This window comes from Pinus tabuliformis, chromosome 5_1 (assembly GCF_031772625.1).
Source record: "Pinus tabuliformis cultivar Carrire ecotype Pingquan chromosome 5_1, CPIR1, whole genome shotgun sequence".
In the NCBI taxonomy this organism is placed as follows: domain Eukaryota; kingdom Viridiplantae; phylum Streptophyta; class Pinopsida; order Pinales; family Pinaceae; genus Pinus; species Pinus tabuliformis.
The window spans coordinates 265,105,288-265,177,376 of record NC_142305.1 but is presented as its reverse complement, the minus strand read 5'-3'; positions in this window follow the sequence as shown (position 1 = coordinate 265,177,376).

Genomic DNA, 72,089 nt, shown 5'->3' with positions numbered 1-72,089 from the left:
TCACATTGAGAAAGAAGAAATGAATCGGACCATATCTTGTAATTCATTGGCCGGAATTACCACTCAAAATATCAAGATAGAAGGACATATCAAGAAGAAAAAATGTTCAAGAAGTGAAATATCACATCGAGCATCAAGAAATGAATCTGAGCATATCTTGTAATGCATTGGAAGAAATTGCCACTCCACAAACTCTCAATATAGAAGGACATATCAAGAAGAAAAATATTCAAGAAGTGAAATATCACACTGAGCATCAATAAATGAATTCGACCATATTTTGTAATGCATTGGAAGAAATTACCATTCCTCAAACTCTGAAGATAGAAGGACATATCGAGAAGAAAACGGTTCAAGAAGCGAAAGATCATGTAGAGCATCAAGAAATGAATCTGAAAATATCTTGTAATGCATTGGTCGGAATTACCACTCCTCAAACTATCAAGATAAATGTACATATCAAGAAGAAAAAAGTAATAGTGTTGATTGATTCAGGGAGTACCGATAATTTTATTCATTGTAAGATAGACAAGGAATTGAATTGCTTACTATATCTAGCACCAGAGTATCAAGTAATGGTTGCAAATGGAGGAACCATAAATTCCTCTGGAAAGTGCCATAATATCGAGCTATCCATGGGAGAATATGTATTGATTAGCCCAATTCTTTCGATTGCAATGGGTGGTGCTGATGTTGTACTAGGAGTCTAATGACTCTAATTATATTATTATACCTTGTAAATAATAATATTATATTATTAAAAATAATTATTAGGAACAATCTAATCAATTTTTTTCCTTTTGGTGCTAAAGTGTTATCGTGCATTGCAATGGTGGGAGAGAACCTGCATCATCAGAGAGCGATCAAATAATTTTTTTATTTTCATTTTTTTAGGCCTACTAGTTTCCTCAATGAGGTTTTCAATTACTAGGTCTTCCTAGGTGCCCAAAAGGAGGTTTTCGCTTAGGATATTTTTTTTTTCCCTTTCTCCAACCCATTGGACACCTTATGGATGTTTTCAATCAATGAGCCAATCTCAGGCCCCTCAAATCAAGTTTTCACCTAAGATTTTATTTTTCCCTATTATTTTTTATTTTTTCATTTCTTTTTTTAATCCTATTCTACTTGAAAAAAATAAAATCCCTTCCAAGTATAGGAATACTTCCAATGGAGCCATGTGCACATCAAGATAACATATACACCAATGTGTAGCCTGCCTCAAAATATATTCTTTGACATGTACCTGAATGTAAGAGACCAAATTCGTTGACTGAGATCAAATTAGGAATTGTGAACAAGAGTGTGTTTCCACAACTTAATGATTTTATGGACCCAAAAATTAATATAGCTTTGATGCCCTTGGTTCGCTTGCTAATCTATATCATTCTTCTTGTCTTCTTTGACCCTGAAATTCAATTTTTTCCTCTTTTTGTATATTATTCTCTTGAACACATGGAGCATATGATGGTAAACATGACATAACATTCTCAATATTTGATTCTGGTGTCTTCTCTTCATCAAGTGTAGCCCACGATTATTTGGTCTTTTCATTTGAATCTTTTTTTTTCTTGTTGTCCTTTAATGATATCAAGAGAATATCCTTTTGGAAGTACTCTTCCTAAGCTAAGACAAATACCATTGAGATCAAGAGGAGATGTTATGAAGTGTTGTAGATCAACATTGTAAGTGGGTTGAGCTACTTCTGTCTGTTCGTTTGGAAATGGTGGTATAGTTAGTTGAGTGGGATTGGATATTTAAGATGGATGTGGTTGGGGTTGTTTTTATGGTGTAGGTGGATGGTAGGGATAACATGGAGTTGGGTATGAAGGATATTGAGGAAAATATTGAGGCTATTGTGGATTTCTCCCATAAGGTCTTTCCCAACTTGTTGCAAATATTTGTGTTCGGGTTGACATGGCAAATCATGCCAAGTAAAGGGTGTGTTCCAATTACTTTGAGATGCATGTCCATAACCTTGGAATTCTCAATTAGTTTCTTGCATCATACTAAGTTGAATAGACTGCCATGGTAATCTTGGAGCTACATAACATAGCTTCTTTGTTGATTGACTTGCTCTACTGACCTCTTTGTAAACCTCCTTCAACCTTGGCAATGATGAGAAATATTTAATAGCATGCGATTCTATATGCACAGCATAAATATAGTTTTTTTGCTAATGCGAGTCATGCCTTCTTATTCAAAATTTCCAAAGGATAAAATTACGTAAAATACAAATGCCCAAAGGCTAAACCTTTTAGCCCTAGTTATAAACCATACCAAAATATTAAACCTGCCAACTAGGTCTTAAATACCCAAACAATAGACCCGAAATAATTCAAATCCAAAATAAACAATGCATGAGTGGCCAACCTAAACCCCTACTGACCCATCACACAACTATACATGCATCAAAACCTAGACCCACCAACATGCACTTTGTTCCCTAACCGTTGATTTTCCTGACTTGATCCAATGGCAGAGGATCATATCGCATGATATAAAAGCTCTAAGAATTACCACGCGATGAGAGCGGTATTCTCTCCCCACCATTGGCCACGTGTTGCGCGGTGAGTGGAATCGCTTCCAACTCTGAGAAACCGCTCCCTGCTTTAAGGGCATGCGATATACGAGAAACCACCCTGAGGGTAGTATTGTCACCATGGGAAGTAAAGCAGCGGTTTTTAGTCTACTAAGAAAGTCGGGTATTGCACCACCCCTACTCCTCTGGTGCTTCAGCCAAAGGAAGATGAAAATATTCTTACCATTCTCGATGTTTTCCATCCGATCATCCAAGCACCATTGTCTACCAAACAACTTTGACCTTAGGCTCCTGTGTTTACGCTTACCTAGGCTGAGGAAGAAGAGAAAGACCTGCATCCCAATTGTAACCTAACTTCTAAAATACCACTTCATATTGAATCTGAATCAACTAGACCCCATCTCTGCGACTATTGCCCAACTCTTTTTTGATATAATGTTTTGTCCTCATCTGCCTAATTGAGACAATGCTCCCTCAATCTATCATGTGGCATCTCTTGCCATCTCAACTTTACACTACTTTTGGTGTAGAGAACCCCTTGATTGGCTAGAATTTCTGCCAATTTGTTTTTCGTCCTTTGCACATGAGTGAAACTCATGGTTTTCAAGCACTCAAGGTGACATTGTATCCTTTGGAAGACTTGAAGCAGCCTCCAGTTTCTTGAGACCTCTTCCAACTCCATACCACAACCGATTCTCTTAACCAAGTTGATGATTAACTTAGAATCCGCTTCAATTATTATATTCTGAAGATTGTCTTGCTTTAGGATTTCAAAACATTGCTTTAGTGCCATTAGTTCCGCCATATTGTTTGCACCTCTTCCCAAATGGCAATGAAAAATAAAAAGGATGCATCCATTTTCATCCCTCAACACCCCTCCATAACCAGCAGTACCCGGGTTGCCTTTTGAGGCCCCATCAATGTTGTATTTAAAAAACCCTTGCGGGGAAGGATGCCAGCAGTCTGGCTTATTGACTAGTTTCTTCACCTTCCTACCCATGACCTATGGTATAAGCGCCTACATACCTAGCTGAAGAAGTATATGCATTTCCACTTCTTAATGGGGATTTTTTTGGGGAAGCTCACCGTAAAGTTCCCACCGTCTCCTTAAGTTATGTTAAGATCTGCGCCATAATTCTTTGGGAGGAACTCTTTTCATTTTTGATGTTTTTGTAGTTCCTTTCCTTCCATACATTTTATATGATGAAGCTTGGAGTTAAATCCTAATCTGTGTGAAGAATTTAATAATTAGAGAAGTTTCCTCTCGAGTTATTAAGGGTATCAATAATGCTTCCTCTATCCCTGTCTATCTATTTGAAAATTATGGCAAAAGAATTGCACAACTTGGAGGTGAAAATGTAGTCATTAAGTAGGTTCTCCATCGTTTCCTTTTGGGGCACACAAAGCTGGCATCTAGATTGTCCTAGAACACCCCTCTTCCAAATGTTTTCCCATGTCAGAATTTTCTTATGATGTATCAGCCACATGAAAAGCTTGATTTTCATCCATCCTTGATGCTTCCATGGGTTCTACCAAACCATGTCTGGTGCATTAGAAACAAGCTCTAGGATATTCCCTTCGCCTCTTAGGATTTAAGGTACCTTCATTATTGTTGCCCCATCCAAGTTGGTCATGCCCCTCTGATACTAGAATTTTCCTTTGGTCCAACTATGTTAGAAGTGCATCAGCTTTTACTTTCAAGGGGATATCATCCCTGTATCCCATAGTCTTCCAGGTTTTCCATTTTCCTTCACTATAGGTTTTGTCCCAAAAATATTTTACCCTAAGTAAACCTTTGGTATCAGTTTCATTCTTGAGGTCCACAAAGTCCTCTCTTAGCAGTGTAGTTTCTTGTTGCCATTTATCCTCCCAAAACAAAGCAAGATCTCCCTCTCTCATTTCCCAAAAGCTATTTTTTTGCACTAGGCCTCTATTCTCCTAGGCTTTATTCTAGATGTAACAGCCTTTTATGATGCCAGTCATCCTTATGTGGTCATTGTGTTGCCAATTTCTGACATGTTTTTCTTTCCAAATACGAGCCGACTGAGCCTTTGGATCTTTTACCCAACGCCACCATAATTTTTCCTCTAAAACTTTGCTTAGCACTTCTAGATCCTCTAGTCCAAGACCTCCACAGTTTTTAGGTTTGAAAATATTATCCAACGGTACGAAGGCCCATTTGTTTCACTCCTCCCCCTTACCCCAAAGAAAGTCTCTGTGAATTGTTCTAAATTGTTGCAAGACTCCTTTTGGAGCTGGAAGGGCTGAAAGCATGAAGAAAATGATTGCTCGAGGTACAACTTTTGTAATCACCAGCCGACCTACCAAGTTCAAAGATCTGATAGTCCATTTCCGAGTTTTGTCTTGCATCTTGTTAATCACCGTCTCCCAAATCCTCTTGTGCAAAGGTTTATCAGTTAGAGGAACTCCCAAGTATTTTGAAGGAATGATATCTCTTTGAAAGCCTAGAATTCTGGAGATATCCGTCTAAATAGCAATATTAGTGTTAAAGAAGAAAAACTTAGATTTGGAGAGATTTACCTCTGTACCTGTTGTTGGAAATAATACTGAGAGGGGGGGGTGAATCAGTATTATCAGATCAATCAAACTTTTTGAATGCTCAGAAACATATACGCTACTTCAGTTAAGTGAACCAGCGTGTACACGCTACTGTGACTAAATAAAACAGCGTATAAGAAGAAAACTCATAATTTAGTTAGCTTATTCTTCAGTTAAGTGCATCAGGACATTATTCACCACATTAACAGTAAACAGGTGCAGTATAACAGAACAGATCAAAAGCCACACACATGAACACCAAGATATAAGGTGGAAACCCAATGTGGGTGAAAACCACCTGCTGCAAGTTGTCTCTATCTTTCTTTAATATGAAACTTCAGTTTACAATCTTTTGTACTGGTGCAACCTTATACCAGTACGCAGGCTACAACCTGCAGAAGGCTACAACCTTCTCTCGTTCTCCAAACTTCCTTGGAAGGGAGCTCCAACCCCCTTTGCTCTTGTACTAGCCAAGATACTAGTACGTAGGTGCTGACCTACAATCTTCTTTCCTTCAGGTACCACCTTTCATACATTTTCAGACTGGATATTCCTGAAGCACAACATTACAATCTGAAGACCACAATTCATTCACCTTTCACAACAGATCATTGAAGCATAAAACAACCAAACTTTGAATCACTGAACCACTGAACCCTGTCAATCACCAGTTACCAGAACACAGAACTCTGCAATAACAGTCAGACCCAACTGTAAACCCAAAATCAAGCTTCAAAAGATATACGCTACTTCAATGAGCAAAAACCGCGTATACACGCGCTTTTACCGAAGCCAACCTGCGTACAGATCTAAAAATAAACTCTCTCAATTTGCAGCTGTACCAGACATCAGTTAGACCCAGAACATAACATTGCGACAGTATGCAGATCTAGAAATACGCATAATCAACCATATCATGATAGTGCATTTCAAACCATTAGATCCCGATCTATCCTTAGATCTAGTCTTCCATCAACCGATGTGATCTCTCCTTGGCTTAGATCAAGCAACCCAGAACCTGCATATCAGATCTCTTTCTTTTTCAGATATTCAAGCCTTTTCGAAAGATGATTTTGCCTAATGATCTTCTTCTCCTTATATAGCCTTAGGCCTTGCTCAATACCAAGAGCCAAAACCATAGAAATCCAAAACCATCAACTTCAAAACTAGAGATCTACACGACTGTCGAGGTACTTTGGTCCAAAGACATGGGCACAAGTACCGAGGACTAACTACCATGGACCAAAAGGAAACTTCCCGACATATACGCACTTTTCTGTTCATGCATCTGCGTGTATACGTGCCTTATTATGTAGCTCTCCTGCGTATACGCGACTTAGTATGAATATCACCAGTGTGTATACGCAACTTGGACTTAATTAACCTGCGTATATGAGATTTCGCTTCATTCTGTAGACTGAATGGAGATCTGTCATCAAAGAGAGTTGCCATCAAGGACAACACCTGTATCATAGCGCCATTCCTGAGCCAAAAATGCCAACACCTGTAACCATGGCAAAGTCACTCAGGATTTGTTTATAAGATAATGCTTCTTTGACCATGGGGATGCCCTGCAGCATGGTGTCATCAACAAATTTTTGATGTGTCAAAGCATGTCTAGTCTCGGAGAGTTGGAGACCCTTGATGTTACTCACTTCTTTAGCATGCTTGATTGATTGAGAAAGTCCTTTCATCATGAGGATAAAGAGAAAGGCGAAGAGCGGATCTCCCTACTAGAGGCCCCTTGTAGGAGTAAAAGTCTTGGATGGAGAACCAGTAACCAGAATTGAAAAGCTAGATGAAGTCACCAAGGCCACAACCCATCTTATCCAGCTATGGTCAAATCCAAAGGCTAGAAGGACCTTCCTAATACAGGTCCAATTCAACTTGTCATAAGCTTTGGCAAGGTCCAATTGTATTATCATTCCCGCCTTGCTATTGCTTAACAATGAATGAATCACCTCATGCACTTGAATGATGTTATTGAGAATTTGTATACCCTCCACATATCTTGTTTTCTCCACAGAAACTAGACTAGGAAGAAGGGGTTTGAGTCTGTTGGTAATAACTTTGGATATTATCTTGTACACCACATTGCACAAAGCTATGGGTCTAAATCTATCTCGAGTCTGAGCATTATCCTGTTTGGGGATGAAAGAGATGAAGGATGTATTTAGCACCTTCAAAATGGTTCTATTCATCTGGGAGTCCTCCACAACATTCATAATGTCTTTCTTGACAATGTTCCAACAAGATTTAAAGAAATCAACATCGAAACCATCACGGCCTAGTGCTTTACCATTCTGCATTTCTTTGATGACCTCACTAACCTCCTCTTCAGTCACTGGCCTATTGATATTGAAATTATCCTCTCTTGTTACCAGCTTAGGTATGTGCTTTTTTAAGTCCCTGATATAATGAGCTTTGTCTAAGATGGTCTTGTCTACAATACTTTGAAAGTGCTGAACCAACACAGCTTCTATATCTTCATGGGTATTGAGTAGTTGTCCTCTGGAGTCCTTGATCGATGAGATCCTATTATGAGACCTATTCGCCATGGTGGATCTATGGAAAAACCTAGTGTTTCTCTCCCCTTCTTTTAACCATTGAACTCTTGATTTTTGTCTCCAAAATATCTCCTCTTGTTTACATAATTTCTCCCAGTCTTGATGGTGCTTGGTGACTTGATCATTTCTAACTCTATCAAAGCCATCCATGATAAGGGCTTGATTGAGTTCATGCATTTTACCTTCAACAGCTTTTTTCACTTCAAAAATATTACCAAATTCATTCTTATTCCAATCTTTGAGTCTGAGCTTGATGTGTTTCAGTCTTTTATGTAGAATAAAAATTCTCGTACCCTAAATATGCAAATCTTTTATCCACCATATTGCAATGTTGCTGATAAAATCTGGGTGGGTGAGCCAGATATTCTCAAATCTAAAAGGTCTGTTCTTGGGGGTGCCAATGCCCTGAACCTCAAGTTGTATAGGCTAATGGTTCGAGCCTCCAAAGGGGAGAATTCTCACTGTCATTTCCCTATCTGTGAGCATAAGGTCCTTTGAGATTATGAATCTTTCTAACGTAGAGGCTACTTGAGACTCTCCTCCTCTCTTATTGTTCCATTTAAAGAGGCCATTACTCATATCAGTGTCAACTAGCTTCACGTTGTCTATAAAATTCTGAAATGCTATAGAGTCTTTGCTTAAAGTTCTGGTCACACCTTTTTTCTCCGATAGTGATTTGATCATGTTGAAGTCCCCACCCATAATCCATGGTACTCCTGCGTCTCCATCTCTTAGTTCCACAAGAGAATATAGAAGCTTGAGTTTATCATCCGGTCTTTGCAGGCAATAAATATTTGTAATTAAATAAGTCTCCCTATCTCCCATAGGCTGAATAACCACTAATAAATAATTCCTAGCTGCCTCATCATCTATTATGCCAATCTTTTGGGGGTTCCAAAGAGTAAGTATACCTCCTACTGTTTTATTTTCTTTAACTTCTAGAAAGTCATATTGATTGAGCCATTTACTGTGTATTTGTTTGATTTTTTGAGTGGAACATTTAGTTTCCTGGATAAATATCATATCCAGAACTTCTTGTTTCATTTTATTACTAAGTATCCTTTGTTTTATTTTACTACCTAGACCATTGATCTTCCAAGATGTGAACTTCATTATGAAATATTTGTAAAGGAGTAGCTCGTCAGATCTTTCATCTTACCTGAATCTATCATTAGCTTTCCACATTCCATCAATAACTCATTTTGCTTTTTCTTGCCTCTTTTGCTTCCTCACTTTGTAAGAGCTAATCTTGGTGTGGTTTTCATAGTTTTTACACCTTCATTGCCCTCCCTTTCATTGTTTCTTTCCCTTTCCAACCTGTTAGCCTCAGTTCTCCATAGGAACAACGAGTGAACTGTGTTAAATTCTTCTTGAGGTAGTGAGTCTACCCTTCCCATGGTCCCTTATTTCAAGAACCCTTCCAGATCTAGGGGTTCCCATCAAGAATATCCTGCAGTTCATGATCCTTTACTTCCATCTCACTCTGGGTCATTTCTTGGTCCATTTCCAGTTCCCCATTGCTCAGTGTAGTCTCTTTCTGTTTATTAATATCCTATGCTTGCCCACTATTTTCTTTCCTCTCCTTCTCCCCTTAGCTACCTTCCATTACCTGATCTACCTTTGTTGTCTCCTCCTCTTCTTCTAGTACTTGGAACCTATTCAGACTAGTCTGTTGCCCTTCTGCTTGATGTTTCTTTGGCCCCTTTTTGCCCCCCTTTCCTTTATATCCCACTTTTTGAAAGTTTTCAGTGTATTTAAGTGTGGTAGCCGTACTTTTGTTTTATATGTTACTGAGAGGGCAGTCTCCTAATAAGTGCCCATGCTCATGGCACCTGCGACATCTGAAAGGAATATGTTCATAATCTACTGTTTGAACCCATTCTTCGTCAAAAACTTCGAAGATGACCTCATCCATTAGAGCTCGTGAGAGATCCATCTCCACACATATTCATGTGAAGGAAGTGTATTTTCCCCTTTTGGTGGCCTTAGAAGCTTTGACAAAACACCCTAATTTATTTCCTATGGCAGAGAAAGATTCAGTTCGCCAGTAATATAGAGGTAGGGAATCGAGTCTTACCTAGACTAGGACCGAAATGAAAGTCTCTCGCTTCGGGACAAAATTCATCATCCAATGTGGCAGGTAAAGGCCTATAGCTGCATAGAAGTAGGGTGCTCCTTCAAAATCCCTATCTTTTTCCTCGATATTTGTAAAGACCATAGTGAAGAAACCCTTTGACCCAAGATGTAGGTCTATGCCTCCTTTCGATTTCCGGTGGTATTTAATCCACACTTGTAGTGCCTTTTTGTTGGGCCATAATCCAATGAGTTTACAAATGATAGCATAGGTCCGCATGCGGTCCCTGTGCGCTTGCAGAGCGGGATCATTTAAAACTACTCTAGATGTGACCTCAGCCTTAGGTTTACATGGACCCATTTGCGTTTTGTTTTCTACTTCTTATTTCTTTTCTTCTTCCTCTTTTTCTTTTGTTCTATTGTCGTCCCTTGTATTGGTCAAATCCTGTTCCTCTTGAATGTTCATTCTTCCTTCTCTTGAAGAAACTCTCGGAGTTTCTATCGGTTTCTTACCTCGGCTGGCTACTGCCTAACTGTAGGAGGGAGTGGAGCTCCCCACTTTGTGCCCCTCCATGGAGTTCAATGCTTGCAGAAGCTTGAAACCATTGCTCTAACTAGTCATCTCGCTCCCCCAGCTTCTATTTCGAAATGCATGTTTGAAAATTCTCTCAGCCCACAACATAAATATCAACATCTTCCTTTTTCTCATTTTCCATTCTCAACATTTCTACTCATTCACTTAGATTTCTAAGATTCTATTCTTTTAATTTCTCCAACAAATTTCCAAGTTTAGCTTGACTTACCAATCTTGATGTTGAATTACATACTCTTTCAATTCCTCTTGATCATCGCTTTCATGTTTCACAAATTTCTTCAAAGATAATTGGTATACGTCACCTCTATTCATGATATTAAGGAGACCAATAGACTCATCCCTAATTGTTCTATGTAAGAGGATTTTTATTGTGTCAGATCCTAAATGATGTAATTTTTCAATGTTAACATTATACCTGAACCTCTGAAGACTCGCATCTTATTTCTTATTTATTCTAAATATTTGTTCTTTAAGATCATGATCTTTATAGTTTTCTAGAAATATGTTTTTCATATAATTCCATGATTGTATTGAATTAGTCCCTAAACTCATGAACCATTTAAGACCTCTATCAGTCAATATTGCCATAAACAATCTCAACTTTAGAGTGTTTAGTAAGTAACCATATGATCTACAAAGGATTTCAAATTTAAAGAGAAAGGTTTACGGATCTTCTAACCTCATAGCATGGAAGTTGGAAGGAATGATTGAGGGATGTTCTTCATATAAACATTGATATCAATATATTGAATGGGAAATCCAAGAGGATCTTCTTCATTCTCATCATCTACATTCATTTATTCTATCTTCTCTACCATCTCTTCTTCATCTACCTGCAAATGTGGATAGTGATATGGTTCTTACACCACCACCGGATCAAGAGGGGGAGGGGGGGTTGTTGGAGAAATATTATTATTTTTTTTAATAAGAATTCTAATGCAATGTAATTTTTTGTTTTTTAAATGAAATATGCCCAATGAAAATCTATTTTGTTTTTGCAGAAAGTAAAAGAAATGGATCAAATAGGGAAGAAAACAATCCACACTTTGACACCTCCTCCGCAACAATGCAAGAAATTCATGAGACTCAGTATTGCAACAAGAATGTTTTAACTCGCAAGGCTACAAAAGTTAATTATTAACCTAGGGTTTCTACAAACTTATGAGGTATCAACACTATATGTGCAACATACAATATGTCCTTTTGTTTTTGATTTGATGTAATGAACTGAATTTCATGAAATCAAAGCCTAAACTAATTGCAACAATGGAACTGTTACTCTATTTGGAAGAAATAGAATTGCTACTTGATCAACCTGTAAATAATAACTAATCAATTCATGAAAGGAAAAAGGTTAATCTACTTGAAGAAATAAAGCTACTTTATCTTGCATAATTCATTAAAATATCAATTAGAATTGCATGTACCATCTACTTTAGTCACACTTTCCTGTAAATCCGTAACCTACTTGCATCATACTTGTGGTAAATAAACTAATTCTACTATAACATATTAACCAATAAAACGAGAAAATTACCTAGTACACATTTTTTTAATGTAGCAAAACAAGCACCCGATTTTGGAAAGTTGTTATTCATAGCAACCTTTTTTTTGGAGCATATTTTTGGCACTTTAAATTTTCTTATGTATCAAGTGCGAACATTTTTTTTTTAATGTTAGTGATTTTCATGTTGATTTTGAAAAGTGTTGATGCATCATCAACCCCTTTTTTCGAAGGCTTATTTTTGACACTTTAAATTTTCTAATGTATTAAGTGTGAATAAATATTTTTCAGATGCTCATTTTTTTATCATTTTCAAAGTTGTTCATATTCTCCTTTTTCGTCCTAACACGTTTGTTTTTAATACTTTTTCAAACATGTGTTTTTTGTTTTTTTTCTTTAAAATATTTTTCATAATGAAAATTTTAATTTGTTTTGCAAAGTTTGAAAAAAATAATAACATTAATATTTTGAGGTTAGGATTTTCTATATATTTATATATCATTAATTAATACTTCAATACACATAGAATAATTTTCACTAAGAAATAACAATTTTAAAAACTTAACAAAAATACGCATTTTTCATATGGATATAATTAAAAAATATGTATTTTGGGACTTTTTAGTTGAAAAAAATGTTAAATAAAAGCTTTTTATGAAAAAATTGAATAAAAAAATTCAAGAAATAACAATTTTTATAATTTTTTTTGATGAATTTTATATTAAATAATGATGACATTCTAAGTATTGTTTAAAAAAAATAAATGATTCAAATAAGATTTAAAAAAAATTGTTAAAAAAAATTAACAATTTAAAAATACCGATAAATGAGAACAAAATAATATATATCCTTAAAAGTAAATATTAGAAACGTAAAAGGTCAAAACAAAATTACAACTATATATATAATAAATAAAAATAAATAAATGAATAAATTGGTAAATAAATAAAATAAAATAAATCTAAAACTAAAGGAAAAAAAATATGCTAAAACAATTTTTTTTAAATTAATTGAAAAAAATGTTCAAAACCCAAATTAAAAACCTAAAAGAAAAAGAAAATAAAAAATATAATTATACAATATCTATCTATATATAGATATATATAAAGTATGAAATACTAGTTTTAAAAAATACATAATAAATAATAATAAAATTAAAAACACAAAATAAAAACATTTAAAAACAACATTATTATTATTATTATTATTAATAATAATAATAATATTAATATTAACAACAAAAAATTAAAAAAAATTCAAAGAAATTAAATATAAAAATTCAAAATTGAAAATTAAATTCGAAAAAGAAATATAGAAAAATCTTAAATTTTAATTTTAAAAAATAATTAAAAAATATTTAAGTATTAAATTTAAAAATAAATAAATATAAAATGGAAATGGGGTTGGGCACTCAGAGGGCTACGGGGCATGGCACTCTAGAGGTTGGGAGCTCCTCGCATCTCCCAGCCCACGCACCACCATGCCTTGCGCCCCCTTGGGCACGATGATGGGAATTGGTTGTAGCTCCCAGCTCAGCAAAACAAATTAAAATTTTCATGCTCCCTTGGTAGGCAGCCCATGCCTCGCCCCATTTTGCATTATTATTTATTTAGTTATTTATTTTCAATTTGTTTTTATTTTTATATATATATATATATGATGATCGTGATGATTAAGGTCCACTCAGATCAAGCATAAGCATTGGTCTATCGAATCTAAATAAACAAATTATTTATTTTGATTTAAGATTTTATTATAATTTTGACATTGTAAAAGGCTATGAAGGTCACTATTGTAACAAATATTGTGAAACTGACATCTAATCTCGTTGTACACACGGCCTAAGTGGTTTTCATCGTAGATGTTCCTATTCTCACATATATGGCACATCCATCCATGGTGTTTTAAGAACCCCAATAACTTGTTTCCCTATAGATATCAATATATATATATATATATAATTCTTATTTAATTTTCAATTTTTTTATTTTTTATTTTTATTTCTCTAATTTACAGAAATACATTGTATTACTATTTTTTTCAAAATTTTATTGTTATTTTTTTCTTTTATTTTTTCTTTTAATTTAGTTGTATTCTATATTTCTCTTAACTTCTAATGTTACTAATTGTTTTTTAATGTTTTTTTTTTTTTTAATTATCGATTTTCTAGATTGTGTGTTCTATTTTTCTTTTTAAATTGTTATTTTTACATTAAATCTTATGAATATTTTTTTCCTTAAAAAAAGCTTAAAATGTCATGAATTTTAAATGTAAAATTCAAAAAAAAATCTTTAAATTTGTTCTCTTTTCAATTTTTTTTATTCAATTTAAAAAATATATATACTTTTTATTTAAGTTGTCTCCGTTAGCTCCTTCTGCACTTAGTAGCCCGATTTTGATTTTATTTTATAAATTTATTTATTTTAATTTTCTTTAAAATGTTTTTTTAAAGATTTTAAAGGTTTTTTCATCATTATTTCTTTTTTTTTATTGTTTTTTCCAATAGTTTTTAATTTGTTTTTTTCTTTATTTTTTTTTTTTTTATTTATTTATTTATTTTTAATGGTTTTTTATGAGTTGGTTTTTTTAATATTTTTAATTATTTTTTTAAATATTTAATTTTTTATTTTGTTTAATTGTTTTATTGTGTTTATTTGTTTATTATTTTAATGTTTTTGTCTGCTTGCTTTTTTTTTTTTTTATCTCATCAATATTATCTATTTATTTTTAATGTTTCTTTTTTCTCCATCAATTTCTCTTTTTTTTTTCCTTGAATGATGATTATTTGAAATATTTTCCTTGTTTTTTTTCTTCTTTAAATTTTAATGTTTTGCAAGTTAATTATTATTATTATTTCTAATTCATTTATTTCCATTCTTTTTTATATTTTTATTTTGTAATTTGTTTGGTGCTTTTTTAGGTTTTAATATATATTTTCATTCACTTATTATTATTATTTTTTAAAAATTGTATTTTTTTTGTCTTTGTTTTAGTTTTTATTTTTTAAATGTTTTCATATTCCTAATATATTTCATTGGATATATATGTCAAAGTAAATAGTTTGTAGAAGTTATAAGTCTAGGAGAATTTTTTTTTGTTGCAAGTGTACATCCTTTGCGGTCAATAGGTTTGTGGAAACAACAATTGTTTTTGTGTAATATTCAATATGTTTATTAGTTTTGATCTATTAAATTCAAAAGGAATATAATGTTAATATTAAAATCTCATCGATTAGATATGTAGCACTAACTGGAGCGATGGAGGCGTATTTGGGACTTAGGGTTTCAGAAGGTATCCTCAGCGCCGCCGCGGCTCCAAGAGCCCTGATCTGTACTGGATCGGCTAGATGCCTGGCCGATGGAAACTATGAACACGATGCCCCGTTTGGGTCCTGGTCGGAATCCGTTGATGGAAAAGATTTTTTCGAATTGAACCACGACAAACTGCGTTTCTCCTCCTTCAGGGGGCAGAGGGATTTCTTCACGGCGGCATCAGAAATCCTATGTCTGGAGTTTTATGCCCCAAAACAACGGATCCTCACCTTGTCTCGTCTCGTTACGCCATCGTACAAGGACTATTGGCACAGGTATGGCAAACCGGCTGGCGAATATGGAGGAAAGAGGGTTATGCCAGCTTTCATGCCCCACTGTAGCATCCCAGGGATTCGATCTACCAATCTCGGGCGGAACTTAAAGGGCAAAACCGTAGATCAGGTATGGGGTGGAAGTAAAGCCCAGGGTTCGCGGTGTTATGAAGCTCCATCGCTCTCTGCAACGCAGATCTGGGATATTACCACATCGACGCCGCCTAACAACAGAGGATTCGAAGCCTCTTTCCTGCTAACGAGCGATAAAAAATTCGGCGTCCCTAGGACTCCCGCATCTTCTCATCTCTACCCCACGCGGCAAAAGCAGGATAAGAAGGCCCTGCAAAGCCCCAGCCGCCTGTTGTCTCAGATCGGCAGAGGCAAGCAGATCTCTGGCTTCTCTGCCCCTTATCAGATCCAGATCAAGCTTTTATCTGGCAAAACCCTGCTTCAATGGGTAAAATCGTCGGATCTAGTGCAAGACCTCAAGCAGGCTCTGAAAATCAAGCTGGGGATTCCCTCTACAGCACAACGACTTCTCCATGAAGGTAAACAACTCGAGGATCTCTTCCCCTTGTCTTTTTACAGCATTCAGAGAAATTCCTCCATAGCTCTTACCCTTCGTCTAAGAGGGGGCGCTGCAGGGCAGTCATCCTCAGCCAAGGCGTTTTCCTATAAAGAGGCTGTCCATGCTAAGATGCCTGAAAGAACAGTTCCACCAGCTCAAGCTCCCAAGCCTTTCCTGGTGGATAAACTGGAGGAATCCCCTTCCATAGAAATAAAACATCCATCTCTGGATGAGCAAACCCAACATTTTGCGGAACATGGCATTATCTGCAGGTTTAATGGGCTATGGCCGCGTACAGCAGACCTCTACCAATGGATCCAATCCAACTGGACCAACAACTGCAAGACTTTGCTATGCTCAAAAGGATTTTTCATCGTCGTGTTTGCCTATGATGAGGACTATCAAAAAGCCTTAACTGGTGGCCCATGGTTCTGGGGTGCAGCTGGTTTATTCCTCACTCCTTGGTTCCCAGATTTCGACCCCTCTACAGCAGTTATCACCAAACTCCCCATTTGGGTCAGACTTCCAAACCTCCCAGCGAATCTTTGGCACTTTGCGGTTTTCCAAGGGATTGGCAACTCACTAGGATGCTTACTCGACACGGACGTCTCCAGAGGGGAAAAAGGCCTATACACTTACGCCAGGATCTGTGCAGAAATAGACATAAGCAAAGGTCTCCCGGACCAGATCAATCTCAAAATTGGAGATTTCCATTGGACTCAGACTTTGGATTACGAGAACACAGCCTTCCGCTGCCGCATCTGCCATCATACAGGCCACCTTCAGAGCTCTTGTCCCACGATGCCAGCCCAAAAGAAGAAAGCCAATGCTAAGCAGAAATCCAAAAGCTGGAAGCCACATGATCCTCCTCCCATGGACGATTTTGACTTCAGCTCCGATGAAGAGGGAGGGAATAAGGAAGGTGGGGCAGCAGCTGTTATAGACAATTCTGTGCCTTACAGCAACAGGCATGAATTGTTAATAATCCAAGGGATCCAAAGTTCCCTAAACATGATGTTCCTACCCCTAGAGGAACAAGGTCAGCAAACCAACAGCTCTCAGATCAGTTCTCCACCCGAAAACACTAAAAAACAAGCAATCCTGAAATCAAAGCAGGTGCTCCACTAGGCTTCTGCGCTGAAACACAACTCCTCCATGGTGTACCTGCGTTGCAAAGCAGGTAGAACAAAGGCCACATGCGTTGAGCGAGATTGGACAAGTGGCACACTGAGTCATTGCTCTAGAATCTTCCAAAAATGACACTTGGATCAGGGATTTTGCCTTGTGATGAGTCAGAGGCTCTGTTTCTCCAAGTGGAAGCAAGGTTCTCCAAGTGGACTCAAGAACTGAAGATCAACTGAAGAGAGAGAGGACACAAGGCAGCTGACTCATCCTTTCTCAATTCATCTATATATTGAGCTCTCTCCTATGAGCTCAGGAGGCTGGAATTTTGTACGAAGTAATGCTATGCTGTTGGTTTCACTATAGAGCTATTGGGTGATTGCTTGAGGGAGGTGAAGAGGAGAAATTCTTTCTGCTGGGAGGTGTTGCTGGATTGGGGCCTTCAATGGTTGTAACTCTCTCAGAACTTTACTTCTTCATTAATAAAAGCTATTGAGGTTCTTCTATATGCTCTTGTTTCAATGATATATTGTGATAATTGTATATTTGATTTACACTAATCCTTGAATCAGTTATGATTGCATGTTGCTTGTAGTTTCCTTCTTTGCTATTTTGCAGGATCTAATTGTAGCTGGGCCAGCAATAGAGCAAGGAGCTGGGAGCAAGCAGCCATAGAGAAGAGTTTGGATTCGACATTAAGCGCAAGGCAACGGTTAGTGCATTCTTTCATTCTCTTTTGCTTTCATAAAGAAGTAAACCTTGAGTAGTTTCCTTTACAGTTGTTGCTGAGGTACTATCACCCTTAGAGTGGGATAGGGTCATCCGAATCGGATACTTTTCCCTACAACAAACTGGCGACTCCGCTGGGGATCGTATCTGTTTGATTGTTTGTAGTATTTTGCTATTCATTTCCTGAACAAAAGAGTACCAAATCGAAAAGCTTTTGACTATATCAAAAGCGAAGTAGAGGGCAGCTACTCTAGCTCATTTCTGAGCATGTTCATGATTTGAAGAGCTGATCTACAAGGATCCTTGTAAGCTCTTAGTGATAGCTTTTCATCCTCCTAATCATCCCTTTGAGTGTGCTTGACTGATTGCTTCTGATTTGAGCAAAAACTGTGCATTTTTGAGAAAATTGTGACCCGGAAACTGTGAAAACGCAACTTTCGTTTTCCAAAGCAGGTAGTACACAGGCTACCTGCTTTGCAACGTAGGTCCCGAAGGGGCTACCTGCGCTGAGAGCCAGACTGGCTGAGCAGCACCTGCGTTGGCCCAATTTTGCCTAGTGCAGTTGGGGTTTCCTCCCTTTCTCTTTCCTGTTTTCACTATAGATTTGGCAGCCAGTTACCAGTCTTGTACCAGTTCTGAAACCAACCTTACTTGCCATCATTCCGCCTCTGTTATATAACGAAATTGTACTTGTTCTTTTGTATTTCTTATTTCATTTACAATTTCCCATAACGAAAATTAAACTAGTCTTGCTTTGGCCTCTTAGATCTGAACCTGTGTTAGGCATTTTGCTGGTCTAAAGAGTTAGCTTGTTTGCTGTCCATAGCTGATCAGTCATTTTACTTTCGTCACTATGGTTTGATTTCATGCATTTCCAGTGATTGAACAAGTAAATCTTAAGGTGTCTTTTGATTTTGGACAAACTTGTTTGTTTTCGCTTTAAATCGAAATCAAAGTTATATAACAACTTTCTTTTTGTAACCAATCAACATTAAGAAAGGGAAAAGAAAATACATGCATTGTGCATTTTGCATTTGACTGTTTGCATGACGATTTAGGAAATTTTGCATTAGTGTGTGCTCTATGATCTATGAGAAAAGATTTGCCTTTCTTCTCCCTCAGTAGTTAAGATTTTCAAAGTTGAAAGATTGAAAAGTTTGCTTCTCATCTTAGACTGCATTCAGGAATTTGTTATATACATCTCGTGGTGATCCTTAAAGGCAAACTGCTAAGCAAGATCAACATTAAAATAAATTCAATTTACATAACAACGCTTTGTAACATAACGCAAACACATAGAGGTCTAGGTAGAGACGTGTTCCGGCGTCGTTAAACATAGTGACTGTCGATCTCTACGAAGGTGGGTGATTCCTCCTGAGAGTCGGTGGCACTAATACAGACTTGTGCTCCCACGTACCGTCACGTATATATTGGGAGACCCCTATAGGAACAAAGCCTTTATCCATAGGAAGCCGTGTCGACTGCCCTACTGATCGCGATGCAGTGAACACAGCATTCACGAAGATCGACCACCCGTACCGTAAAACGTATTCTGTGGTTTCGCGAAAAGTTTGGCACACCCTCTGCCTAGAACTCCAGAGAAGTTTCTTTTGGCCTTTTTCAAACTCTATAACTGAAAAAGTCCATCCGAGCATTTGTCACTTCGGGCTCGTTAAAACATCGAAGGCGACTAGAGTCATCTTTAGCTTTTTCTCGACTCTTAAAACATGAAAAAGCAAAGTTGTGTCTAAAGCGTCGTTAATAAAATTTATTTTAAATCGGAACATAATCACCTGTTATTCCCACGTTGATCTTTCAGTTGAAAAGTATGGAGCCCACCAACCAAGGAAGTAACCTTGGCGGAAGTCCCAATCCCTTCTCCTCTTGGGGAGATGTTGGTGCGCCTCATATGGCCACATTGTCACTTCCAGGATTGACAATTGGCCTACCCGTATGGCTCTTTTCAACTAATGTAGTTCAGATCGCCACTAATCCTGAGCAGTCGAATCAACAGTCAGACCAGTCTAGAACTACCCACCAGCCTTCCACTTCTTACAATACTTCCTCTGATCCTTCATCTTCGCAAGGTAGAGCCGGCAAAAGTCAACCTCCCATGGAGAAGAAGGAAAAGAAGAAGAGAGAAAAGAAGCAGAAGGGGCCTATGGCGAAGGCGACTGGGGGCAAGCAAAAGACATCTGACAAAAATCCACACACTGCACCGACCGGGCCTAAATCGCCATGTGTCATTTGCAAAGGGACCCACTTCCATCGTGATTGTCCTTGTATTCCCCGGATACTAAGGGACTGGTCCCCAACGTTGCACAATCCGGTAGCATCAACCTCTGGTAGTCATGTTGATTGCAGTCCGTCAACTAACGAGAGTGAAGGACGAAAAGGGAGACCAAGATCACCCTGTATGTTGTGTGGAGGCGATCACGCCATCCACCGATGTCCATTCTTAGATGAGGCAAAGAGAGTTTTGGAAGATCGTCCGGTATCACCGTTACGACTTCCTCCTGGATACCAAAAACTCGTGCCTAATCCCTCGATAGTTGAAAATCCAGCTGGCCCGCTCAAGTGGTCAGCTGAACTGTCAGTCATTGAGAATGAACCTGCTGAATCCAGACCAAACGAAAGTCTAAAGGTCGAAATGGCAGTTGACCCGGTTCTTCCTTCAGAGGTTTCATCCTCAAATGACACCGTCATTGAAGAGTTATCTTCAAATGACACCCTCACTGAAGAGGATAAGGATGACACCGTCCATATTCTTTTCATCAACACAGACTCTGATGAGCATCAGGGCAATGCGCCCATTCCTTTATCGCAGGAAGGAACATCGTCAGGGTCGTATCCGGCCGTATATTCGGTCCCACCACCAAGCAACCTAGTTGTATCCTTTGATTGGAATCAACTAGGCAGACCCCGGTTACCAGCCAGTATCCCATTCAGAATCATCGTCCAAATCTACAGAATGGTGATGGCTGGAACTATCATTGATGAAGGGGCATCTGTGAGTATCCTTTCCTCTATTGCTTGGAAAGCACTCGGTTCCCCGGCGCTTTTACCTAAGATGAGAAATCTATCAGGTTTTGATAAAGGAACCAGTCACCCGTTAGGGATTTTCCCCAATGTTCCAGTTACATTGAAAGGGAAGACAGTTCATATGAACATCATGGTCGTCCAGGGACCCTTGGTTTATAACTTACTCCTTGGACGAGACTATATATATTGCATGGAGGCGATAGTGTCCTCACTCTTTAGAGTTATGTGTTTTCCGCACGAAGGAAGAATGGTCAAGCTCGTAGACCAACTTTCATTTCCAGGATCACGCATCGCAAATAGTCAAATACCATCCCTTAACGGTCTATTCACTCAAGGAATGCCTCCACCCCCAGTTCTACTTCCCGATGAATGCGAGTGATTCGGAAAGAAAGAACTGGGACCCAGGGGGCATGCACCCTGGCCTGCCTTGGGCAGAGGAAACCTTGGGTATAAAGTTAATTTCCGCAGAAGAATGGACTAGTCCGTACCCCGCCCGAAGAAAGGAAGAGAGGGTTGTTCTAGGATAAAGTTCTTTTGTCAAAGTTATGTGAGCGGAAGAATCGCTCCCTTTGTCTAAAAAAGTAGGCTCTCCTAAGGGAGGAGATCCATTTGTGGCGGCAAGTAGCCACCATCTTTGAATGTCAAGCCTCACCCATTAAAACATATGTTTTGAAGGATAAGTAGGGGCAGTCTCCAAAGAAAGAGATGAAATTGCTGCAACAAGTAGTCACCATCCTTAGCACCCTAATGATAGACACCGCCGAAAAGAGAGTTTAGTTTGCGGCAGCGAACAAAACCATTTTTTGGATAATAAGTAAGCGGGCCTCCCTCCGTAACACCAATGTTTTATCTGTTGCGATCTTGCAAAATCAAAAATTGAACTGATGGGAAGACAAGTACCGTCGGCACCGAAAAATAACGAGAAGACAAGTATCGTTAAAAATATAGCAAGACGACAATTAGAAAAACAGAGGTGGGACAGAGGAGGGGCAGCCTTGAAATTATACTTTATACCTGGGGGCATGCGAACCTTTTTGGAGTGCAAGCACGGGACGACTATTTATTTTTTAATTTTTTAGGTCCTCCCTTTAAACCTGTAGGTCTAACCCGTTAAACTCGTAGGATTAGCCGTTTCCAGCTTGCATAAAAAAGGGGATGTGGGGCAAAAGTTAAAGCTTGCCAAATTGGAGTAGCTAGTGAGGTATAGCTCCTTAAATAAGAATACCTCACCTGAGGCATTCCTTGTATTAAGATTGGTATAATTGAGCAAGGTTTGAACGCATTCAAGCTCGTTAAAAAATGAACTTCCCCTTAAAGTTTAGGGGGCATATGCCTCGTCTGCATTATTATGCTAGGGGCATCATCGAGCAGTTTTAGCAATGTTCATGCTCGTTAAAAAATAAACGCAAGAATCCGAGCAGTTTTGATACATAGTTCATGCTCGTTAAAAAATAAACATGAATTGTGAGCAATCTTTCCCTACAGTTCAAGCTCACCCAGAAAAAATGAACCGGTAAAGAACCTTGAGAAATGTAACCTTTGACAGCCATATTAAAAGCCCTTGGTCGTGTTCTTGCAGTATCACCTCCATCCGTTCATTTGGCCAATCGTTCATCTCCATATGTTTGTTTACCCATTTTGAGGAACAGCTGCGAAGAGTGATTTCACTTAGCCATCCTTGTGACACTGCCGTGATTGGAAAATTCCAACCTGTACCTGGAATCTGCTGCTATCTCTGTTTATCACTCGTTCCTCAAAAGACGAGTCTTCTTTGAGCTCTTTTCACTGACTCGTAAAATATGAAAAGTTTGCCGAGTTTTGGCCTTCCAGCTCGTTAAAAGGACCGGAAGAGCTATCCCTCCTCTAGATTTTAATCTTTTTGGACCTGAGGGATTATTGCACAAAAAGATCGAGCGCTTGTTTTGTTCGGCTCGTTAAAGCAATCGAAAACTCATCCCTTCTGTATTGTTTTATACTTTTTCGGACTTAAGGGATTAAATGACGAAAAAGGAATTTTGGAGTTGACTTTATGTACCTTTTCAGACTCTCTAAAAATGAAAAGGACCGAGTTTTCCTTGTCGTTAGACTCGTTAAAATGATTAAATAGCGACAAACTTGTCTTTAGACGAGAACGAGTTTGGCTCGTTAAAACATAGCGATGGGCTTGCCCGAAGGGCAGGATATAGAACAAGCATATGTTATCCTCCTCAAGCTTGATAAAAATAAAGAGGTACTGGTCAGCAATGACTGGGGAAAAATTGGGAGAACCTCACAGCTTTAATGGTAGCAAGTCACTCTTGAACATGACACTTTGTCCTCCGTATCACATCGGGTTGGGTTGTTTCATTCACCGGTCTCATAACCATGGTCCTCGCCACACCATCCACATTTTGGGGTAATGCTACCAATCCATCACATCAGTGTCGTTATATGTTCAAGAGATGTTGTTCTGCAAAGAGTCAACCGTGTCCCATCCACTGCCATACATTGTCCTTCATCCATTTCATGACCGCCGCCCTGAATCATACATCACAGTTTGTTTTCACCTCATCACAATCACTAGCTCCGTTCCGTGTCACTGATGTGGGATTCATTAAGGCCCTCCTTTGACGGATCGCTCCTTGTCGATATCAGCTCATTATCCAAGGAGTTGATCTAGGAACACCCCCTTCAGTACTTTGAAGCTTGCATGCCTCAATGGCAAGTTTCTCACTTCCGGCGACAGGTATACATCAATGACCTTCGACCAGAAGATTTTGTATGGTGGTCGACGCCAAGTCCTTTATTCCCACCATGTGAATTGTACTGCCGTACCTTGAGGGTCATCATCCTTATCGGTGATTCCTCTCGCGCTTGTTAACGGTTTACATCATTGACCGGTAATCAAGCGATGTCTTTCCATGTTCGACTTCAAGAAATTCTCACATGGATCGACTTGTACATCGAGTGAAGATCGGAAGAGATTGAAGACCCCGGATCTAGTTTCATCCATCCGGGCTGCGATATATATTCAGGACATAAAGACATTTGATATGTACATCATTACAGCAGATGATCATCCTTCTCAAAGGATGATAATTTCAGCAGAGAATTATCGGTCTACAATCAGACGATCGTCTGTTCTATGTACGAAAATGTATTTATAAAGCTGAGCATGGGAATGCCCGCCTCAGCTAGATCATGAAAGTGTATGAAAAATAATGTATTGTATTGTATCTTATTACAGGACACTTCTCAGCAGATTGAATGAACTTCGGATCCTCTCAATAAAGCATTTCACCCGATAAACGACCTCATACTTTAGGGGGCATCTGTTATAGACAATTTTGTGCCTTACAGCAACAGGCATGAATTGTCAATAATCCAAGGGATCCAAAGTTCCCTAAACATGATTTTCCTACCCCTAGAGGAACAAGGTCAGCAAACCAATAGCTCTCAGATCAGTTCTCCACCTGAAAACACTAAAAAACAAGCAATCTTGAAATCAAAGCAGGTGCTCCACTAGGCTTCTGCGCTGAAACACAACTCCTCCATGGTGTACCTGCGTTGCAAAGCAGGTAGAACAAAGGCCACCTGCGTTGAGCGAGATTGGACAAGTGGCACACTGAGTCATTGCTCTGGAATCTTCCAAAAATGACACTTGGATCAGGGATTTCGCCTTGTGATGAGTCAGAGGCTCTGTTTCTCCAAGTGGAAGCAAGGTTCTCCAAGTGGACTCAAGAACTGAAGATCAACTGAAGAGAGAGAGGACACAAGGCAGCTACACATCAGTTGCAAGCTGACTCATCCTTTCTCAATTCATCTATATATTGAGCTCTCTCCTATGAGCTCAGGAGGCTGGAATTTTGTGCGAAGTAATGCTATGCTGTTGGTTTCACTATAGAGCTATTGGGTGATTGCTTGAGGGAGGTGAAGAGGAGAAATTCTTTCTGCTGGGAGGTGTTGTTGGATTGGGGCCTTCAATGGTTGTAACTCTCTCAGAACTTTACTTCTTCATTAATAAAAGCTATTGAGGTTCTTCTATATGCTCTTGTTTCAATGATATATTGTGATAATTGTATATTTGATTTACACTAATCCTTGAATCAGTTATGATTGCATGTTGCTTGTAGTTTCCTTCTTTGCTATTTTGCAGGATCTCATTGTAGCTGGGCCAGCAATAGAGCAAGGAGCTGGGAGCAAGCAGCCATAGAGAAGAGTTTGGATTCGACATTAAGCACAAGGCAACGGTTAGTGCATTCTTTCATTCTCTTTTGCTTTCATAAAGAAGTAAACCTTCAGTAGTTTCCTTTACAGTTGTTGCTGAGGTACTATCACCCTTAGAGTGGGATAGGGTCATCCGAATCGGATACTTTTCCCTACAACAGCAGCGTCAGAACCGGATCCGTTCTCGGCAGGTCCTGCGGATTCGTCAGTCATACCAGTCTCTCAGAAAAGGAACCATGAATCCTCCACCTCGGACTCAGAAAAGGAGACCTCTCCGTCGGCTCATCTAAGTTTGCAAGTCGTGACAGCTCAGCAAAATCCTCCTGAGTGGGTCAAAGTTGGGAAAAAGAAAGGGAAAAAATGCAGAATAGTGGATTCCGCACATGTGGGGTAGAATCCTCTGTTCAGTTCTTGCTCCATTGTTCCTCTTGTGTCTTCTTGCTCTTTTGTTCCTCATGTGCTCCACTCTTAGGAGCCGAGGTGGACTACCAATCCTTTCCGGCTGCCTATGTTCTTGATTCTCTTGCTTGTAACCACGCATTGTACAATATGTTTTCCTAATAGAATTAGTTTTTACCGATAAAAAAAAAATATATTAAAATCTCATCAATATATATATATATATATATATATATATATATATATATATATCTGTGTGTGTGTGTGTGTGTGTGTGTGTGTGGTTGAAAAAAAACAATTTGCAATTGTCAAAATCTTAAAATTATTTAAAAAAAATATTTACACAAACTTCCAAAAAAAATTGTTTTAATGCACAAAGTAAAAAAAAATCCGAAATCACATATAAGTTTAGTTGTTTTGTAAACATGTTCATTCGTCGTAACTAAAGTGTTTCCTATTGAGTGACTTCAATACATTATATAAAGAAAGACATTATATTTAATAAATTTTTATTAATATGATAAACTTAAAATAAAAATAAATTAATATAAATTAAATGGTAATATTTTTTTAAAAGAATATTAACACCATTGATGAAAAATGTTTGAATTTTAAGGATTTTCATAGAGGTGATATTTTATATTTAATGCCATACCTGAATATCCTTGGAGTTTTAAGGATTATGGGAGTCATGCTATTTTATCTTTAACGTCATTATTAAAAGATGTTGATAATTTACCTCGACAAAAAAACCCTTATTCTGAGATGAACACGTTTTGTTTTCAGGGTGTTTTTTGCACAAAACATTTGACTTTTACTTCCATTTTTAAAAAATGTTGAAAATCAACCTTAAAAGAAATGTTATTCTATCATGAGCACTTTTTGTTTTGAAGGTTTGTTTTCATGGTTTTTTCGGGTTTTTTGGCTAGAGTTGTCATTTTGAGGTAATATTTTGCATTTGATCAGTAACTTTGTTCTTTTTTTGCAGTGAATAAAAGGAAGGCTTGGAGTGTCTTAGGAGCTTCCCCTAATCATAAGATCATAGTTGGTCTCATTATTCATATGTACTAAGTCATAGTTTCAATAAGGATCAAAGCTCATGATGGAAAGTGATGTTATAGGTTTGCTATAGGAAGGGACAAATTTTCTACATAAGAAGACAAAATTGCTACATGAGGAGATAACTCAATGAATGACCATGATAAAATTAAAATGGGATGGGACAATTCTTTTTATTGAGTAGGATATATTAGGTCTCCATTCTAGGTGGAACCACAACAAAATACACTTTTTCACACGTGCTAAAAAATAACAGAAAATTACTAGCCTAAAAACTGGGAATTAGAGCACTAGTGAGCTAGTTAACCTATCAAATGCTTAACCTAATCAACTGAAAATGTAATGGGGTAGTTTTTTTTATTAACTTGAATGTTTTTATGATCTAATGCAAGTATAAAAAATTCAAATGAATCTCATTAACATGTTCTAAAAAATAACAGAAAATTACTACTATTTTTCTACAAGGACATCAAGAAATTCTAGATTCCTGAACTAGTAACCCAATCCAGGTAGCGCAATGATGAAAATGAATTTTAAAAGATATTATAAGGATGCATAATTCTTTTTTCTCCATGAATAAACTATAAAGAAACTCACTTCAATCATTTAACCTAATCGCACAACAAAACAAACAACAATACTAAATTGAGAAATAGGAAAAGCAAGAATAGGAGATGCAAGTGAAAAAGAAGTAAAAGGAATAAAAACAAATTATAAAAAAGGGCTATGAGGCTCCTCGGATGGCCCAAGCCAAGGATACTTAGTTTCATATGAAAGAGAACAATCTTTAGAAGCTAAAAGTGGCACCAAACTTCATTATTTGAATCAATCCAAGAACATCCATTCTAGAAATGAATGTGGAGCTGCAAAAATACAAGTTTTCTCCACAAGAAGACAAAAAAATACATGCGTTTAGAGGAAAATTCAAATTGGCACTTACACAAAATTATGAGGAAGCATTATGCTTGAAAGGAAGAAGCTTTCCTCTCCAAAATCTCTCAAATAGTGGATCTGCATCCTGATACTAGGAATCTACATTAAATGAGGGGGAACACATTCCTAGATTTTCTCAATCATTGGAGCTCCAAAATTTGTGCAATAATTTCATAATATCCTATTGATTTATTATCCAGTCTCGATCCTCTTTTAGTATGGAGAAATTTCCTTCATTATATCCTCCTCCAAATCTTCCTAATATGCCCAATATTCTCACAATATTCTACAAGAATAAATAATATTAGGCACAAATAAGAAATTATCTTCAAACGTTCCTAATGAACATATTTAGCTAAAAAAACTTATTAATTATAGAAGGAGAGGTTTAATATAGCCTTCCTAAGAAATGTTATGGGCCTTAAATTGTGTCTAATTTAGAGGTCCACTAAATACGATGACACATTTATCAAGAAAATGACTCAATACAGTATTCATTAGGCACTTGAAGGTTGTCAGTGCATTAGCGAGTACAAATATAAACACTAAAAACTCATCGTTTCCATTGGTTTCTCTAAACGTTTTTTATCTGTATCCTCATCATTTATCCTTATGTAATTATGTCCATAAATTAGATCAAATTTTCAAAAGATTGAAGATCCTTGGACATGATCAAGTAAGTCACCAATTCGGGGTAAAGGATATTTATTTTTAATGTTCATTTTGTTGATTTTCCTGTAGTCAATACAAAGCCTAAAAGTCCCATATTTCTTCTTAACGAACAAAACTAGTGAATCCCAAGGAGATACACTAGACCTTATGTATTTCTTATCTAATAGATCTTGTTATTGAATTTTTAACTCAAATAACTCATGAATACTCATTCTGTATGGACCTTTGGATACTGAAATTTCTCTAGGAACGAGATCAATAGTGGAATCTATATCTCTTATTGGAAGAAGTCATAACGCTTTGGAAAATACATCTTTATATTGTCCCAAACTAGGATAGTATTCTAAAGGTAGCTTTTGTTTTTCCTTTCTAAGTTAACACTTTTCAATTGTAGCAAGGGAAATGTAACTTAAAGTATACATAGGGTCTATTAACTTCCACCATAGTGGACTAATGGTTTGCTTGTATTTCATCCAATGTTGCACTAATCCTTACAATATTGTAGGAAATATCATTGATTGTAAAGGCTTATTTCATGTTATTTATTGTTGATCTTTTATTTATTAGGTTTTATGGAGAGACTGTCAACAAATGATTCTCACGCAACCCCAAAATTTAATTAGTAGTTTGGTTATTTCTTAAAAAATTTGATTTCTTGATTCATCCCCTTATCCACCTTTCTATGCTAACTTTCTCTATTGGTTCATACTTCTACTATAATTTACTCGATTTTTTCTTTATATGTTTAATAAGGGAGGTTTCTTCAACCCATCTTTCTTAGTACTTAACTTTTGATGTTTCATGGCTATCCATCCCTTAGAATTCTCACAATTCCTTTGGTTCTCATTAAAACATAATTTTGTGCTCCTTAAATTCTCATGCATGGTATTTGGATTGGAAAACTTAATTGTCTCCCTATATGAAAACAGAATATAACTAATGAACCATTGTATTTTGGATTTTTCCTCTTTCAGTTATGGTACACATCTCAAGAGATTCATAAAATTATTTAATTCATCCATGGTAAAATATACCAATATTAACTTATGGAACTCTTTGGCCGGCTCGTCAAAATGCCTTTTAGTTAGATATTTCTCTCTAAATTTGTTTTTAAAGGGTTTCCCTTTTATATTTTTAATTGTAATACCTTTTATGGATATGTTTGCCTTCCGCCACAAAGTTTCTTTACGAGTTAATTGGTATGTTACTAATCTAGCCCTATAATTGCTTGGATCACTATAGACCTTGAAATACTTTGACATATCAAGAATTCATGCTTTTTCTCCTTCAAATTGTCCATTGAAATGTGGATGCCTAATATTTTTGAATTCTTCTTTCTTCTCAGATGTAGTCCTCTTATTCTTAGATAAAAAAGTATGAATTTCATATTTATGCTCCTTTGCTTCATCAAACTCATCGGTTCTACTTTCACTAGAAGTAATGGAATGAGTTGCATCAATTGATTCACTCCTAGTTCCCTTTTTATGAGATTCCCTTACTTTCTTATTGGCTCTATATTCTTCTAGCTTTCTTACTAGATAGCCAATAATATCCTTTTGTTATTCCTTAGTTTTAGGAAGTCTTTCTTGAATTTTCTTTATATTATCTAAATATTCCTTCAATCTATGCATTACTTGTAATAGTTCAGAATCTCAATTTTTTGTGTTTCAAGTTCCTCGACCCATGATTCAAATTTTAGTGTTAGACTATTCAACACCTCTAGGTGATTTTATGGAATGTTTCCCATTATGTTGTTCAGTCATACTTCAAATCAAACATTCATTTGATTATTTGATCATGACAAAATTATAAATAATTGTTTCAATTTAGTACCCATAAAAGGTCCAATGTTGGAACCTACAACACTAATACCACTTGTAATCAACCCCAATATATCCAATGATTTTTTTTAGGGAGAATTATAATTTATTTATCGATTATATTCCTAAATACTCTTCTCTTAAATCCATCAATTAATCATTTTTCAATATCATCAATAATTATTATTAACTTTTACCCTTAAAAGAAATAATTACCACATGCATCTAATCTAATTTTCTAAGGAAAATTATCTCCGCATATATGTGATAAAGTACAACTCCTAATTTATTGGAAAACTAGGAAGTGTTTTAAAACTTTCTCAATGTTTGGTTTCTTTCGCATAATTCTTGTAAGTAAATTTATGCTTATTATTTTAAAGGATTTTTCCTCTCTTTTAATTTGATTGTCGGGTTATATATGTATATATTTTCACATCTTTAATTTATAATTCTTATTGTGCAACTTTGGGTTTACATTTCATCACAACTATACTTCTTTAATAGAAATTCTAACCCTATATGTGTTTTCTAGACCTATTTGGATAACTATAACAATTATCAACTTTTGTAGCTAGTTTTGTTATATATAAAACTTGTACTAATATTGCTGTTGATGGTGTTGGATACAACCAACATAAAGGGCATCGCCATGATATGCAGTCTCAATTAGACCTCATATTGTTTGGTATAGGAACCCCATCTAAAAATATGGTCCAAGTGCCATTTACTTAAATATTTTCCGTGGCTTAAGTAGTTAGCACGAGAAATAAACAGACATGTGTGAGAAAGAGAGTGTGCCTTGTGAATTGTTTGATTGAATATGTATACAGGCTATTTTGATACAACAGAGGGAAAGTGAGTCTCTAAAATATAAGTAATACTACTAATCTAACAAATATGTACACACATAAACAAAAAAAAATTGTTATACATTAAGTGAAGTAGTTCAAATATATGAAATCATCACTAAATAATCACAACACATTTCCAACAAGTTAAGCACCGAAGTAATTGAAATAGTTAAATTTATTTAGTGCATATTAAAGCAAACTTAAATTGGAAACATTAAAAGAATAGTCTCAAAGAATCTACGATTCATGCATGAAAATGTTTTGGCTGAAATGTTCAAGTATTAAGAAAAATCTCCAAGTTATATAAGTACAATGAACCTCATTAGCTCCAACAATGAAGGATTAGAACCACCGCTTGCTCCCTAAAATTACTATCTCTATCTTTCTAATGCCTTGTGGGAGAAGTGAAGGTTAAAAGTATGTTCCTTGAGTAATGAGAATCCTTTTATAACTTGAGGCATGACCTTTCATATCCTCATAAATATTGAATTTCCAACTTCTAATAACATTTGGGAATCTAGAACCCTTGGACTTCCAAATGACTTCGAATTACATATGACTCTTGGAATTACATGTCCTTTGGACTTTTATATATGGATCTTTTGTCCATACGTGACTCTTGGAATTCCTCTTCTTTATCTTTACAATGATTAGAGAATTACATTATAATTTTGAACATCATGTGGTGTGTACATGACAAGTCACTATCATTTATGACTTGACTCATTGTGACTGATGACATACAATTTCTTTAAGAGGTGACATGATTGTCACTTATATCTTCCCTCTTGCATCAAACCTCCAGTTGTTAATGTCATCACCCTCTAAAGCGTATTTATCTCATGAAATATTTAGGTATGCTTAGATCATCAAGATTCTAATCTGTTATTCGAACTTGAATGCTTCCTTTAACTTCTCTCTTTTACCGATATTCTTAATCCATTCGTGTCATGTTGTTCTCGAAACACCTTTAAATACAATCAGTTATGGAAAGAAAACATCAGCCTATAAAATGTCATATCCTAACATGTTTCATACAAGTTGTTTCTCATGACTTAAGAATTCACATAGGAGGAGAAAGGAGAACTTTTGGGCACTAGGGTGCATTATGAAAGGATGAAGGGTTGAAGCTTCAACACTTTGGGATGCACTCTTGTGCTGAAGAGGAGAGAGAGAAAATCAAGGGAGGGTGCAAGGTGTCAATCTGAACGACAAAATAAGGGCGTCCACTCTCCCAATTTTGTTGTGTGGTCAAGGGAGACAAGGAGTGCATAGGGCACACTATCGAGGGATGAAGGACAAGGCTTTAGGGATTCAATGTGTGCTCATGTGATTTAGAGGGACAAGGAGGTTGTAGGGAAAATTTCTGAAGGATTAATTGGTTAGGCTTCATGGTTACAAATTGTTCTCATGCACTCAAGAAGTGTGCAATTATTTTATTCAAAGGAGTGTGCGATAAGGAATACTTGATTGTTAAGGGTTCAATTCAGAAGACATAAGTGGAATGATGCTGAAGAGTGCATTATGTGCTCTTGGAGGGAATAGGTCACACTTCCTAATAATCAAGAATTCCTTCTAAATTCTTAAGAGTTTTATATGGGTTCACTTATGCAACCAAAATTTGTCTAAGTCTTGAGGATAGAACAAGCGGCAGGGACAATGACTTTAGACATGAAATCATGTGTGACAAATACCAACTCACCAATAAAACTTAGAAAATATATAAAAATGGTAAATAGACATCAAAATACTAGTTTAAGAACACTCGTTAAGTAAAAATAAAAAAAAATTGTGTGCCACTATTACCAAAAGTGTATTTTTCCATCAAACAGAGGTGTTATGACCTTGAAATGTAATAGAGATGTTTTATTCAATGAGACAAAACTTAAGAATGATCAAGAACAACTGAAAGATATAGAATTACTTCAAATGACACTTTATGATGAGGGCGACACTTGATCTAATAGTGAGGTAGGCTCCATATTTTTAATTATAGTGGAATTTTGGCAGGTGTTGTATCAATGACAACACTTGGTGACAAACTGGGTGAACATAAGATTCTCTGCTTAGTAATGTATTTTCTATTCAAGAGTCTTTCCTTGAGGATTTATTGATTCACTAGTTCAATTTCCTTGACTTCCCTCTTTGAACCCATTGATATACATAGCCTATCATTTAACTTCACTTGGTTCGACACGCAAAAGATATGCCATATTGGAATTGTTTCAATCTAGGAAAGGATAATATGCAAGGCGCTTAGGGCCAACAGGCACAGCTAGGGTTTTGCGCTTCTTGACCTTCTCCCCCAAGGCACTCTCGATCTCCAGACACTTACGCTTCTACTGGCAAAACCATGATGCCTCTCTCTGGTGGGGCGGGCACGACCCCCTCTCCCCCTTACAAACCAAATCCTGACAAGTCAAACAACACAGAGAAAAATGTCAGCTCTAGTTCTGAACCGCTGCTAGAGCAGGATAATGATCAAGTTACAAATGTTGAAGGTGACTTCGTTACCAGCCCATATACACCTAAAGATGAAGGCTCTGACCAGAACAACTCCATGGCAAGACCCAAAGCATCCTTTGCAACATGTATCCCCAAAATGCCAGAAAGAATCAAAATAAATCTCTCGAGTCAGCTCATCAACAATGAGATTCAATATATGAGGGATCACGCCCTCATAGGAAAGTTTTTAGGTTTCTCGCCTACTAAAAAAACCTTGCAAGGTTGGATTACCTCCAGGTGGAAGCCAAAAGGTCAAGTTACCCTGCACCTTTGACCTAAAGGCTTCTTCACCGCTACTTTCAACTATCTGGAGGATAAAATGCATGTCTTCGAGGGTGGCCTGTACTTCTTTAACTCTGTCGGCCTGTACCTGCGCGATTGGGTTGAGAGGTTCAATTCAGACAAGGAAGACTTTAACTGCGCTCCAGTATGGATCCGAATGTACTCTCTTCCCTTGAAATAGTGGAATGAGGAAACCCTAAAGAACATCGGCAATAGCTTGGGGGTCTGCATCAAATTGGTAGAGGAAACAAAAAGCCAAAGATACACCTCATACACAAGGATCTGTTTCCACATGCATCTAGCCAAAGATCTCACTGAATCAGTAAGATTTATTTCATGATGATTATGAATGGGTTAAAACTATAGACTACGAGAATATTCCCTTTCACTGTAGGAAGTGCCATGAACATGGTCATCTCTTTAAGGACTGCCCTCTGAATCTGCAGTCCAAAAATCCAGTCACGGAGGCAAGTAAAGATGCTAAGAGTTTTACAAAAGTCCCAAGTGGAAGAAGGCATGCTAAGAAACCCTTATGGATCCTGAGAATCTCAAGAAACCTACTACCCAAAATAGTTTTGATATCCTGACTTCCTCGGATAGCATGGAGGACAACCCCTCAATCCCCCTCGCAGATCCATCTCCCTCGTCGCCCCCTCATTCGCCCAAGTCTTCAGATCCCCTCCAGACCTCCAAAGCCATCATCACCCCTGCCTCCACATCCAATACAATTAAAGACAAAGACACAGATCCACCATCCTCCAGCATGGAGTTAGACGCAGCTTTGGCTCTAAGAATGCAACAACATTCATAGGAGGAAGAATAGAATATGTCGATTCATATGGAGGAGGAACCAAAAAGTTTTGATCTAGTAGGTCTAAACATACTTAAGCTAGAAGCAGCATGCAGACAGAAGGAATACAACAATATACATACTCGTGAGATAGAAAGGCTAGAAGAAGTGTTAACCAGAGCACAACACAACAAATATCTAGGCATTCAGGTAGGCAGTCCTTGGGATGGGAAAAAAATCTTGAAGGAGACAAAGAAGCACGGACATAAAACAGATTTGTAGAGGACTATCATCCTTGGAGAAATGTTGGTGGCATCTAGTAGATTCCCCATGCTTACCAAGTTCTACAAAGCTCTTCCCCATTGTTCCCCATGAAGCTCGTCTCATGGAATGTGCGAGAGCTCAATAGCCCTACAAAACACATGATGATCAAAAAAATGATTCAGCAAGATAGGCCTTCTATAATTTTTCTTCAAGAAATAAAGTGCAATAGTACAGTTCTGGAAAAAATACTAAATAAAGCCTGCCCGGGGTGCAGGTCAGTCTTCGTGGATGCCTCTGGAGCTTTTGGAGGGCTCTCAATCATATGGAATCCTCAAGAACTCTACCTTCATGACTTTCATGCCTCCCATTTCTTCATTCAATCCACCTTCCACCTTACTGGAACCAATAGCCATGGTCATCTATCCAATGTGTATTTTCCGCAAGAATTACAGAAAAAACTGGATCTGCTTGAAACTATTTTAGAACTCAACGCTAACAGATGCTTTCCCTTCTGTATATGTGGGGGTGATTTTAATATTATTACCTCTCTGGAGGAAAAATCTTGTGGACGCTCGAGACTGGATGAAGATAGCTACAGCCTAAAAGACTTCATTCACCGAAATCAATTAAGGGACCTTCAGACATCCAACAACATTTTTACATGGACCAATAAAAGACGGGGTTCACAGCAAATTGCTTCCAGACTGGACTGATTTCTCATGTTGGACAATGCTATTCATATGGGGGGAGACTTTCACGCCTCCATCTTGCCTGAGGCAGGCTCCGATCACTAGCCCATATTATTACAATGGTCACGACAGGGTGTCAGGATCAATAGACCCTTTCGCTTCGAAGCATTTTGGTTTTCACATCCTAACTTTAAAGATGTAGTAATTGATGCTTGGAAATATTTCAATCCCCTAGAAGGAGCGAAAACGTACCAGTTTTAGCAGAACTTAAAATTTCTCAAACAAGTGATCAAATCCTGGAATCGTACCCAGTTTGGAAATATTTTCGACCATCAGAAGTTGTTGGAGGAGTAAATGAACACTCTGCAACAGTGCATTATCTATGAGGAGAGAACTGAAGACTATGCACAATAGGAGAAGTCACTCTTAACCAAGATTGAAACTCGACGGAAGCAAGAAGAAATGTTGTAGCGCCAAAAGTCCAGGGTCAGATGGCTCAAGGATGGAGAGGAAAACACCAAATTCTTTCACAAAACCACAGTTCAAAGGAGAATGCACAATCACACCGCCTTCATCAATAATAAGCAAGGAGAACCACTTGAAACGCATGATGAAATGGAACAGGAATTCAAAGAGTACTTTTAGGACATTCTGAAAGAGCCCCCAGGTAGTAGAACATAGGAAATACAGTCTATTAAATAGCATATACCAAAGATCATCACGCAGGACCACAACAATATGTTGCTCCTACCAATATCAATGGAGGAAGTGGAGGATGAGCTATCCCAATTAGAAGACGGTAAAGTGCCAGGACCTGATGACTTTACAGCCAATTTTTTCCATTCCTTTTGCGAGCACATCAAAACAGAGGTATGTGAATTTGTAGAAGAGGCAAGATCGATGCACTAGATCCTCCCCTCTCTCAATTCCACCTTCATAGCACTTGTGCCTAAGGTGGAAGATTCCAGTACTCTAGATAAGTACAGGCCCATTGCTCTCTGTAACGTAATCTACATACTCATCTCAAAAATCTTGGCAAACATGCCCAAACCTCTCCTCCCTCTCCTCATCTCTCCAGAGCATTCGATAAACTCAGTTGGTCCTACATTAATCAAATGCTTTTATCTTTTGGCTTCAGCACTACTTGGATGCGTTGGCTCATGAATCTGACTACCTCCCCAAGTTATTCCATCCTTCTGAATGGCTCCCCCTCCTCGCCTTTCAGACCCTCTCGAGGTATTCACCAAGGTGACCCTCTCTCTCTGTTCCTCTTTGTGCTCATGGCCGAAGGTATTAGCCGTCTCCTTCACTCTGATATCTCTTCTCACTCTCTAAAGGGCATTTCTCTCCATGGACTTACTCCCCTCTCTCACCTATAGTTTGTTGATAAAACTATGCTCTTTGGCCATCCATCTATTCATGAGGCTTCAGCCCTCCTTGACCTTCTTAATCTCTTCCCTGAAGCCTCAGGCACCTCCATCAATGCTGCCAAATCATAGCTCTTCTTCTTCAATATACCAAGTCTTACTCAAAAGAATATAGCCAGGATCTTTGGGCACCCTATAGCTATGCTTCCCTCGAAATACCTTGGTCCTCCCTTGATAATCTCAACCATCAAGCATGCCTCCTAGAGAAATCTCCTTGACAAGATAGAATCCACGCTTTGCTCCTAGACCTTTTGCTCTCTTAATATCGCCATCAGGCTCATACTTATCAAATCTATTCCTCAAGCCATGCCTTTGTATTTATTCCCCACATTGGTAGCTCCCAAATGGGTTCTGAAGAGAATCTGCAATCTTCAAAGAAATTTTTTATGGGGCTCCTCAGGTCTCAATAGAAAATGGGCGCTCATCAAATGGACTGAGGTCTGCTTACCGAAGTCAGCTGGCGGAATTGGTCTAAGGGATCCCCTCCACAGCAACAACACTATGGGCACCAGAATCTAGTGGAAATGGGTCTCCAATCCGCACTCTCCTTGGTCTCACATCTGGCACACCGAGTATGCCCTAGGAAGGCCCCTGGAGGATCTCATTCGCATAAGCATCACCAACTTGGGCTCATTAGTTTGGAATGCTTCCAGAAAACACAGTGTCTTCATTCAAGCACACAGTTTTTGGGAAATACACTCCGGTACCACAATAAGATTTTGGAAAGTCTCCTGGCAGCAGCTCCCCAAACTTGCTGCTCTCTTGCACAAACCCAAATGGCAAGCCACCGTGCAACACATTGATCAAACCAAGGTTTATCAACTCTGGCAGCAACACTCCCTTCAAGGCTATCAACAATGGAGATCAACAGACACATGGCAAGCCAACTGGAAAGAGGAAACCTTTGAAGAGATCAATCAAGAGCTCAAATTGAGGAAAATCAAGCTCTCAGATCAAAGGGACAAAATCTGATGGGGATATACACTAAAAGGGACATTCACCACGAAGGAGGCATGCCTAATTCTCTATCATCCAGAGCAGATAGTAAAAGATCAGCTTTCGGACAGGATCTGGCAACCAAGTATTTGGCCAAACGTCTCCACGCTCCTATGGCTATTAAGCAAACAATGGATCCTCACTTGGTATAATCTTCAAAAGCGAGGTTTCATTGGGCCTTCTAGATGTCCCAATTGCAACCTCCACCTAGAAACCATTGTGCATCTTTTGGATACCTGTCCGCTAGCTGCAAAACTATGGGAGAGAATTGCTCTGTGCAAGAGAAGATCAACAAGACAAGTAGGAAACATCACAAATACTATTAGGAATTGGCCTTAGCAGCCCTTCCAAAGTCCAGTCCTCAACTCCCTATGGATCCTTATCCTAGGCTTTTTCTATTGGACCTTATGCAAGGAGAGGAACAACAGGATCTTTAAAAATCTCCATTCGCCCCTGGACTCCCTCTGGCTTATTCTTAATCAGAATATTCAAGAAACGTTGGCTCTGAAATAGTCGCAAAACTTGGACCTGCCACCACTCCTCAGGAATGCCTAGTACTAGAAAATTGGAATCTGAATCTCACCTTCTCTGCTCAAGCCTCCCTCAATCCCTCCATTCATTCTGAATCCCCCCATCACTGGTCTCCTCCTGTCTCCCAGACCATAAAATTAAATTTCAATGGTGCTGCCAAGGGCAATCCGGGGCTAGATGGATATGGAGGTATCTTCAGAAATGCTGAGGCTACGGCTCTCCATATTTATCATGGCTTGATAGGAAGAGATACCAATAATGGTACTGAGCTAGAAGGTTTATTGAAGGGCATCTGCACAGCTGTAACTAAAAATTTCTCTCCTATGGTGATAGAAGGGGACTCACAAATCTTAATTGAAGCGGTTTCTCGGGTCCAATTAAGCACATCAGCCTGAAGGATTGCCTCTAGTTGGAGGCTTCTAAGCAGACTAGAGAAAATTGAACATTGGCTCAGGTCTCCCCGCAGCGTTACTTTCCAGCATGTTCGGCGATCTGCTAACAAAGTAGCAAATAGACTAGCCAACCAGGGGTCTGATCAGCAGCTCCCTTTCTTCTCTGGTCCTCTAAGCAGATCTAATGATGAGAAACTCAAACACGAATTCACTCTTTTGGTGCAACAAGATCTATCCCTCCCAGATGTGGGTGACCAAGAGATGTAACAGGATGATGGCGGCGAGAGCAGTCGGCGCGTGGAGTACATCCTGCACCACTTGGCTTCACCTGCGGTTTATATTCAATACTCTGGAGAGCTCATCCAAGGCCGTGTTAATGTTGCTTGACATTTTACAAAGGTTCTCCTGCTCAAATCCGATGGTAGACACCGATTTCAGTTTTGTTCCTTTCTATCGCACCTTAGGCCTCCTTGCATGGGCATTGCTCTGTTTGGTGGAGGATTCAGGTTTCCAAGGCATTCAGGCTCGCGGAGTAACTTTGGTGATGGTATTCATAGACCGCCATAGCCCCTTCAGTGTTCTCCTTAGCTGTATGCCCTCCAGCTCTCTCAATTCTCCGATAATCTTGTTAAATCTCCCCCTTCTTGTCTCCCCTATTCAGCATAGAATTGATGTGTGTCCTTCTCTTTATTCTCTGGGCAATATGACTATCCTGCGACAAATAATGTGTTGCCACAGGGGTGGAGTTCATGGTCATCCCTTGTGCCATGCCTCATCCTCTTCCGCTGATACATTCCCTGGCTCTTCTTCTGAGAGTCATCCTGCTCCTAGGCATGGGTGTGGTCATGGCAGAGGACAACAGGTCGCAACATCAAACCCCCATCATACTCATGAGCACTCGGCCCGCTTTCAAATCCCCTGCATGCTAAGCAATCATTCTTTCATTGCCACTGTCACGATTCAGCTAAGTGAGGGCGCAACAGGCATGGTTTCGGCAACTCCACATGCTACATCAAAGCCGGGGGAGGAAGATTTTCCAAGCACCTCTCAGAATCAGTGCCAGCAGTGTGAAGTTCCAAAGAGTTATGCTTTCCAGGTTAAGCCTGTTGTGGCGCATTCAAATCTTCCAGGTGAAGGGGGTCTGCCAAAAGAAGAGGGCCTTCCCTCTGATGATGACGACCTCTCCAGTTTCAGTTGTCGAATTGTGGAAGAATCGCCCTCCACTGCTCATGATGCTTGATCAGGTTGTCGTTCTCTTTTGAAATTATCGTGTCTGTTCAAAGGAAATGCTCAGTTGTTTTCTATCTATGTTAACAGGAAAAGTCAATAGTATCACCTCTGTTAAGCAGTTTTGGAACTCCAGTCAGTCTGCATTTTGTCATGGCGGTTCCGGTTTAAAGGCTCCAGTAATTGTCTTAGTTCTAGGCGGTCTGACGCTAGTTTCTGTGGATTATCTTTCAAATCTGTCATGCGAGAAAGCCATTTTCCAGGCTAGACCTCTTGAGGCTGCCGCCTCGTTGTAAAATTTTTGTATCAATAATAGGAGTAGACTTATTTAGAAAAAAAATAGGCATAGAATGTACCCAAACAAAGTTGCTTGCTTTACCTCTTTGAGTAGGAAACCTTTCTCTTATATCACGATTTATTTATTTATTTACTAAGGATGTCCTTCAAAATTTATTATTTGTAATGGGAAGAAGAGGAATCCTAAATTATTGAGAGAAGAGGAGGTTTACCCTTTAGATGAGTATTTGTATAACCTCATATATTATTTTTCTCTCTTTATATTTTACCCCTTGTCCTCTCTTTACTATATTGGATAAGCATGTAGCACACCAAGTAGATTTACACAAAGTTTAGGAGTTTAGATACTAGAATATTTGTGGATCTAATATATTCCATGAATATTTTCCTCTTGGATGTATAATATTTTCCGTCCATACCTATCTCCACCTATGGCGTCTTCCCAAAAAATAAAGGAGAACAAACAGATAACTAGGCATTATGGTTATCACAGTTTATGTTTATTCCACTAAACAACATTTCTGAGGCATGCACTTTTTCACAAAAGGACTTATTTATTTACAATGACCAAGACAAAAACCAAGAAACAACATGGTTTGACATGAAACACATAATACTGACATGGACAATAAATAAAAGAAGCAAAAGAAAAGAGTTTATAAGAAAACCAACTTAGAGCTTCTATTGCAAATAACACTTCAAATCTTCGCCATTTATAGGAAGAGGGTTAGTCCTCCCATCTAAGGACTTCAGCTTGAAAGTAATATGGCCAATATTTTGTTTGATGGTGTAGGGGACAATCCATAGAGGTTGGAACTTTGTGTGTTTTCCTTTCACTTCATGGGATTTTTCCCACTTTAATACTAAGTCACCCACATCAAAAATATTGTTCCTCATATATTTCTTATCGAACCAACTCTTAATACAACTTTTATGGATGAAAAATATTTCTTTGGCTTTGATCCTTTCTTCGTCAAGTTAAAGAATGGTATATATCCTTATTTGAACTAAAAGGAAAGGTCCAACTTTAGACCCTTAGGAGAGTTGTAGGGATGGGAGATACAGGTTTAGAGGAAAGATAACTTATTTACTGTCAACTATAAAGTGTGGCAATGTTTTGAGGGAAGGGTTAGGAGTTAAACGCTCAACTGATAATGCATTTGTTAAAGCTTTGTGCCAGTACCTTTGTTTAGAGAAATTTATTTTCTTGATTATGCGAACAAGATTTTTGTTTGTTAATTTAGATAAACCATTTCCTTGTGGATAATAGTTAGATGCATGCTTTAATATCATATCATTTCCTAATGTGAATCCATAAAGTTCTAGTGAAGAAAAATAAGTCACATTATCAAAGAAAAGAGACGTTGGAATGCCGAACTTGGTTAGAATTTTCTACTTCAAGGAGTGGATGACTTCCTGGTCATTAACTTACCTTAAAGGAACTGCTTCAGTATATTGATTAAAATAATCCATCTCTATCAAAATGTATCAGTGTTGCGTTGATGGATGTGGAAATATTTCTTCAACAACATCTAGTCCCCACTGTTGGAATGGTTCCTTGACTGCTACTAGTAGTAGTGAGACTATTGACTTGTGATCTCTACTGACACATCTCTAATAGGAAGTGCACTTTCAAGCATAAGCATGAGCATATTTGAATAAGGTGGGTTAATAATAACTGGCCATCATTACATTATCCATAGTTGTATTGCCCACATAGTGACCACATTTTGGTACATCATGTAGATATTTTACTACATTCTCCATGTCTTGAGGCTTGAGGCATCTTATGAAGACACCATTATGGTTCTTTCTAAAAAGAATTCCATGAAAGAGCTAGTAGGATATAGATTTATGGTAGGTTTCCCTTGTTTTTTATTAGATAAATGTCTGGGAAAGGTGTCATGCTCGAGGAATTACTAGATGTCTTATTACCATGGCATTGTTGAGATTGTTAGGGGGACTTTCTTGACACTGTACATATTTATTTCCTACTCCCAAGCTAAAATATATTGCTCAGGAGCATCTCTAACTTTGACTATGAGTTGAAATGGGCCATTACCCTTAATGGTATAAACTAGTTTAACTCCAAATCATGTTATTGTAAATAGGTCATCCAATTTTCCCTCTTCTGACCCATCTCTTGTTCCACAAAGAGTGTTTTGAACCGAGGATGAGGTACAAATATGATCGTGTGAGATTTAAGGAGAGAGGGCCTAAAATATTTTATTTCCTTATACATAAAATAAGCTTGTTTATCGATGGCAGGATAATTCAACTCCGACCTCTATAAGTCAACACTCATGAAAGAAATAAGTTGTTAGCTTCCTTCAACTTCCTTCTGAGTGAATGTGGTTGTAATAGATGAATCTAAATAAAAAGTGTAAAGAATGAAATAGTTTCCATAATTAGGACTAAATAATGTAGGTGCTTCAACAATATCTTGTTTGATTTGAGAAAAAACATCTTTTTCCCTTTTGTCCCATTTATATGTTGGATCTTTCTTAATCATCTCTTGTAATGGTTTCACGATCTAAGCATAGTCATAAATGACCTTTCATAGGAAATTAATTTTCCCTATGAAACATTGAATATTTTTATTATTCATTCAAGAACAAGATTTGACTTATAGCTTTGACCCTTTCAAGATCAACTTTGATTCCACTCTTTCGAATGATGTGTCCTAAGAGAGTACCTTCTGAAACACAACATATACTTTGTTAGCTCCCTATAATATTAGTGATTCCCCCATTATTGTTGTCTTTGTATCCCTTATTGTTATTGATGTGCCCCTATTGTCCCCATATTGTTATTATTGTGCCCCATAGAATCCCTCTATTGTTATTTTTGTGCCTTTATATTATTATTGTTAGGTTGGCTTGGTTATATTGTGACCGCTTAAACTCCTATATATAAAAAGGAGGTTTTGTCATTTGAATAATCCAGGAATTGTTCATTTGTGTAATGTAAAGGAGGTTGCTCCCTCAAAGAGGCTAAACTCTAAAGCATTGATATATCTTTTCTATCTCTTTGTGAGTTGGTTTCATAATATTTGGTATCAGAGCTTTGGATTCTAGGGTTTCGTTGCTCCAAGCAGGTCATCATGAAATTTTAGCTATAACGTTTTTTCTGCGAGGTTTCAAAAGAAAAAAAAAAAAAATAGTTTGAGACTAAATCTCACTACACCTCCGATTCAAATTTTAGATTTTTTCTCTCTATATTTTCAGAGATATGATCTAAGGAACTTAGGGTTTTTGCAAGCTCCAAAATGACATCCAAAACAGGTTATCATGGAATGCTCACTATCAATATTTCTCCACGAAGTTATAGAAGGAAAAAAACCCATTTGAGAAGGAATCATTCTGAACCTTGGCTCCAAATTTTAGATCCCGTCTCACTATATGTGGAGATATAATTTGAGGAAGTTAGGGATTTTGCACACTCCCAAATTACATTCCAAATATGTCACCTTGGGAAATTCGTCATAACTTCTCTCTGAGCATCAAATTGAATTTTCGTAAGAAGTTACAGAATGAGGATGGACTGTAGTTTGTTTGGGTATCATTTTTAGAACCTAAGGTTGAAACAGTAACCCACGGAACATCATACACATTCTCTCTATTGAACCAGTCTATACTCAGGTCATCGTGGGAGATTTGGCACAACCCTTCATTGGAGAATCCAATCTTGATCAAACTTGTGGGGTTAGAAATACTGCTCCGAGTGTAACTGCAAGAAGCAATCTCAGAACTGAGAGATAAAAAATTACATAGATGCATTAGATTCAATATCAAGCTTCGACTAGGTTTTTTAAAGTTTTTGCATAAGCTTCATTTGAAAAATTAGTTTGAAGGAATTAAAAGGGCATAGTGAAGCATTATTATCAGTAATTGATGCCGTGAAGAAATAAAATGGAAACACCTAGTAAGCAACCTGGAAGCTCTAGCATGACTCTTGAAGAAGAGGAAGAAATGAACATGATATATCAAAATTATGAGACCAAGTGCAACAAATTTCACTCGCACAAAAAGTATCCAAAAACAAGATGAATGGTTTAATGAAAGACGTAGAAGTTATGATGGATAGTTTAAAGAAAGGTGTGAAAACTAAGATGGATGGTTTAAGCAAAGGTCTAGAAGCTAAGATGAATGATGTGGAAGCTAAGATGGATGGCTTGGAAGCTAAGATGGATGGCGAGGAAGCTAACATGGATGGTGTGAAAGATAATATGGATAATTTAAAGAAAGGCATGCAAGATTTTCAAACAAATTTGGAGACAGATTTGACAAAGATTCTACAAGAAATGCTTACTAATGGCGAAAGGGTAGTAAAGGAAACTCACGATGAGAACAAAATAATTGTTAATCATGATTTCATAGACTCTAACATTGGATTGAAGAACCACCATGTTCCAAATATTGATATGAGCAAGTTTGATGGCAAGGATCTCGAAACATGCATACTACAGATGGAGCAATTTTTTGATTACATAATGTGTAAAACACACAAAAGGTACACATTGTAACTTTATATTTGGAACTAAATCAGTGTTATGGTATCGATGGGTTTACTCTCGTAAAAACATTGTCACTTGGGCTATTTTTACAGATGAAATGATAGCACATTATGAGGATACAAAAAGAAACACTTTTTTTAGCCAATTGTTAAATCTCAAACAAAATGGTTCAAGGATGGAGCCCATTGAGGACATCCAAAAATTGAATATAAGGGTAAAAGATATTCCAGAGGAGCATAGGATTGATGTGTTCATAGGGACATTAAAAGATAACATTGAACATTAGGTTCACCTTTGGGAATCAGATTCATTAAGGAACGCATTCATGTTTTCAAGAAAAATGGAAAGAAAAATTATGGCAACACAGAAGCCTACCGCTCACAATCATAAAGATAGAAGTATTACTTCCCCTAGCCATTCACAACCTACAAGGTTGACACCACAACAATTGGAAGAAAAAAGAGAAAAAGGGCTTTCTTACAGTTGTGATAGCGAATACACTAAAGGTCATATGTGTGCCGAGAAGAAATTATTTTACATAGATTGTGAAGAGGAGGAAGAAAAGGAACAAGAAACATCAAAACAAGAGGATATACAGAAAGAAAAAACCCTATAAAAAGAAGAAATGAATCTAACCACACCTTGTAATGCATTGGCTCGAATTACCACTCCTCAAACTATCAAGATAGAAGGGCATATCAATAAGAAAAATATAATAGTGTTGATTGATTTGGGAAGTACCCATAATTATATTCATTGTAAGATATCCAAGGAATTGAATTGCTTCCTATATCCAACACGAGAGTGTCAAGTGATGGTTGCAAGTGGAGGAACCATAAATTGCTTAGGAAAGTGCCATAATATAAGGCTATCGATGGGAGAATATGTATTGAATAGCCCAATTCTTTCCATTCCAATGGGTGGTGCTAATCTTGTACTAGGAGTCCAATGGCTACAGTCCTTGGGTACAATAACTTTTAATTTTCAAGAACATTTCATGAAGTTATCTTCAAAAGGAAAGGAAGTTGAAAGTATCACAAGGAAACTGGGAAAGATAATCAGCTCTAACAGAATGACAAAGATTATAAAGAAAGAACATTGAGGCATAATTACACAATTATGTTCACTAGAGGTTCCCACATCCAAATCATCCATTTCTCCATATCTACAAAAAGTCTTGGACAATCATTCCAAAGTATTTGAGACTCCCAAAGGTCTCCCACCTATTCGTGATCATGATCATGCTATTAATTTGATTCCAGGAAGTGTTCCTCCAAACACCAGGCCTTACAGATATCCCTATGTCCAAAAGAGTGAAATTGAATGTATGGTTGTAGAAATGCTAGAGGCTTGTATAACTCAACCTAGTCAATGTTCTTTCTCTGCTCTAGTAGTATTGGTTCACAAGAAGTATGCATCATGGAGGATGTGTCTAGATTATAGGGAGCTTAATAAGATCACTATTAAAGATAAATTTCCTATTCATGTCATTGATGAATTACAAGATGAATTGCATGGATCAATTTACTTCACCAAGTTGGATTTTGTTCAGAATATCATCAAATCACAATGAAGACTAAAGAAATTCCAAAAACAACATTCAGAGCTCATGAGGGTCATTATGAATTTTTGGTCATGCCTTTTAGCCTTACTAATGCACCTTCTATGTTTCAAGGTTTGATGAATTCCATTTGCAAACCCTTCCTTAGAAAATTTGTGTTATTATTTTTTGATGATATACTAATCTACAACAAGTCTTGAAAGGATCATGTCCAACATGTTGACATGGTTCTCAAACTATTTGAGGAGAAACAATTATATGCAAAAATCTCCAAATGTTTCTTTGGAGTAGAAGAGGTGGAATATGTGAGTCATATTTTATCTGATGAAGGTGTTAAGGTAGACCCTAACAAAATTAAAACCATTAAGGAAAGGAAAATCCCCACATCCATAAATCATCTATGAGTATTTCTCGGGTTCAAAGGGTATTATCACAAGTTTGTTAAGGATTATGGCAGAATAGCAGCACATATGACAACATTATTGAAGAAAGATGCATTTTCATGGACTCCAAAAGCAATGAAGGGATTTGAACATATTAAAGAGGCAATGTGCCAGGCACCAATCTTAGCTACACCAAACTTCACAAAAACCTTTATTGTCGAATGTGATGCCTTAAGAAATGGAATTGTTGTTGTTTTAATGCATTAAGAAAGACCCATTGCTTTCAAAAGTCATGCAATCAAAGGAAAGTATTTACACAAAACTATTTATGAGAAGGAAATGTTTGAAATACTACATGCAGTTAAGAAATGGAGACCCTACCTAATGGGATGACACTTCAAGGTAAAAATAGATCATGATAGTGTTAAATACTTTTTAGGACAAAGATTATCTTCAGAAGAGCAACAAAAATGGGTCACAAATATGTTGGGTTATAACTTTGGAATCATCTACCAAAAAGGGAAGAAAAATGTTGTGGCAGATGCACTTTCAAGAAAGGATAAGGATGTGGAAGCATTTCTTTGTGCCATTTCTCTTATCCAACCAGATTGGATAAATGAAGTAAGGGATGAATGGAAGAATGACGAGGAAGTGTAGGCACTCATTCAAAAGATACAACAAGATCGTTGTACATCTGATACATTTAGTTGGAAAAATGAATTGTTATGGTAAAAGGATCGGTTATACCTATGTAAGAACTCCCAACTCAAACAAAAGATTATTAGGGAATTGTACGCCTCTCCCTTAGGAGGAAACTCATGATTTCTAAGAACCTACCATAGGGTTAACAAGGATTTTTTTTGGGATGGTCTTAAATCAGATATTCAAAATTTTGTGGTGAAATGTTTGGTTTGGCAAGAAAATAAACTTGAAACAATTAATATCCCATGACTATTACAACCTTTTTCCATTCCAAGCCAATATTGGGAGGAGGTTTCAATGGATTTTATCACAGGTTTACCCAAATCTGAAGGAAAGAGTGTTATCATGGTGGTAGTTGACAGACTTACCAAGTATGCACGGATTTGTGAATTATCTCATCCATTTAAAGCGAGTATAGTTTTTATTGCATTTATGGAAACAATTCAAAAGATACATGGAAACCCAAAGATTATTGTAAGTGACACAGATCCCATTTTCACTAGAAATTTTTAGACATAATTATTTTCTTGTCTTGGTACTCAGATAGCTCGTAGCTCATATTATCAGCGTCAATCTGACTGGAAAATTGAGATAGTAAACAAATGTTTGGAAGGATATCTTCATTGCTTTTATCTGATAAACATACACAATGAGTCAAATGGCTGCCTATGGCTAAATGGTTGTATAACACTTCCTTCCATACTACAACTAAAATGACACCATTTATGGCACTTTATGGATATCATCCACCATCCATCACATAACATTTAACAAAAAATGCTAAGGTTCAAGCAGCAGAAGATCACATCGAGCATCAGCAACAAGTTCTCCAACTCTTAAAGGATAACCTCACCTTGGCACATAATAGAATTAAATAGCAGGTAGATCAGCATCACAATGAAAGAATTTTTTATGTAGGTGATTGGGTATTCCTACACTACAACCATATAAACAAATGTCACTCAAGAAAGCTAAGAAGGATGATAAATTATAACCAAAGTATTATGGTACGTACAAGGTGTTGCAAAAGATAGGTAGTATGGCATATAAATTGGAGCTTCCTGCAGCTTCCCAAGTGCACCCACTTTTACATGTTTCATGCTTAAAGAAGGTTATAGGTGACAAGCTTCCAGTTCAAAAAATACTGCCAAAACTTGATGAGGAACAAATCATATTGGAACCTAAAGCAGTCAAAGAAATAAGAACTCGACAACTACGAAATTAATCAACTTCAGAATATCTCATCAAATGGAAGAACTTACCCATTGAAAATCCCACATGGGAGGATGAGAATTATATACAAAAGCATCCACAAATAATCAATCGTTGAGGACAACACTTTTTTGAAGGAGAGGGGCATGTTAGGTCCCAATAATACTAGTTATTCCCCCATTACTATTGTCGTTGTATTCCTTATTGTTATTGTTGTGCCCCTATTGTCCTCATATTGTTATTATTGTGCCCCATAAAATCCCTCTATTCTTATTTTTGTGCCTTTATATTATTTTTGTTATTTTTTCTTGGTTATATTCTGACCCCTTAAACTCCTCTATATAGAAAGGAGGCCTTTTCATTTGAATCATCCAAGAATTGTTCATTTGTGTAATATAAAGGAGGTTGTCCCCTTGAAGAGGTTGAATTATAAGGCGTTGATTTTTATCTTTTCTATATTTTTGTGAGCTGGTTTCATAACATTTTTTTCTTGGGATTGAGAGAAACTCCATATTTCTAAATTTCTCAAATATTTGTTTCTTATGACCTAACTTACATAATATTTTATTAGAAAAAATAATAATGCCATCCAAATAAAATACTACAGCTAGGCCAATCATGCCATGAAAGTGATGCCCATCACTCGTTAAATGTGGCACCAACATTCATAAGAATGAATGTCATATTCTTAAGGGTAAATGTTCCCCACTTGGTTGTCACGATGGTTTTGAGATGATCTAGTTCTTCCACTAGCACTTGATTACAGCTAGAAAATTCATCTAGAAGATAGAACATCTCAGGACTATATATTGTTGGAAGGATTTGTTCCATGGATGGCACCAGGTAATTACCTTTGTTTGATGCTAGTTAATATTGTGAAGTTGGACACATAACCTTATATCACCAGAATTATTTATGGCTAGGAGAAAATTTGAAACCCAAATAGAATTTATAACCTTGAAAATGATTCGAGACTCGAGCAAATTTCATAATTCCTTTTTAATAAGGGGTTCAAATGTAGGATGAAATTTCATTATCTTCCGCTGAAAATGTTTCACCTCTTATTTAATGGGAATTACATACTGGATGATATGAGTATTATATGTCTTCAAATCGTTGTAGGTCCATGGCAACACATCTCAGTAATGTTTGAGCAGGTGGATGAAGGCTTGCTCATGTTGAGGAGAGAAACATGTACCAAGGTTTACATACTCAAATCTTCTTCAGTTTCCAAGTTGACTTGTTCAAATGAAAACTTCACGCTCTAAGTCTTGGTATTAACTGGTCCTCTGAATTCGTTTTGCAGGGCATATAATTTTTCCAGTGACACTACACCTTTAGGCATAATGTTTCTTTTCATCACATTAGATGCCTCCTGCAAAATCGTTTCATGCTCATCCTATTGAATAGAAACATCTTTCAATATGTCCACATTAGCCATAAAATGAAGTGTATGTTGGTTTCCATTGAAAACACGAAAATTATTAATGTTATGAGGCACATATGGTTTATATATAATCTCTATAGAAAAACCATTTTTCAATGGTGAAGTTCTAGTGGCTACATTAGCTAATGCATCTGCTAGAACATTTCTATGCCTAGGAACAAAAATGATATTTAAAACTTTAAAATAATTAGTCAATATCCATACCTCTTGTTGGTAGTTTTTAAGATTTGGTGAAACATAGTAGATAGTATCCCATACATAATCATTGACCACTTCTAATTCACCAATTACCTTGAGAAACTCTACCTTCATATTGATGTATTTATTTAAAAAAGAATGAGTGCTTCATAGTTGATAGTATTATTTGTGCACTCGAACTCCAAATGACATGATAAGACGTAATTCTTATTGTATGGGTATATAAGTATACAAATAACTCTAGATCCATCCTGCATTTTAGAACCATAATGGTATATCGTCCATAAACTATTAGCTACAAATTGGTTTCTATACTCTTATTACCATTATGTACATCTATGTTATATGTTCCATTAGCACTAGTGAGAGTACAAGGAATGATCTCCAAGTATGTGTTAGGTGGGACAAGTGATGGTTGTACCTGATAACAACCATGACTTGCTTAAAAAAAATCAAATATTAAATCGACAAAGGAAATAAGATCATTATGACCCCCACGTGGTGTGATATTATGTTTCATGTATGACTCACTCTCCACACAAATATGGTTGTTTCAACCCTTATATGGAAGCCATAAGTGTGACTAATATATACAAAAAATACCCTTTTAATTTGCTAGACTAGTCTCTACAAAGGAGTTCACCATATGCTTCAGGGATGTCAACAAATATAATGTTAATATATTGGTGTACCAGGTGATCAAATGATAAACAAATAATAACATTATTAAGTACACCAATACCTTAGATAAGGGATCCATCCAACTAGATGATTTGTTCATTAGTTTTACCCCATTGAAAATTAATTTTATTAGTAATATATAATGACATTACATTCATAAATGCACCTGAATCAACCAAACAATTATGGATATTATAATTAAGAATTTCAAAAGTTAGCAAAATTGGGGGATGGAGATTATTAGCATCTTAAGTTGCAACATTAACTAGAGACTTGAAAGTTCCAGAAGACTTACCAGACACCTTTTGATAAGTAGAATCTTTGTCACTTGATGAAGGTTGTGAAAAGGCTTAGACAAGTAGTTCACACTGGCCTACTATCCTCATGAGCTCATATATGGAAATGTTGGTGAAATCTCTCTTCAAATGTTTAATGATATCATAGTCAATCATTTCACTTTTAGTAGATAGTGTTGAAGTGTCTAGAGGGGTAGTTTTATGTCACACTTTCTGAGTGATACAATTGTTTTTACTACTCGTGGAAGTATTCTTAGAAGAAGTAGGATTTCTATACTAAGTCTATGCATTTTGGACAGGATTTGTTAGTGGTGAGATCCTTCTATACAATTTTCCTATTTTTGTCATGTCACCTCATATTTGAGAATGGGCCCCTCACTACTCAAACTATAATGCCCATTCTATTTCCGAGGAGGAGCTTCACTCTGAGGTGGTGCTTCAACACTCTTTTTATTTGTATTGAGAATAAGATCAAATGTGTTAACTGCATATACAATACCAATGCTTTCCTCATCCACTGCAGGTTCATTTATTCTATCTGTTTAGACTACTCATCTGATAGTGAAGTATAAAAAATGTGTGCAACCATAGAATTCATGTTGTTTTTGCATTCTTGGCATGTTTAATCTAAATGGAATTCCTTATGGATGGAAAAATAGCTATCCTTTCGAATACTTTCAATATTCAACACATCATTTTAGTTCTAGTTAGATTTAGTGGGTTTGTTGTTGTTGTTCTTATTCCTTATGAATGAGAAATATTTAGTGGGCTTTCTATTTCTAGAAGCCTCATTTGAGCTTCTCTTTGATTTTGAAACTTCATTATTGAGAGAATTTAATGATTTGTTCAAGCTTTAAACAATAGATAAATCCTTTTCTTTAGCCTTACTTGAAGAAGGATGAGACTTCTTTTCAGTCTCTTCGGATTCTTTACATTCTTCATCATCAGTAATAGCTCCAGTGGCACGAAAATATTTCTTCATGATGATTTCTTCTACAAATTTTAGAGCTAGTGTCTCCTTTGGATCTTTTTTAACAAAATAAGAGATGTTTGTAGGCAAGGAAATTGTGTAATAATCAATAGTAATAAAATTGTAATGTTGTATATCTAGGTGAATATTGTTCAATATACAGTTGAACCACTTATATAAGTCTTTGAATTTTTCATTTTCCCCCATCTTAATGTTAATGCGAGCCTTTATTAACATGGTGGGGGTGTTGTTGTGAGTGAATTTATCTAAAAGTAATTTCTTAAACTCCCTCCATCCATGGATTAATGTTATAGAAATTTTTTGGCACTGCAACCCCGATCATAAATGTCCATAAATGAAGGGCTCTTAAGCCCTAAAAGTGTTGTTCCAACCTCTAAAAGAATAAGGTCAACTCATTACATCTTCTCCTAGAACTTATCCATCAAAAACTACGCAGAACTAGTCAAAACTGGACCATCTCACATGCTCCATGGTCAAAGTGCGCTGCATCCCACCTAAATACACATAAGAGGTGAGATGCATACTGAAAAGCCCTTCTATGGGGTGCAATGGGTGAGAGTGGACAAATGGCAGGGTCAATCTGCAAGGTGGAGGATCATGGAATCTTCCAGAAACTTCTCCTTTGACACTTGCCTCTCTGCATTCGCCGAGGGAGGAGTAAGAGATCATCAAACTCCAAGTGGAATCAAGAACTATGCGAGAGAGGACACTAATCAAATCTCAAAAGCTGACTCACCCCCCTTGCAAACATCTATATATGGATCCCTCATCCCAGAGATCCAGAGGCTGGAATTTTGTATCTTGTAAGGAAGTGCTACTGGTTTCTTGGTGTAACATCATATTGTTGGGCGATCTAAGCTTTTCATGAGGTGAAGAAGGGCTTTCCTGCTGAGAGGATGATGCTGGGTCAGAACAATTGGTTGTAAGCCTCTTTGCTATTCTTGATTATTAATAAAGCTATTCAAGTTTTCCTCCACATTCTTGTATGATTGATGATATATGCATTTGTGTGGTCAATATATGTCTGGTCCTATATTGTTTATGATAGTAGATCTATGTTCTTGGATAGTGTTATGCTTCATTGATTCTACAGGTGCTCTTTGAAGTTGGGTAGATGAGGAAGCGAGTGGTAAAGATCTATCAGAAGGGAGAAGAATCAAGCAAGGAGCCAAGTGCAAGAGAGAGGTTGGTGTCCTTCTTTCCCCTCTTATCTACTTCTCATAAAAGAAAATGAATGTGGTCTTAGTTTGCTTGTTTCTAAGGTAGCTACCAGCCTTAGTGGGAATAGCAGCTCTCCATAGACACTAGATTTCCCAATAACAAAATGGCGACCCCATTGGGGAGCGAATAGATTGTTTGTTTGTCTATATTTGTTTACTTTATAAACTTAGAGATGGAGCCTGAAGTCAAACCAGCGAGCCTTCGAACTGCATTTTCTATGCAAGTGCAAAGTAGATCAATGCTGCTTCAGTGCATCTCCAGGTTTTTTTTATGAACTGAAAAGTCGATTTACAAGCTCTCTAATTGCCCTTGTGGTGGCTCTAGTAACGTCCTTAGATCTACCCCTGTGATTTATTTACTAATTACCACTTGCTCAGCCTAAATCCCTGAATTGAGCTGCAAATTGTGACCTGGAACCCAGTTCAAGCCTCATCCCTAGACCATCACACTGTCTCTTCTTTGGAATCTAGATGCATCGCACTTCCCATGTATAGTAGGTGCACTGCATCTCACTTTTCCTGTGTTACAGGTGCGCTGATTAGACAAGACCTCTTCTGCTCTTAGATTTTGGTTTCTGTGTTCACTCTTTTTAGCTCTATTCAGGAGTTTTGTTGTCTGTAGTCAGTATACCTCTGTTGAAACCCCCTTCCTTGCCATTATTCCGCCTCCATTGTGCAATGAACTGTAAATTTTTTTATGTATCGTGATCTATTTTCAGTTCTCTTTACAAAGAAGTAGTGTAATTGAACTGTCATTTCTTGATTTGAAAGTGTCACAAGTTTCGTTTTCAGTCATAGAAGAGAATCTGATTATTCTTGATAGTCGATTACACTGTTACTCTTGTATTTTATTTGAATTAGTAGTTTTTCAAGTGTCGAAAGAAAGTTTTCAATTCCAAATCGCAAAGTGTCGTCATTGCCTTCATTTTGTCTTGAAAAGAAACTTGTTAGTAATGTCGCTTTGAAAAATAATTCAGAGTTGCGCTTAGCTTTCTTTTTATCATTCAGACATTAAGAAGGCTGAAAACAAATACATGCATGTGCATTTGCATTTAGATTGTTTGTTGGTTTGATTTAGGACAATGCATATAGTGCGTTCTCTCTCCTCTATGTTGAAAGAATATCATCTCTCTTTCCTTAGTAGCTAGGATTTTCATTGCAAAAAAGAAGATTAAACGATTGTTTATCATCTTAGATTGCATTTTAGGAATTGTATATCTACATCATGCGCTGAACCCAAAAGGAAAATTTCTTAAGCAAGATCAACTGTAAAATAAATTAATGAATCCAAAAATGCTTTGGAACCTAACGCATAACATTTAGAAGTCCAGGCAAGAGACGTATTCTGACGTCGTAAAGCCTGGTAGTTGTTGTTTTCATTGCTGGTTGGGTGATTCCTCCACTTTGAGATGATAAGTACCAGTTCAGACTTGTGCTCCCACATGCCATCGAGTATATATTGGGAGACCACAATAGGCTTTATCATTTATCCATAGGAAGTCGTGTATGTCGCCCTATCGATCGTAATGCAATGAACACAACATTTGGGAAGATTGACTGCCATACCGTAAAAAGTATTCTGCAGTTTTATGATTGGTTTGGTAATCCCTCTGTCTAGATTTCCAGAGCAGTCTCTTTCATTCCTGAGACTCCTTAAAGGAAAATGTCCATCTGAGCACCTGTCACTTCAGGCTCATTAAAAATCGAAGGTGGCTAGAGTCATCTTTTGTTTTTTCTCGACTCTTAAAAATTGAAAAAACAAGTTGTGTCAAAGCATCTAAAATTTGCTTTAATCGAAATAAAAATCACCTTTCCTATGTTGGTCTTAGGTTGAGAAAAATGGAGTGCACCAACCAAGGATTTCCCCTTGGAGGAAATCCTAGTCCTTTCTCCTCTTGGGGAGATGTTGGTGCAGTACACATGGCCACATTGTCGCTTCCAAGATTGACAATCGGCTTGCTCGTATGGCTCTTCTCGAACTCCGTTGTTTAGAACACCGTGATTATTGAAAAATCAAGTCAGCAACTAAATGATGCCAAAGTTACCCACCAACCTTCTACTTCGTCCAGTTCTCCCTCTCCTCCTTCCTCTTCGCTTGATAAAGATGGTAAAGCTAAAAATCAAGTAACTGATAAGAAGAGGGAGAAGAAGAAGAAGGAGCCAAAGGTGAAAAGGGGCGACCAGGCATCGTTTAGTGAAAATCCACACACTGCACAGTTCAGGCCTAAATCACCATGTTTCATTTGCAGAGGAGACGACTATCGTCGAGATTTTCCTTGCATCCCTCATGTTAGAGTCGGTTTGGTCAGCCCTCCGTCAGAGATCAAAACTCTTTGTGCATTTCAATTTTAGGTGTCCCACTCCATTCACTCAACTGCATTTCGCTAGGGACATGCCATGATCTGACGAAGAAAGTCATGCTAGTCATTTTCCCTCATGTCTGGCCCCTGTTGGCTCAGGTCTTTTTCCATAACCACTGAAGCTCGTGACGATCCAGGTCTGGTCCTTTACAGGACAAAGTCATTTTTTATGATTGGGTCTAGGAATTCATCAATTTGGTCTTTGAAAACATGTCTAGAACAAGCCATGCAGGCTAGAGGGTGGCCTTACACAGTTATGGTTCAGAAAGCTTTATCATCACCTGAAAAGACTCTGACTCTTCTTGAAAACTCTATTTTGAAGAAAAGTCAAACAAGGTCAATTATGACAAAATTTTCCAAAAAATCACCAGTTGAATTTTTAGATGCGGTTGTGATTTACATGGCCTAATGCTTTGTCATATAGTCCCTGCAAAGAGGTGCCGAAAATTTCATCATTTGAGCCAAAATGTCAAAGGGAAAGTGAAAATCAGTGTGTCTAAAGGTCAATAAAAAAGTGCAAAACTCAACATTAGAAAAGGGGTTTTCAAAGAGACAAAAACCAAACCCATCTCCTCCAAGGCTATAAATACATGTTTTGACCCAAATCAAAAGCATTGTGCTCTTGCAAGACTTGGAGAAAGCATTTCAAAGGTGTGAAGGTGAGATTGGAGAGTTTGAGTGATTAGAGGCAGGTTTTGGAAGCACGTGGCGCATATAACCAGGGGCGCAGTGCACACGCAGCTAGCCCGCCACTGAAATATTTCACAGGCGCGGTGCATACAAGGCTCACGGAACACTCGGAATTGCGCGCGGCACATATAGTCTAGCGACCAAGAAAGAGTGCCAAACCACTTCAAATTTCGGGGAAGGCTATCAAATTAAGAGGTAAAGCCTTATGACATCGCTTGCTCATCAAGTTTTGTGAAGGATATGGTGTTTGTGAAGAGGTTTGAATGTCACCCAAAATACATAATGTCAACCATCTGAAAATCAACAAGAAACGATGGATGGGTTTGCAAATTTGTGTTGATATTGCCAAGGTTTCACTCCATTCACTTATTCCCCTCACCTGTCATTTTTCCCCATCCTTCCTTGTCATTTTTCCTAAACCCCTGCCCTAAGTCACTACCAAACCCTCTCCCTATTCCCCCACTATTTGGTTAACTCAAAGTCACCATGAAATCAGCTCATTGTGCAAGCCAAGTTGTGGAAGAGGGTGCATGGTCAAAGGGTTAAAGAGTCAAAACAATTAGGAAGAAATTCGGGTGTTTTCATAGTGCACGACGCACACACCAAAGAGCGCGGCGCACTCATGGTGTGCGGCGCACACAGGGCCCGCCCACTATGTAAACATAACACTGGCGCGGCGCATACCTGGCGTGCGACGCACTGGGCAGAGCGCGCGGCACACAGAAATACAAGGCCCAGAAACTATCCAATCTGCATAAAAACTTTTGGATGCTCACCAATTTTGAAGGGTAGGCCACCTACATCCATCCTTGCACCAAAATTGAAAGGGATAGCATGATTGTAGGGATAGAAATCAAACGCAAAAAAAATTTGTAAAGCAAACAAAAGGGGAACAAAGAAATCATTGATCCTAGGGTTTATGCTACAGTGACAAGGCTGCCAATATGTTTCAAACCCTACCCAATACACCCTATACCCAAACTACTCGTAAATCTCTGATAAATCTCTCCCTTTAAACCCCTATTCCCATTTCACCATTCCACTCCTAATACTCCCTGTTTTATTGTCCCCTTGGTGGCAGATTTCTAGAGCAACTACCAGCTCCATTGGAATTCAAGGGCAGCATAAAACGCAGGGTACAAACAACAGTAATGGCATCCGAAGTATCATCAGAGCATGACGAGGAGACCCACAATGACACTGCTTCGGGAGAAAGGGCCCAAAGGAGACATCACCAAAGTGGCAGACATCTTAGAGAGGAGCCAAACACCCTCACCGAGTTGCAGACATGCCCTTTTGCTATGTCTTGCTTCCAACACTTAGCATGTTTCGAATTTTGTCAGAGGGTGACAAATGTCAGAGTTCATCATGATTTGGCCCGACTTTTTGCACTTCACCTACATGGAGGACAGTCCATCTTGGCTGGGGTCACTTTCACATTGACACCTGAGACCATATCAATGGCAATAGGTATACCAAACATTGGAGAGCAGTGGCATAAGAAAAAGAAGGTAGAGAGGCATCATTATGAGCCTTACATCAAAGACAGTTGTTTGAGCCACCTCACGAGAGTTTTTCCATTCATATTTCTGAAAGACGAGTATGCCCCGCTAATGAAATTGATCATGAAGTACTTCAGTTGCGAGGGGAGGTTTTCTTGCCTTTATGCCTATCACATCAGGTTGCTCATGCACTTTACCATGGTGTGGATGATGAACCTCCCATTTTTCATCTGCGGGAACATAGAGAGGATGAGAAATTTCATGCAGCACAAGACCCCTTGACAACAGCTCAACAGTGTGTATCACTTTTCCCTTATCTAGATTTTGGTAGAGCATCAGTTGGGATTGCATGGTATTGCTTGGGAGGAATTCATCTCTCGTGACTTCTTCAGTGCTCCACAGGTGGTTTCAGAGGCAGATCATGAGGTAGGGGCCTATCTCATCAGTATGAGCGACATGAGACTACCACTATGCCAGTGTACATCACCTATCAAAAAGGCAGTAGACCTTTATTTGCAGCAACAAAGAGATTGTTATCTCCACTCGGGGTGGAAGGGGCCTCGCTTCTGACATCAACATCACAGGAGAATGGTAAGGGCAAGGAGCCTGTGTAGGGGGAAGGGCCATTAGGTGAGCGAGAGAATGAGTTTGTCCTCCTCCAGGATGATGAGACATATGCAGAACCAACAAATGAGGAGCTCGCAGAGATCATCCAGGAGCAGAAGTCAGTGATTGACTCCTTGTCCCTTGACTTGGAGAGGGCCAAATGGAACATGAACTACCTGGAGTAGAGGAGAAGATAGCTTGAGGGCCAACAGATGATCATGGAGCTACAAAACATTCGTGAGCATCGCCACGCTTCTCAAAGAAGAAGGATTGCGCTCACATCTTTGGAGCAAGCAATCAATGAGGATCGAGAGGCCAACCTTGAGAGGGTCAACATGCATTTGGAGAGGCTACTGGAAAAATTTGACTAAGACCTTGCTCTATGGAGACATATAGCTTTCCGCTATAGGGTGCGAAACATGAGTACACAGGCCTGGATAAGGAGTTTAAAAGCAAAACTAAGGAAAGACACAAGAAGGGCAAAACGGGAAAAAGAGCAAGATAGGCTTAGAATCTTGGCTGAGGCTTCCTTGGCTCACCATGGAACACCATAAAGAAGTTCCAGTCCAAATTTCAAAAAAATTGGGAAATTTTTGGTCACAGGGAAATTTTTTGGCCAAAAAACAGGGATTTTCTCCGTGTGTGCCATGCCACTGGCGCAACGCTAAAATTATAGGGATCCAATTGAGAAATGGCTTGTAGATTTGGATTCAACATCGAACATTATGACTATTGGTGTCCGAGCAAGAGATTTGGGCAAGATCTGGGTCTCCTAAAGGTCAAAAAACACCCAAAAATGGCCTCTCTGCCACTTTTTTGACACACAGAAAGCAGTCTTGGGAGAATGAAGGTTTGGAGGGGCAAATGAGCACCAAATTGAAAAATTCTAGTGGGGTTAGAATGTAGACAAGATATGATTTCCAACAAGCCCACTTGGGCACATTTTGGACACCTGAAAGTGCCCCAAAACAATCCCCAAAGTAGTGCAACACACAGAGAAAATGGCGCGACGCAGAGAGGAAAAATTGCCAATTTTCTTCCGCTTCATGAAATTTCGGTTCGTGACTTCTCCAAGTGGGCCCGGTCATCTACACTTCATTTTTTTGGCACCAAAGGAAGCATTTAAAGAGTTTTTTCTCCATATTGGCTTCTATCCAAGTGGCGAAGGAAGGAAAACGGTCACCCAATGCCAAATGTCATGTTTGCAGCGCTGCACTTGTAGCTGATGGTTGTCTCTCCGTCTCCTTTTCATAATGATTTGAGTAACTTTCCAAACCCTTTGAGTTCTATCTCTTCCTCACACATTCTATATATTGTATGCAAGTTATTTGCAAAGGGTTGGTTGGCTTGTAACTTCTAGGAGACTGTGGGAAAGAAACTTAGTTTCTTCACTGTGTATTTTTGACAGAGAATTAATGAAAGGTAGCAGCTCTGTTTCATGAGATTCTTGTGGTTGTGAGTGTAGCAAATGTGTCTCTCACATTTTCATATGTATTTTTTCATGTTTCATAATTCAATTCATGTTCATTTCTAGTGAAATTTTCTAAGTGAGATTAGGTAGAATTCAATTTTATTGCTCTGCCTGTGGGAAAATTTCATGTTCAGTGTTATTCTTCTGTTCAAAAAGATTCCATGTCACTATGCCATTTTCACTTTATTCAACAATCTATCCATGCCGCGGTACATCAAACTAAGTTGTTACATTTTCTGCCTACCTTGCCTCACAGAATAATCTGTGCCTTTGTATTAAATTCTCTGTTCTTTATTGAGTGCCAGTCCCATAACATCCCAGAAGCTCGGTCATTCATAAATTTGTTTCTAGAATCCCTATCCACTTACTAGCCTAAGGTAAATATTTCATTCTAAGTCATCTCAGACCCTTTTCGATTATCTATTCATTGAGCGTGACTCGAAGAGAGCCCTCTGCTGCTCTGGTAGGGCTAGCTACCAGACTGAGCGTGGTTTGTGGTTACCCTAATTTTTTCCTTCCTTCAGCCTCATGCAGATTTATGTGCTAACATAGTGGCGACTCCGCTGGGGAACTAAGTAGAAATCAAATCCCCTTGTTTCATAATAATTCTATGCTTCCGGATGATGAGCTTAGAATTGGAAAGGCTAAGTAAGTTGGTTGTGTCTTGTCATTTTTCTCAATAGCACGCTAGCTTCGAGGCGATATACCAGAGCTAATCCAGACCTGGATCCTCCTCATATTTATGAAAAACCAAATTTGATCCCAAGACTCCTTTGTCAAGAAAGCACAATAACTCTCGTGTTCAAATCCCATTCATGTCCCAACATTTTTGAGTATCTTGAAGAGCTTGAGTTTGACAAACGGTTTGAAATATCACTGTATGAGTCTAAATCCAAAACGGCTATTAATTATACTGTCCCCAATCCATAATTTTTTGTAGACCTCGAAACCGAAGGAGCTAATAGATTAATTGATAATTACATTGCAACACAGCCCCAAACCCCAATTGCAAGCCCCTTGCAAACTGTGCACACTCCTCCAACACCTCCAAGGCCAAATACACCGAGAATGATGGCTGCCCATTTTGCTCCTCTTGTTCTGCCCCAAGTTCTAAATGACATGCCAATAGATTATCAAAGAAAAATCTCGTTTTTTGATGGCACTCCTAAGAACATTACTGCTCAACAACATGTAGACAAAATGGCAGACTTCTACGAACTTCATGAGATTGATGCAAAGAACGTGGCAATGAGGCTCTTTATACAAACATTTGCAGGTGATGTGAGGAAGTGGTTCAGAGGTTTGACGGCTGCAAGTATCACTACCTTTGTTGAACCACAAAGACAATTTTTGAACCAGTGGGAAGTGAAAAAGAATCCCCTTCAAATTATGGCCGAGTATGAACAAATCAAACGGAATGCGGTGAGTCAGTTCAAGATTATTGTGTTAGATTTAATACAGTCTACAACGAAATTCCAAACCATCTAAAGCCACCTATGGGACTAGCGATGATGAAGTTTCCAGATGGTTTTGATGCTGACATGGCATACCAATTAAGAGAGAGAGAACCAACTACAATGGAAGACATGCAGAAAATTGCAGTCAGCGTTGAGGCAAATCTTCTGTCCAAAAGAGCTAGAGAGAAAGCAGAGAAGAAAACCACTATGAAAGAAGAATCTTCTTCAATGGATCAGCTTCTCAAAAAGGTAGAGAAGATGCTTTAAAGGGTAAAACTTGACAAGCCAGAGCCACAAGTTAGGAATCCTAACTTTCGTGGCCAGCAGCAGCCACAATATAGAATAAGACAGAGAGATCAGTGAACTCAAGAGCAGACAGCACAACATCTAGTACAAACACCTTTGCAACATAATTTTGTTCATGGAGTGGAGTGAGATGAGGATGGGAATGTAATAGGCAAACAAAACCATCTCTTTACTCCAGATGAGATGCCTACTTACATTACCGAAGAGGAAGATGTGCAATGAATTCAGCTACACAGCAAGACACTGATTTTGTTCTAGCTAGCGACACCGTGTTGGAAGAAGAATCATAAGAATATCAAAGGGGGTATATGAATGCTCTATCCACACAACAACAGTGATATTCTCTTAGAAACAGAGATGTGCCGACCAAACCAATTCAGAAAAAGAAGGAGGGTGAAACAACAAAAAATCATTCATCAACTACACAAAGAAAAGGAAACGAGGCAGTTGGTCCGGAGAGCAGAAAATCAAAATCAGCAGAATAATCACAACAACCAGCCACATCAGAAGAAAAGGAAAGGAAAGAGATCCCAATCAAAGAGGTAGAAAAAACTCCCGCTTTTAGCCTAGAGAACGAGATTTCTAAGCTAAAGGTATCCATCCCCTTGACTAAAATAATGAAGAACAACAGTTATAGAGGACATATTTCTAAAATGTTAAATTTGGACCCAATGTATGACATGGTAAATGTAGAAGATGATTAGCCTGAAATTATTTTTGGACAAGCAATGAATGGTGAGTCTCTCGATAACGATGTGGCTCCCTTCTATATCAGTTTGCGATTGCATGATTTTGTGTTACACAATGCCATGTTCGATTTCGGAGCTTCTCACAATCTCATGCCCAAGGTTGTCATGGATAAGCTTGGTCTGGACATCACCTGGTAATATCATGATCTCTATTCATTCGATTCCAGCAGAGTAAGTTGTATAGGACTCATCAAAGACTTAGTTTTGAGTTTGAATCAACTATCTATGAAAAATTTATTGATGGATGTGGTGGTAGCAGATATTCCTCCAAGGTTTGGCATGCTTCTTTCCAGGTCTTGGGTAGCGAAATTGAAAGGGACACTATAGCTAGATTTCTCCTATGCAACAATCCCGGTGTTTGGACAAATGAGGAAGTTATATCGGGAACAAAAAATAAAATATATGATCACAAGCAAGGAGAAACCTATAAATCATCCTATTAATTATGTACATACAGATTTAGAGTTCTTTGTTTTGTTTTCAGATAGTTTAAATGAGATATATAGTCGGATAGTAGAAGCAGATGACATTCCAGAAATAACAGAAAATTTCAGAGAAATTTTGAAGAAAGAAAGACAAGAAAAGCAGGAAAACGTTGGGCAATTAGTTGAAAGTGATGGACAGAAAGAAGACAAAGCATGACAAACAGATTTCCAACACTTACAAGAGGAGGAAGAAGGCTTGTGGACCATGGATTTTGATGGAGCAGTAGGGAATGATGGTGCTAGAATTGGAATTTGGGTACACAGTCCTTTCTCCGCCCAAAAAAAAGTGCCTAGCAGCATGAGAGTTTTCTCTTACAAGCTCGCCTTTGAACGTTCAAATAATGAAGCTAAGTATGAAGCTCTGATTTTTGTCCTGAATATTCTTAGAAAGCTGAATGCAAAGAGGATTTTGGTATAAGGTGACTCCGAGTTGGTAATAAAACAGGTCAGAGGTGAGTATCAAGTAAAACATCCTAGGATGTGGGCCTATCATAATGCAGTTTTAGACATCTTGAAGTTATTTTCAGAATACACCTTGACATGTGTGCCTCGTATACAAAATAGTATTGATGATGCTCTTGCCAAGGCAACGAGTAGCTTGAAGATCCCCATGAACTCCAACAATAAATTTGAAATTCATGTCAAGCATCGTCCAACCATTCCAGACAATCAACGATATTGGCAAGTGTTTCAAGATGATGAGGAGATTAAGGATTTTCTGCTCAACAAAGGCAAGTTCAAAGAAACCTCAATTGATGTAGAAAACGACGAAGGCAAAGGGAATGGTACAAATGAAGTGCAGATCAATCAAATGGATGTATTGCAGCTGAAGAATAACATCATTCCTAAAGGCCTGATACCTCTAGAGGAACTTTTTGATCAGGCTGATGTAGCCTGCAAGCCAACATTGCAGCCAATGGAGAAGGGTGTAGAAGAAGTCAACATCGGTACAGTGCCAATCCAAAGTTGGCGAAATTGTCCAAAGCATTACCGCCAAAGATCATGGACAAATACATCAGTTTGATGGCTTCATTTGCAGATGTGTTTGCTTGGGATTATTCTGATTTAAAGACATATGATACAAATATTATTCAGCACACAATACCCATCAAGCCCAACCAAAAGCCATTTAGACAGAAGCTGAGAAGGATAAATCCAAAGTTGTTGCCATCTATCAAAAAGGAGGTAAATAGGTTGTACAAGTCAGGTATCATTGCGTCCACCAGATTTTCAGATTGGATATCTAACTTAGTGCCTGTACGCAAGAAGATCAGTGAGATTCGCCTATGCATTGATTTGAGAAATCTAAATAAGGTCTCATTGAAGGAGAACTATCCACTGCCCAAGATGGACCATATACTTCAGCGAGTAGTGGGGGCATCTCGTATGTCACTGGTTGATGGTTATTCCGGATATAACGAAATTTCTGTCCATGAATATGATAGAGACAAAACAACATTCACCACTCCATGGGGAACCTTTCACTATGCCAAAATGCCCTTTGGTTTAAAGAATGTAGGTGCCACATTTCAGCGGGTAATGGACTTGGCTTCTGCAAACGAGAAGGATGTGTTTTTGGTGGTGTACTTGGATGATTTAATGGTATTTTCCAAATCTGATGAAGAGCACATGCATCACCTAAAAATTGCCTTTCAAAAGTGCAGGAAATATTGTCTATTGTTGAATCCTAAGAAGAGCTTGTTCGCCATGGAGGAAGGAAAATTACTTGGGAAAATGATTTCAAAGGATGGCATTCGTATAGACCGAACATGTGTGCAAGCAATTCAACAAATCGATCTACCCAGGAACAAAAAGGAAATACAATCATTCAATGGTAAAATGAATTTTCTGGATCGTTTTGTGCCTACTCTTGCAGAAAACTTAAGAGAAATGACCAACATGCTTAAGAAGGACAGCCAGGTGAAATGGACACAGGAGGCTGTAAAATCTTTCAACATGGTCAAATTGGCCCTTTCTTCAGCTCCAGTTCTAGTCAGCCTAGACTACACTCAGGATTTCATATTGTTTTCATTTGCTCCTGAGCACACTATGGCAGCGGTATTATTGCAGAAGAGAGATGATCATGAAAGAGCTATTGCATTCTTCAGCAGGGCTATAAGGGATGCATCTTTAAAATACAACATCATTGAGAAGAAAGCCCTGGAATTGGTGAAGGCATTGAAGGATTTCCGGGTATATATCCTACATTCTCACATTCTGGCCTATGTTCCTAATACTGCTGTAAAAGATGTTTTAGTGCACACTGATCCGGAAGAGAGAAGAGGCAAATGGATTGCAGCCTTGCAGGAATATGATGTGGAGATAAAGCCTACAAAGCTAGTCAAAGGACAGGGGTTGGTGAAGCTAATGGCCAAATCAAACTTGCATTCCTTTGACATAAATCTGATCGCTGCCATGTCCAATGAGAATGAGGAAGGAATGCCAATTCAAGTATCCAAAATGTTTTCTTTGTCCGCATGGTATTCAAATATAATATATGTGCTGAAAAATCTATCACCACCGCCCGGCATGACTAGAAACAAAGCGAGAACACTCAAATTGAAGGCTACCAAGTTTTGTATTTTGAATTCTGCACTCTATTGGAAAGATCCTGGTGGCATTTTGTTAAATTGTTTGGTGGAAGAGGAGGCAAAGAAAGCCATGGAGGATTTCCACGGAGGAGAGTGTGGTCGTCATCTTTTTTGGAAATCAATAGCAAACAAAATTTTGAGAGCAGGGTACTACTGGCCTACTTTATTTGCTGATATGGATAAGATGGTCAAGCACTGTCATAAATTTCATATTTTTGAACGAAAACAGAAATTACAGCCTTTGCCACTTAAGCGTATTGAAGTGAGTGCTCCCTTCCAGCATTGGGGGTTGGATTTCATTGGGGAAATTCATGACACCTCTTATGGACAGCATAGATGGATCCTTACAGCGACAGACTATTTCACAGAATGGATTGAGGCATCCCCTACCAGACAAGCCACGAACATGGTAATCATTTCATTTATCGAAAATAACATCTTGTCTCGCTTAGAGATGAGCCAAACACCCACACCGAGTTGCAGGCATGCCCTCTTGCTATGTCTTGCTTCCAGCACTTAGCATGTTTCGAATTTTATCAGAGGGTGGCAAATGTTAGAGTTCATCATGAGTTGGCCCAAATTTTTGCACTTCACCTACATGGAGGACAGTCCATCTTGGCTGGGGTCACTTTCACATTGACACCCGAGACCATATAAGTGGAAACAGGTATACCAAACATTGGAGAGTAGTGGCATAAGAAAAAGAAAGTAGAGAGGCATCATTATGAGCCTTACATCAAAGACAACTATTTGAGCCACCTCACGAGAATTTTTCCATTCAGTTTTCTGAAAGATGAGTATGCCCCGCTCATGAAATTGATCATGAAGTACTTCAGTTGCGAGGGGAGGTTTTCTCGCCTTTATGCCTATCACATCAGGTTTCTCATGCACTTTACCAAGGTGCGAATGATGAATATCCCATTTTTCGTCTGCGGGAACATAGAGAGGATGAGAAATTTCATGTAGCACAAGACCCCTCGACAGCAGCTCAATAGTGCGTATCACTTTTTCCTTATCCGGATTTTGGTAGACCATCAGTTGGGATTGCAAGGTATTTCTTTGGAGCACTTCATCTCCCGTGACTTCTTCAGTGCTGCAAAGGTGGTGTCAGAGGTAGAGCATGAGGTAGGGGGTCCATCTTATCAGTATGAGCAACATGAGACTGCCACTATGCCAGTGTACATCACCTATCAGAAAGGTAGTAGACCTTTATTTGCAGCAGCAAAGCGAGTGTTATCTCCACCCGAGGTGGCAGGGGCCTCGCTTCCGACATCAGCATCACAGGAGCAGGGTAAGCGCAAGGAGCCAATGTAGGAGGAAGGGCCATCAAGTGAGTGAGAGACCAAGTTTTTCCTCCTCCACGATGATGACACAGATGTAGAACAAACAAATGAGGAACTCACAAAGATCATCCAGGAGTAGTAGCCAGTGATTGACTCCTTGCCCTTTGACATGGAGAGGGACAAATGGAACATGAACTACCTAGAGCAGAGGGACAAATGGAACATGAACTACCTAGAGCAGAGGAACAAATAGCTTGAGGACCAACAGACAATCATGGAGCTGCAGAACATCCGTGAGCATCGCCAGGCTACTCAAAGAAGAAGGGTTCCGCTCACATCTTTGGAGCAAGCAATCAATGAGGATCAAGAGGCCAACCTTGAGAGTGTCAACATGCATTTGGAGAGGCAGCTAGATAAAGCTGACCAGGACCTTGCTCGATTGAGACATATGGATTTCCGTTACAGGGTGCGAAACATGAGTGCACAGGCCCAGATAAGGAGTTTAAAAGCAAAACTGAGGAAAGCCACAAGAAGGGAAAAATGGGCAAAAGAGAAAGATAGGTTTAGAATCTTGGCTGAGGCTTCCTTGGCTCAGCATGGTACCCCATAGAGAACTTCCAGCCAAAATTTCAAAAAATTTGGGTAATTTTTGGTCGCAGGGAAATTTTTTGGACACAAAAACAAGGATTTTCTCCCCGTGCACCACGCCACTGGCGCCATGCTAAAATTCTAGGGATCCAATTGAGAAATGGATTGCAGATTTGGATTTCACATCGAAAGTTACAACCACTAGTGTCCGGGCAAGAGATTTGGGCAAGATCTGGGTCTCCTAAAGGTCAAAAAACACCCAAAAATGGCCTCTCTGCAACTTTTTCGACACACAGAAATCAGTCTTGGGAGACTGAAGATCTGGAGAGGAAAACGAGCACCAAATTCAAATATTCTAGTGGGGTCAGAAGGTAGACAGGATATTCTTTCCAACAAGCCCACTTGAGCACATTTTTGACACCTGCAAGTGCCCCAAAATAGGCCCCAAATTAGCGCAACGCACAGAGAAAATGGCGCGGCGCACAGAGGAAATTTGCCAATTTTCTTCCGTTTCGCGAAATTTCAGTTCGCGACTTCTCCAAGTGAACTCGGTCATCTACACTTCATTTTTTTGGCACCTAAGGTGGCATTTAAAGAGTTTTTCTTCCACATTGGCTTCTATCCAAGTGGCGAAGGAAAGCAAACGGTCACCCAATCCCTAATGTCATGTTTGCAGCGCTGCACCTGTAGCTCATGGTTGGCTCTCCATCTCCATTTCGTAATGATTCGAGTAAATTGCCAACCCCTAGTCATTCTATCTCTTCCTAACACGTTGTATATATTGTATGCAGGTTATTTGCAAAGGGTTGGTTGGCTTGTAACTTCTGGGAGACTATGGGAAAGAAACTTTGTTTCTTCACTTTGTGTTTTTGACATAGAATTAATGAAAGGCAGCGGCTCTGTTTCATGAGATTCTTGTGGTTGTGAGTGTATCAAATGTGTCTCTCATGTTTTCATATGTATTTCATTATGTTTCATAATTCAATTCATGTTCATTTCCAGTGAAATTTTCTTAGTGAGATTAGGTAGAATTCAATTTTATTGCTCTGCTTGTGGGAAAATTTCATGTTGAGTGTTATTATTCTGTTGAAAAGGATTCACGTCACTATTCCCTCTTCACTTTCTTCAGCAATCTATTCATGCCGTCGTACCTCAAACTAAGTTGTTACATTTTCCTCCTACCTTGCCTCACAGAATAATCTGTGCCTTTGTCTTAAATTATATGATCTTTACTGAGCGCCAATCCCATAACATCCCATAAGCTCGGTCATTCATAAATTTGTTTCTAGAATCCCTTCCCACTTACTAGCCTAAGGTAAATATTGCATTGTAAGTCATCTGAGACTCTTTTCGATTATCTATTCACTGAGCGTGACTCGGAGAGAGCCCTCTGCTGCTCTGGCAGGGCTAGCTACTAGACTGAGCGTGGTTTGTGGTTACCCTAATTTTTGCCTTCCTTTAGCCTAAGGTAGATTTAGGTGCTAACACCTCAGATCTTAAGGGACTGGTCTACTCGTTTGCACAATCCGGTGTCATCAACCTCTGATGATCATGTTGAAAATACACTGTGAACTAGTGAAAGTGAAGCACATGGACAAAAAGGAAAATGTAAATTTTCTTGAAAACTGTGTGAAGGTGATCACGCCGTCCACCATTGTCCCTTCTTACATGAGGCTAAAAGAGTTTTGGATGACCGTTCGGTTTCACCGTTACGACTTCCTCCTGGATATAAGAAACTCTTGCCAAGTCTGTCAGTAGTTGAAAATCCGGTTGACACGCCATTGTGGTCGGCCAAAGTATCTATCATTGAAGATAAACCATCTGAATCCACACTAGATGAAAGTCAAAAGGTCGAGGCAGCTGTTGACCCAGTCTTACCTTCAGAGGATCCATCTTCAGATGATACAGTCACCAGAGAGAACAAGAACAACACTGTCCAAATTCTCTTCTTAAGCACAGAGTCCGATGAACATGGGGGCAGTCTACCCGTTCCTTCACCACAGGAAGGAAGTTTGTCAGAGTCGTATCCGACTGTCTATTCGGTCCCACCTCCAAGCAACCTAGTTGTTTCCTTCGATTGGAATCTACTAGGTAGACCCCGTTTACTGGCTAGTGTACCATTTCGAATCATTGCTCAAATATATAGAATGGTCATGGTCGGTACCATCATAGATGAAGGGGCTTCTGTGAGTATCCTTTCCTCAACGACTTGGAAAGCGCTCGGTCTGCCATCGCTTTTTCCTGAAATTAGAAATCTAATAGGTTTTGACAAAGGAACCAGTCGACCGTTAGGGATCCTTCCCAATGTGCCGATAACATTGAGAAGGAAAACCATTCACATGAATGTCTCACTCTTTAGAGTAATGTGTTTTCTCCATGAAGGAAGAGTGGTCAAGCTCATAGACCAGCTTTCATTCCCCGGTTCACACATTGCAAATAGTCAAATACAGTCCTTGAATGGTCTTTTCACGGAAGGAATGTCTCATCAATCCCCAGTCCGTCCACCTGATGAGAGCGAGTGATTCGAAGGACATGGATGAAACCCGGGGGCATGCACCCTGGCCTGTTTTGACAGGAAAACGTTGGGTATTGGGTAGGTTTCTGCAAAGGATATATGACTAGTTTATGAAATTAAACTAGAATAAGATTCCTTCGTCAAAGTTATGTGAGTGGAGCCAATTGCGCCACTCACCTTTTTTTATTTCGGTAGACATCGCCGAGGAAGTGTTTTGCTTGAAGTATGGATAGAACAATCTTTGTTAACCAGGAAATTTTTCGCTATACCTAGGGGCATGCGAACCTTTTGGCATGCAAGCGAATGTCGACCATTTATTTTTTAAATTTGTAGGTCCTCTAACCCTTTAAACTCGTAGGATTGGTCGTTTCCTAACTTGCATAAAGAAAGGATACGGGGCAAAGCTTTGAAAAGATGCCAATTATATGAGACATCCTTATTATACGACTGGATCAAGCAGTTTTAACGTGAAATTCAAGCTCGTTAGAAAATAAACATAAGCAATGAGAAAATTTTCCCCTAGAGTTTAAGCTCATTAAAAAATGAAGCATTTTCTGGTAAATAACCATTGTGAATGTATTATCATCAGCCTTTGAAGCCTTGGTCGTGCTCTCATCATCACCTCCACTCTGTATTTGCCGATCATTCACCTCCATTTGATTGCTTACCCTTTTTGAGGAACAGCTGCAAAGAGTGATCCTGTTAGCCATCCTTGTGACACTGCCGAGATTGGAAAATTCCAAACCTTACCTGGAATCAGCTGCTACCTGAATTTATCACTCGTTCCTCGAAAAACGAGTCTCCTTTAAGCTCTTTTCATCTAACTTGTAAAATATGAAAATATTACCGAGAAATTGGCCTCTCCAGCTCGTTAAAGTGATCAGAAGTGCTATCCCTCCTTTAGATTTTAATATTTTTGGACTTGAGGGATTATTACACAAAAAGATCGAGCGCTTGTTTTGTTCGGCTCGTTAAAAGTACCGGAAATTCATCCCTTTTGTATTGTTTTATACTTTTTCGGACTCAAGGGATTATATGACGAAAAAGGATTATTGGAGTTTTCTTTACGTCCCTTTTTAAGACTCTATAAAACTGAAAAGGACTTATTTATCTTTGTCGTTAAACTCGTTAGAACTCAATAGCGACAAAATTGTCCATACAGAGAAGAACGAGTTTCACTATCGCTAGGCTCGTTAAAACATAGCGATCGGTTTGCCCGAAGGAAAAATTATAGAACAAGCATATGTTATCCTCCTCAAGCTTGAAAAAAATAAAGAGTTACTGGTCAACAATGACTGGGAAAAAATTGGGAAGAAAACTTGAAGAAACTTTATTGGTAGCAAGTCGCTCTTGAACATGACACTTTCACTCCGCATCTGAGTCGGGTTGGGTTGTTTCATTCACTAGTCGTATTACCATGGGTCCATCACACCATCTATATTTGGGGTTAACGCTACCAATCCATCATGTCAGTGTTGCCGATATGTTCAAGAGAAGTCGCTCAAAGAATTCACCTATGTCTCATCCACTACAATACATTTACACTCCATCCTTTCATGACCGCCACCCTGAACCTTATATCATCAGATCGTTTTCACCTCCATTAAAATCATTTGCTCCGTTCCGTGTCATTGATGTGGGATTCACTAAGGCCCTCCTATGAGGGATCGCTTCTTGTCGACATCAGCTCATTATCCAGGAAGTCGATCTAGGAACAACCCTTTCGGTACTTTGAAGCTTGCATGCCTCAATGGAAAGTTTCTCACTTCTGGCGATAGGTTTACATCAATGGCCTTCGACCGAAAGATTTCGCATGGTGTTCGATGCCAAGTCCCTTATTCAGACCATGTAAATTGTACTGTAGTACCTTGAGGGTCATCATCATTATCGGTGATTCCTCTCACGCCTGTTAACAGCTTACATCATTGGCTGGTAATCAGGTGATGTCTTTCCATGTTCGACTCCAGAACATCTCTCACATGGATCGACTTGTACTTTGAGTGAAGATCGAAGGAGATTGAAGACACCGGATCTAGTTTCATCCATCAGGGTTGC